Consider the following 72,089-nt stretch of genomic DNA (forward strand, 5'->3'; position numbering starts at 1 on the left):
TAAATTTATGGATTGTTTTCTAAACTCTGCCCTTCAGAACCCAAAATTTTGATGGAGGGTCTTTGGGAAAGAAAATATAGCAAAAATGAAGACAGCCTCAGTAAGTAGAGCTTTCTGATACCCATTTCATTCAGAACATTTAATTTTTTTAATTTATATGCTGCGGTCCCATATGAAATTTTATTTGAAAAGTAATTTCATTCCAACAATAAAATGTTTTTGACTACTGGTTTAATTCACTTTAATAGATAACCACTGACAAATCAAAACTCTTTAAGATTCAAAAAGTAACCTTTAATGGTAGGACTTCAGGTAACAGCAGAATTAGAACTGGTAACAGTGTACAGATTTAGAATCAGGTTATTCCAGTCTGATGTACTTCAAATTATGCCCCATAAAGGGCTGCTTATTATGAATAGCCACTCAAAACTCTGACGATCTGTTTCTTTGTCAACATGGATGCTTCCTTTGTTATTTACAAATCCCAATCACCAGCTGAGTCAATCTTTATCTAATTATTTTTATCTTCCTCTAGGAACCCTTCCCAGGCTAAGTAGTAATCAGCCTTCAACAGTTACCATCTGGTATTATTTAGTGGCTTCCAATTTGTGAGTCATGGAATCACAGAAACTTGGAGTTGAAAGGGGTTGTCAAAGGTCACTTGGTCCAATATTCCTTCCCTGCTAGAAGCCCTGCTCTAATTTCCCTGACAAGTCATCACACAGCCACCTGAATGCTTTCAGGTAACAAGTAAGGCCCTATTTTATCAGGCACTCCACCTGTTAAGAGAGTTTTTCCATATATTAAGTCAAAATGTGTGTCCCTATGCATGGCACCAGCTAGTGCCAAGCATTTCCTGTAGAAAAAAGAACAGTTCCCCTCCCTATTTACAGGAAACTTTTTCAAATATTAGCCAACAGTAATCATGCCTTTACTTAGTTTCTCCACAAAAATCATCCATCACCACCAGATATAAAACTATTCCTCTGAGACATTTGATGGTTTCCAGACTCCTCACCATGCTTGTAGCCCTTTCTGGCTGTGCTTCAGTTTTCACTTCATTCTTAAAATTTATGCTTGGTATAGAACACAATTCAGGAGACATGTTCTGACCAGTTGAGCCCCACTGACTACTTTGCTAAAGACATTAGACTGATTAACGACACCAAGACTATACCTGCCTTCTTTTTTGGCAGTTACTACACACCATCATCCTGACTGATAACGAATCAACTACAACACTCCCATCTTTTTCACATGAATCCTTACAAAGCCAGGTATCTCCTGTCCTATGTTTGTATCTAAATTCGAATATCACAAGGTGGGTACACTCTTCCTAGCCTAATAGGCAAGAAAAACTCTACTCAGAGAGGTTAAGTATTTTGTAAGGGTCACACAAGTAAGTGGTTTAGCAGAGATTTGATTCCATATCAAAACCTGTATGTTTTCTGCCAGATCATACTGCCTCTTCATTCATTTACTCCCTCATCAAATATAACTGAGCACTTTCTATGTGTCAGACATTATTCTAGGCCCTCAGGATAAAGTGATGATTAAGACATGTCCCTCACGGGGCCTCCCTGGTGGCGCAGTGGTTGAGAGTCCGCCTGCCGATGCAGGGGATACGGGTTCGTGCCCCGGTCTGGGAGGATCCCATATGCCGCGGAGCGGCTGGGCCCGTGAGCCATGGCCGCTGGGCCTGCGCGTCCGGAGCCTGTGCTCCGCAACGGGGGAGGCCACAACAGTGAGAGGCCCGCATACCGCAAAAAAAAAAAAAAAAAAAAAAAGACATGTCCCTCATGGAAATTATATTCTAGTGAGGAATGTGATTTGCAAGCTTAAAAACATGTAAATGAATGTAGGAAGGATTTGCAAAGACACAGAAGAGAAAAAGAATAATCAATGCCTTTATTTCTTTTTCTTGCCTATTTGGTCTGGCTAGGACTTCCAGTACTATGTTGAGTATGCGTAGGAAGAGTGGGCACCCTTATCTTGTTCCTGATCTTAGAGGAACAACCTTTCACCACTGAGTATGATGTAAGTGTGGGCTTGTCATTATGGCCTTTATTATATTAAGGTACATTCTTGCTATACCTAATTAGTTGAGAATATCATGAAACGATGTTGAACTTTGTCAGATGCTTTTTCTTCATCTATTGAGATGATTTTTATTTCATTCTAATATTGTGATGTATTCTATTATTGATTTCTGTATGTTGAAACTTTCTTGCATCCCAGGAGTAGCTCCCTCTTAATCATGATATATAATCATGTAAAGTTAACTTGTTTATTTGAGATCTTTTTTATTAATGTAGATATTTATTGCTATAAACTTCCCACTTAGAACTGATTTTGCTGCATTTCATGAGTTTTGGTATGTTGTTTCCATTTTCATTTGTTTCCAGACATTTTTTGATCTCCCTTTTGATTTATTCTTTGACTTCTTGGTTGTTTGGGGGTGTTTTGTTTAATTTCTGCATATTTGTGAATTTTCCAGTTTCCTCCTGTTATTGATTTCTAGTTTCATACCATCATGGTTAGAAAAAGATACTTGATATGATTTCAGTGATCTTAAATTTGTTAAGACTTGTTTTGTGATCTAACATATGATCTATCCTCAAGAATGTTCCATGTGCACTTTATATATTTTTTAAATTTATTATTTATTTATTTACTTTTGCTGTGCCAGTTCTTAGTTGTGGCATGTGGAATCTTTAGTTGTGGCATGCAGACTCCTTAGTTGTGGCATGCAGACTTCTTAGTTGTGGCATGCGGACTTCTTAGTTGCAGTATGCATGCAGGATCTAGTTCCCCCACCAGGGATCGAACCCAGGCCCCCCTGCATTGGGAGCGTGGAGTCTTACCCACTGGACCACCAGGGAAGTCCCTCCATGTGCACTTTAGAAGAATGTGTATTCTGCTGCTATTGAGCAGAATGTTCTGTAAATGTCTGTTAGGTCCACTTAGTTTAAAGTATAGTCCAAGTCCAATGTTTCCTTATTGATTTTCTGTCTGGATGATCTACTTTTGAAAGTAATGTATTGAAATCCCCTACTATCACTGTACTGTTGCCTATTTCTCCCTTCAGATCTGTAAGAAATTGGCTCAGTATATTTAGATCCTCTGATGTTGAGTGCATATATTAAAAAAATGAATTGCAAAATGATAAAAAGATTGGAACCAAATCTAAAGTACAATCTAAGTGGAAGCCATAAAAGTAAATATATACATACATTTGCCTGCATAAAAGAAGATTTTTTATTCATTCACTCCACTAGGATTATTGAGTTCCTACTCTGCATTAGTTCTAGATGCTAAGGATATTTACAGTGAAAAAAATGCAAAATTTCCTGCCCTCCTGGAGCTTAAATTTTAATAGAGGGAGTCATAGAATAAAGAAATAAGTTAATTATGTAGTATATCCCTAGCTTAAACTCATGGAGAAAAATAAAGCAGAAAAAGGGCATAGGGAATGTCAGGCCAGGGAGTGTATGGGGAGGAGGGCAATTAAAAGAGGGTGCTCAGGAAAGGCCTCACTATAATGGTGATTAAGGTGTTATGAATCTATGCCTTGAAGGAGGCAAGAGAACAGGTCACATACAATATAACCAGAAAAGGAGACAGCAACTGCAAACCCTAATGTGGGTTTGCAGGCTTGGCATATTTGAAGAATAGAAAGGAGTCCAGTGTAGCTGGAGCAGCATAAGCAAGTGGGAAAGAACAGGGCATCAGTCAGAGGGTAGCCAGGGGCCTATGGGCTATTGTGATTAAACAGGCCAGAGATGATGGTGGCTTCCAAAAGAATGATCACAACAGAGATGGCAAAGAGTACCCAGATTTGGGTACACATTGAAAGTATAGTCGACAGAATTTGCTGGCAGATTCGATATGGATTGGGAGAGAATAAGAACAATGAATGATAATTCCAAGTTTCAACCTAGCTGGGAGGATGAATCTGCCAGTAACTGAAATGGGAAAGACTGCAGATGGAGGTGGTATGGAAGGAAGATAGGGAATTCCATTTTGGCTACTGTAAGTCTGAGATGCATATTAGACATCCAAATGAAGATGCTGAGTAAACAGAAGGATAAATGAGCCCAGAGTTCAGGGGAGACGTCTAGGCTGGAGATATAAATTTGGGAGATATTAACATATTGATTCTAAATAAGGAAAAATATACCTTAAACAAAGACAATATACAAACAAGGGATTAGAGACAAATACTTGCAACAGAGATAACAGATAAAAGTGCATAAATATATATAAAACTATTTTACACAATGACAAGAAAAAGACCAAAACAACAGTAGAAAAAAGGACAAAAGAAACAATAAATGCAATTTACAGAAGAGAAAAACTGAATGGCCAATAAATGTATGAACAGATGCTCAAACTCAGTAGCAAAGAAGGAAACGTGCATTTTAATATATAATAAAGAGATAAGTCACACCCATCAGATTGGCAAAAATTTTAAAGACCGTCAATAGTAGGTGTTGGCAAGGATGTAGGACAAAGGGAATACTCATTCACTGCCAATGGACATGAGAATTGGAACAAACACTCGTGCAATCATTTCTCAATATATTACAAAGTTAAAGGCGTGCGTGTTCTAACCCAGCAATTCCACTTCCTATAGTCCCTTGAACTGTGGATCTTCAAACCAGAGACCTTGTGTCCTTTAAGGGTGTGTGAAAGCTTTCCAATGCATACCAGGGCATGGAGAAAGAAATCCGTTTTAAACTTTCAGTTTTTATGTCTATTCTTCCTAAAAGTGATCTACCTAAAAGCATACCTACTCCATTCACTCTCAGGTTCATCCTCCCCCCCCCTTTTTTTTTTTTGCAGTACACGGGCCTCTCACTGTTGTGGCCTCTCCCATTGCGGAGCACAGGCTCCGGACGCGCAGGCTCAGCGGCCATGGCTCACGGGCCCAGCCGCTCCGCGGCATGTGGGATCTTCCCGGACTGGGGCACGAACCCATGTCCCCTGCATCGGCAGGCGGACTCTCAACCACTGAGCCACCAGGGAAGCCCCATCCTCCCCTTTTACAAACACCCTGCCCAATTTACAATGTTCAGAACATTGAATTACCAAAGCAAACCACTCCAGAGCTCTTTTCCCTTTGCTACAATAACTAGCAACAGGGGCTTCCCTGGTGGCGCAGTGGTTGAGAGTCCGCCTGCCGATGCAGGGGACACTGGTTCGTGCCCCGATCCCGGAAGATCCCACATGCCGCGGAGCGGCTGGGCCTGCGAGCCATGGCCGCGGAGCCTGTGTGTCCGGAGCCTGTGCTCCGCAACGGGAGAGGCCACAACAGTGAGAGGCCCGCGTACAGCAAAAAAAAAAAAAAAAAAAAACTAGCAACACCCCAACGGAAACAGCTATGTCAACCTGGGTACCAGAGTGGGTATAATGTTCAGCAGAGCCCCAGCTAATCTAAGATGGCATGTAGGATGAGAGATCATTAAACCTTGTTTTAAGCCACTGAAATGTAGGGGTTGTTTGTCACTATAGCATAAATTGCCTATCCTGAGTGATACAGAGACATGACCCTGCTCACTCTAAACTTTATTTTGGTGACTTGCTCCTGGTGTAGAAACCTCCAGGGCACCAAACAAAACAGCAGTTTGAAATATTGGTTTCTTCTTTAATGATTGACCAATGCACCATAAACCAAAGTCTTTTTTCTGGCTCATACATGTTTCTTTTAAGATAGAGAAGCCAAGTGTTAGGAACGGGATATTTTGGCACATGTTGGGATGTTGTGAATTTAAATTGTGGTGTAAGAAGATGGGAGAGATAACATTCATTTAATGACTTCATCTCTTCAGTCTCTCTCCTATAGCCAAAGAATTCTTGAGGAAAAGTCCCTTAAGAGTGGTGCAAGGAAAACATTAGTAGGAAATAATGCCAAAAAGGCTCTTTTCACATATTTAAATGTCATTAACTTATATAGGCTAGTCTCAAAATCCTAGGAAGTACCCTCATCTGAAAAGAAATGAGTCTTTGAACAGCTGAAGCAAGACAAGTTAATGTTGCTGCTTCATTTAAAAGAAAGTGGAAAGATATTCAGGACCACCTAATGTTTCAAAATATATTACATGAAATTTAGGGATGACAATTTTATGGCAATCCTTCAGATTGAGTGTAGGTTGTTTGTTATAAACTTACTGTGCTTGTCACTACCTGTGTGAGTGTTCAAGGTACTTTTCCAGGCCTTGGTTTCCTCGGCTATAAAATGAGGATAATTAGGGTAGCTGCCTGACAGGGTTGTTATGAGAGACAGAGCAGTGAACATTTGTAGAGCACTTGGACCAGAGTAAAAGCTATTTTCTATTAAACAATAAATAAATTAGTGAATAAATATTCCACGAGGTAGTTAAAGCATATTTAGCAAATTATATTATGAATTCTTTATACCACTTACATAATTATATAATATAAATTATGTAACATTATATAAGATGATCTGATATCACCTTATAAAATATTTATTTCTAATTCCCATTAAAATGTGGTTCAATGTATTTACAGCAGATATACCCTTATTTTTATTAAATCAAGAGGAAAAAGTTTAGATATGTCTATTGAGATCATTAAAGTTATTTCTAATTTTTTTACATAATTCTTAATTATTTCCAGAACGTAAAACCAGAGTTCAATACACACACACACACACATACACGCACACACACACACTCACTTTCTTACCAAAAGAAATCCCACATCATTGTTTATCTTTGCTTCACACGTAATTTTGGCTGCATATTATGTTGTGTTAGTTCAGATTAAGGAATGAAAGGCTTCATTATTGTCCTACTTTATATTATGACATGAAAAGAATAATTTATGTTAGAACCACATCACATTAACCCTGTCTTCTTCTATTAGTCTGTTTTACAAGGTGCATTTTTATTTTTTCACTGGCTTTTATAATATACCTTGAAATGTGTATTAACATATATTTGATTTTAAAATTTAAACTCACACTTTCTGACAGAAAGTTTAATTTGGCTGATAGATTTGCAAATTAAATTTCACGTTGTCATTTTCAATGAATTGAATTAGATAAAACTATAGTTCTAAGATTCTGATGAAAATCTTTAAAACATGAGATTATAGCATTTTATTAAAAATTACAATTAGCAAAGCTGTACTGAAATTAACAATATATTTATTTTCCCAAAACTTTCTGGTTATATTGAGTTAAACAAGATGCTTCTAAGTAAAAGATCAACAAATACAATTAATAGTTTTTCCATTGGACTGCTAACCTTTTTGGTATATTTCCCAGAAGCAGAGAAAGTGAATGATTATAATATCCATATAACAAAATATTTTGTAAGTCAAGTTGTTTCCAAATCTTTGCATTCAATAAAATTGAATGCAGACATAATTGAGTTGCCGGATCATTAACTTTTATGATAGATTACATTATTTTTATAGTATAACTTATCATAAGTTCAAATAATTGACATAGTTTTAGAGAAACACTCCATTCACTTTTCCATGTGAACAAGATTTTCAGCAGCTTCAGCTATAACAATAAAAAGCAGTAACAGAACTGATGCTAAATTCATATCTTTCTATCAATAAATGTTATTTTTGATGGTTATATAAACTGAAAAAACACTCAAGTATATCTTATCAAATATGTTTCTAATAAAATTTTAACATTTATTCTTGATAAGTATTCACCAAAATAATTATGTGCCTTGACCAATTTTGTGCTACTAATGACAGTGCTAATAACTCAATTCAGAATAAAATGTTTTAACTTTCCAAGCATTTTGTTCTCAGAGAAAAAATGTTTTAAAATTTTGATTCATATTTTATTATATCATATTTCTTGTTATAGAGAAATATGATAGGGCGATTGAGAAAATATTTTTCAAACATCAAAAAATACATTAGGATAAATCTCTGTGAAGTAGAATGGAAATGTGAGTTCAAGGTGAAGAAAAAACAATGTACAATTTCAGACTACTATTGATATACGATAGTGCTTTTTATATTTCTTTCTATTGATGGCAGAGTCTATCAACCTGCTTTGACATTTGAACAGCTGCATTTTATTGTATTTTCCTTTTTTAGTACTTTGCTCTTTACACTTACAACCCAATATATCTTATTTGAGCCTTAAAATAGCATCCACATTTTTCTGAAGAAAACACTAGGGCTCTGAGAGAGAGTTGCCTCCATGACAAGGAAGAGGCAAAAACGAATGCCCACTCAAGTCCACTGGACCCTAAATGCCACTAAGCCACAGCTCTTCTGCCTCCCATGCCAAAATGTTTGTTTGATGAAATTTGTTGTAAGCAGACTCTTTGGTATGGAAAGCAAAATAAAAAATTCTTCTTCTGTCTGACATCTGCCAATTCGTTAACTTTCTCTGTCTCTTTTAAAAATGATGTTCAAAAATGCTCATAAGGAGACTATTAGAACTTTAAAACTGTCTATTGCCATTGTAATAGTCATACTTATGGGGCTCTGCTATGCACATAAACCAGGCACGTTTTTATAGCCAGAAATAATTTACTGCCTAGTGTTTGCTAGTAAATCTGAGCGAATGACAATCCTAAATGTGTCTTGTCAGGAAGTAAACCATTCAGCTGCAAGAAGGGCACTTTATCTATAAATAAAGGCACCCACCTTAGCATCAAGATGAATCTCCATGATAAGTTCCTTTCTTTTGGCTTCTATTCCATTGTGAGTGGGAGCATTCTGGGGAGAAGCGTAGAAGCCCTTTGATTTTGCTATAGTTCTCCAAGATTCCAAGCTCATCGCTATTTGGAATGAAGGTCTCACAATGAGCTTTCTACCTGTCCAGAGATACTTTTTCTTTATTTATTTTTAGATTCTGCAAGCTCTGGAGTCTGGGATCTCTGTATTTACTGTTTTGGTCTTTTGCCTGAGGCAATTTTGTTTTCATTCTTCAGTAGTTTCAACCTACAGAAATCGACTTGAATGTTAGGCTTAATTCAAAAAGAAACATCAACATGTGGCAGCAGCTTCTTTCTGGAATTCCCCTCTTTCCTTAGACTGAACAACTAGCTGTACTCTAAAATATCAATATTTACAATAAACCAAAAATCACGCCATTTGCCACTATTCAAATTTGAAATGAAAAATCTTAAATATTATCTTTAAAATGTGCAAGGAATGACATAGTTTGTCAAGATTATTTTAGGGGATACAAAAATCAAAAAAGTTGCTTTAAAGAAATTCTTACACATGTGCACGTGGAGAAATGTAAAAGAACATCATTCTAACATTGCTTGAAATAAGGAAAACTTAGGAAAAAACTTAATATTCATCAACAGGAAAATGATGAACCAGATGTATATGACAACATGAATGAATGTCAAAAGCATAATGCTGATAACAAAGAAATATCATTTATATAAATGTTTTAACCAGCAAAACATTTAAAACTATTGAAATATATTGTTTAGCCAGAAAATATAGAATAAAATTTTAAACCATTCATGGAATTAATAAACATCAAATTCATGATAGAGGTTAACTGTTGAGAGGGAGAGAGAGAAAAATGAGATTGAGGGGTACACAGGGGCTTCAACCAAATCTGTAATTTTCTTTCTTATTTAATAAATCTAAAGCAGTTCCAGCTGAATGTTAGAGCTGTTAAAACTTCTTAAATCTGGGAGGTGGGCATAAAGGTCATCATATATTTATCTGTATATTTGAATGATCTCATAATAAAAATAGCTAAAAGTAAAAGACAATATGTAAAAGAAAAACAGGAATACAATGTATCCTAAAATGGCAGAGAAAAGAATTTTTAAAAATATCAATCCAATAGATCATAGGGAAAAAGAAAAATAAAATTCAAAAAATGATACAGTAAATAAAAAACACAAAATAAGATGGTGGACGTAAGTTTAAATAATCACAATATATGGAAAGAGAATAAACTCACTATTAAAATACAAAGATCCTCAGATTTTTTTTTTTTAAGCCAGGGATGTATGGTTTACAAGAGACACACCTCAAACAAAAGAACACAGAAAGGTTAAATATTTTTAAAGAGACAAAATATACAAGCAAATTTTTTCCTAAAGAAAGTGATTGTAGCAATATTAATGTTAGATAAAATGGAATTTAAGGCAAAAGGCAACAATGGGGATAAAGAGAGAAATACACAATTGAAAAGAATATTTCCCTAAGAAGATTCAACAGCCATGAATTTGTGTGCATTTAAGGTATATACAGAAAGCAAAAACCTAACAAAAGTATAACATGATGTTGACAAACCACAATCATGGAGAAAGATTTTATCTCATCTGTATGAGAATATGATAAATCGAGTGACTTCCCTACTCCCAAAACCTTAGGATACAGAAAATTTAAACAACCAAGTCAGTATTTATATTTCACAAATATATATATAATTCTACAAAAAACAAAAACAAAACAACAAAGAAACGAAGAGTATATGTTCTTTCAAGTGCGTGTAGAACAATGCCAAAAAGTTAGCACAGGTTAGCTTTCAAAAGAAGTCTCAATAAATTCCAAATCATCACACAAATCACATTCCATTACTACAATAAGATTAAATTAGAAAACAATAAAATGATAATTTTAAGTAGTAACATATGTTTGAAAACTTTTTAAAAAATATACTCTTAAAATAAGGAGAAAGGACTCTCAGGTCCGTCCACTCCAATTCGTAAAATATTAAAGCTAGCTCTGAGCTTTAAGCTCCACCTCAAATAGTGGCAGTAACACAAAGAATCCACTAGATGTCAGTGTTACCTTATACTATTTATTCTCATTTGCCCACATGTTAAAAGTCAAATTGCGCCAAAGACCACCCAGTCCAACGAATTAGATTTCAGACCCAGTTCTAGCCCTTTTAGGTTTGATTCAAATATCTAATAATGAGGAAATAATAATACCTATAGTGAAAAATTTTAACGTGCTATATGCAAATGTAAATTTTTATCACAGAATAGTTTACTAAATCTCTTTCTGTATATTTTCCATGAATTATTATTTAGCTTGCTAAAGCAGTTTTGCATAATTTTATAAGCCTTTTAAGAGACAAAGACAAAAAGCATTTCCTATTGCTTGGGAAGAAAATCCCTCTAAATTGTCTTCAATTCGTATTTGTATGTTCATCTTAGAAATACAGCCCTGTGACAAAATTAATACTAATATTGAAAGAGATCTTGAGAAACCATCTATTCTAACTGCCTGCATCTTAGAAACTGACAAATGGGGAACTATTCTATTTTTAAAGACTGCTGGAAAGGAAATCATCAGTCAGGAAGTTCTTCTTCCCGTCTAATCTAAGTCCTTCCTGGTGAAACTTAATTCCATTTCCTCTAGCATGAGCCTTTCCAGTGAGGATGAAGGAATAAGCTGCCCGCCATCCTCATGTGGAGAACAAACCTTCACATCCTGGAGTATGTGTGTATTAGGCTCTCCTGAACTACAAAGTAGATCTCAACAAGCAAGGCAGCAGCAGCATTGTAACGTCAGGTAAAGTCATCCGAGACCCAAAGTTATTGTGTTAAAAGAGACTCTCTAACAAAAGCCTTTTGTGATGTAAAGAGACCTGACCTTGAAGTAAAGAGATATGTGTTATCTCCCCTGTACTCCACTAGCTTTCTGGGTTACCTTAGGAGACTGGGTTAACGAAAACCATGATTGAGCACTTACTATGAGCAAGGTTTTCAATCAATTCTTAAGGTTTAATCTATTCTTAAAATTCTTACAACAGGCCTGCAAGGTAGGATGGATTAATATCATCATTACTATTATGATTATAACCGTTTCCAAAGAAAGAAACTGAGGCTCAGGACTGTTAATTACTGTGCCCAAGAGCTCACAGCTGGTAGGAGACAGAGCTGGGCTTTTTCAGTTCTGTCCGATTCTGAGGCTGTGGCTGTACAGCATACCTCTGTTCTTCAAGTTCTTCAAGCTTAACAGTGATGGGCTCTACCGACAGAAACATAGAAGGAAGAGCGTGGAAAGGGGTTCCTCATCCAAGTCACTGCTCCGCTCTTAACCTTAACACGGATCATTGAAAGTTAACATTGTGTGAGTTAGTATGGGATGATCAGATATTCTGTTGCTACACTATGGACAGAGATTCTAAATCAAGTGAAGTTGAGGAACCTTCTGCTCTGTCTTTAAAAGTAAGAAATATTCACAATCATTTGGGGTGTCAAATCTGTCCCTAGCTGAAGTCAGGGAATGCACTAGGAGGGGTCATTCTTCCAAGTAAGTCCTGACCAATTGTGAACGTTGATGATTAGGTGGTTCTCTGCCTCTGCAGTGCAGACCCCTCTTTTCTCCCACCTTCCTTCCCTCCTTCCCTTCCTTCTTCCTTTCCTTCTTTCCTATTTCCTTCCCTTCCTTCTTTTCCTTTTTCTTCTTTTCTTTTTGCCTTTCTTTTCTCGCCTCTTCCTTTCTTTTTGAAACAATCAGAAGTGGGGTAGGGGCAGGGTGGGGAGGTAGAAATGGGTGAGGGGGGTCAAAAGGTACAAACTTTCAGTTATACAATAAGTAAGTTGCTGGGGATGTGATGTACAGCATGGTGACTGTAGTTAATGATACTCTATTGTATACCTGAAAGTTGTTAAGAGAGTAATAGTAAAATTCTCATCACAAGGAAAAAAATTTCCAACTGTGTGAGGTGATGGATGTTAACTAAACTTACTGTGGTGATCATTTTGCAATACAGACATATCAAATCATTATGTTGTACACCTTAAACTAATACAATGGTATATGTCCATTTCATCTCACTAAAACTAGAAAACATTTTCAATTACAGCACAACAATACATTCATTAGAAGAAAAATTAAACAGCATAGGTATATAGAAGGTTTAAAAAAGATGAAAGTTCTCACTTGCTATCTCTCCACCCCTTCTCTCCAGGTGGTAACCACTGATAATAGTTTGATGTGTATCCATCAGGGCGTTCTCTATTTACAAAGAAAAAGGAAGGAGAGAAACAGAGAGAAGGAAGAGAGAAGGGAGGGAGTTATTTTTACAGAATTGGGATGATATTGTTCATTTTGTTCTGTAGCCTGCTTCTTTAACACGCAACTATCTCATAGACATCTAATTTTATACTTTGTTTCAACAGGTGCGCAATATTTGTTAACATAGATGTGCCTTAATTGGTTAACCATTTCCCTATCCATAAACGTGTAAAGGGTCTCAAATTTTTTCCCTATTCCAAACCATACTACACTGAAATCGTGGCCCATGTATCTTTATTCACTTAATGTAAATATTTCTAGGGGCAGGTTTCTACAAGAGGGATTGCTGGGTCAAAGGTTCGGCTATTCAAGTTTTCATAGGCCCTGTCAAGTTGTCCTTCAAAACCTCTGGGAAGTTACATGTGTACCAATTATTAGTTTAGCTTTTTTTCCTTTTTCTTTGTAACTCTTTACATGAATTAGGAACCATTCTTACTTTCACAGACCAAGCAAATAGGAATGATGAACAGAGAATATGCAATATGCAAAGGCTTCAGGATCACTATTTAAGGATACTTCCCACATTTTTCTAACAATATTTGTGAAATTGTTGCTTTATTTTAGGAGGGGGAGTGGTAAGCATGAGGTTGGTTTGTTTCTTGGCTTTTTTTTTTTTTTCCGAAAGACTTTTGTTTTGTTTTGTTTTTTGCGGTACGCGGGCCTCTCACTGTTGTAGCCTCTCCCGTTGCGGAGCACAGGCTCCGGACGCGCAGGCTCAGCGGCCATGGCTCACGGGCCCAGCCGCTCCGTGGCATGTGGGATCTTCCCGGACCGGGGCACGAACCCGTGTCCTCTGCATCGGCAGGCGGACTCTCAACCACTGTGCCACCAGGGAAGCCCAAGACTGTTTTTTAAAGAGCAGTTTTAGGTTCAAAGCAAAACTGAGGGAAAGGTACAGAGATTTCTCATATACCTCCTCCCCACACTGCTCCCCCATTATCAACCTCCCGCACAAGAGCAGTACCGTTTGTTACAATGGATGAACCTACACTGCCGCATTATAATCACCCAGTCCATAGTTTACATTAGGGTTCTCTGCTGGTGTTATCCATTCTATGAATTTGGATACATGTAAAATGACATGTGTCCATCATTATAGTATCATACAGAGTATTTTCACCGCCCTGAAAATCCTCTGTGCTCCACTGATTCATCCCCCTTCTCCAACCCCTGGCAACCATTGTTTTACTGTCTCCAAAGCTTTCCCTTTTCCTGAATATCATTTAGTTGGAATTATACAGTATGTAGCCATTTCAGACTGACTTCTTTCACTTAGTTATGTGCATTTAAGGTTCCTCTGTGTCTTTTCTTGGGTTGATAGCCCTCCCCTCCTTTTTTTTTTTTTTTTTAGTGCTGAATAATATTTCATTGAATGGCTATATAATAGTTTATCCATTCACCTACTGAAAAACACCTTGGTTGCTTCCAAGTTTTGGCAGTTATTAACAAAGCTGCTATAAACATCTGTGTACAGGTTTTTGTGTGGACATAAGTTTTCAACTCTTTTGGGTAAATACCAAGGAGACTGATTGTTGCCTTGTATGGTAAGAGCAGACTTAATTTTGTAAGAAACGACCAGACTGTCTTCCAAAATGGCTGTCACTTTGCATTCCCACAAGCAATAAATTAGAGTTCCTGTTGTTCCACATCCTCATCAGCATTTGGTGTTGTCAGTGTTTCAGATTTTGGCCATTTTGATAGGTGTGTACTGGTATCTCATGGTTATTTTAATTTGAAATACCATGATGATATATGATGTGGAGCATCTTTTCATGTGCTTATTTGCCATCTATATATCTTATTTGGTGACGTGTCTGTTAAGGTCTTTGGCCTATTTTATTATCAGGTTGTTTTCTTATCAGAGTTTTAAGAGTTCTTTATATATTTAGGATATCAGTCCTTTATCAGATGTGTCTTTTCCAAGTATTTTCTCCCACTCTGTGGCTGGTTTTCTTATTCCCTTGACATTATTTTTCACATAACACAAGTTTTTAACTTTAACGAAGTCCAGCTTATCACTTATTTTTGTGTGTGTGTGTCATGCTTTTAAGGTCGTATGTAAAAAGTCATTGCCTTACCCAAGGTCATCTAAGTTTTCTCCTATGTTATTTTCTAGGAGTTTTGTAGTTTTGCATTTTACAGTTAGGTCTATGATCCATTTTGAGTTAATTTTTGTGACGGGTATGAGGTCTCTGTCTAGATTCATTTTTTTGCTTATTGATGCCCAGTTGTTCTAGTACCATTAGTTGAAGGGGCTGTCTTTTCTCTATTGTATTGCCTTTACTCCTTTGTCAAAGATCAGTGGACTCTGTATATGTCTGGTCTAATTCTGTGCTGTATATTCAGTTACACTGATCTATTTTGTCGCCAGTACTACACTGTCTTGATAACTGTGCTTTATGGTAAATCTTGAAGTCAGGATGCGTCCATCCTCCAATTTTCCTTCTTCAGTATTGTGTTGGCTCTTCTGGGTCTTTTGCCTCTCCATATAAACTTTAGAATCAGTCTGTCAATATCCACAAAATAACTTTCTGGAACTTTGATTGGGGTTGTGTTGATAAGCTGGGTAGAACTGACATCTTAACAATGTTGTTGGCTTCTTTTTTTTTAATTTTGAGGTAATATTCGTATAGAATGAAGCTCACATATCTAAAGTGTACAATTCAATAAGTTCTGGTAAATGTAACTGACACTATTTATGTCACCTCAGAAAGTTCCTCTATATCCACTTCCAGTAAATCCCAAATCCCATGAATATCCTCATACACATTTTTTTCTGGACATAATTTTCGTTCCTTTGAGTAAGTATCTAGGAGTAGAATTACTGAGTGATGGTATAGTTGTATATTAACTTTATAAGAAATTACCATACAGGGGGTACTATTTTATATTCCCACTAACACTGTATGAAATTTTTACATTGCCAGTCTCCCAGGTTGGTAAGTCTCGCCATTTGGTATGAAGCGATATATTATCATGATTTTAATTTGCAATTTTCTGACAATTAGTGATGTTTGAGATTTTACTCTTGTAGGTATCTTTTCTTTTTTGAAGTATATGGTCAAATGTTTTATCCATTTTAAAATTCTTGTTTGGTTTTTAATTGTTGATTTGTAGGAGTTCTTTATGTATTCTCTATGTAAGTTTTTTCTCAGATATGTGTGTTATATTTTCTCACAGTCTGTGGCTTATCATTTTACCTTATTAATGGGTCCTTTAGATAATCAGAAGTTTTTAAATTTTGGTAAAGTCCAATTTATAAATTTTCCTCTTATATTTAGTGTTTTTGTCTCCTCATAAGAAATTTTTGCTGACCCATGGCCTCAAAGATAGGCTCCTATGCTTTCTTCTAGAAACTTTCTAGTTTTAGCTTTTAGGTTCAAACATAAAATTCATCTCAGTTTCTGTATCTGGTGTGAGGTAGGAGCTGTGAGCTCATTCGTTGAGTCTATATTTGCTGAATATTACTTGTTGGCCCAAAAGCATAATACTCCCTTATTTTCTTTTATTATCATTTTAATGTCTATAGGACCTGTAGTATCATTCTCTATTTTGTTCCTCATATTTATCATTTGTGCTTCTCTTTTTTTCATAATCATCCTTGGAGTTTATAAATTTTATTAATTGTTTTAAAGAAACAACTTTTGGCTTTTGGTAATTTTCCCCATTGTTTCCTATTTTATTGATTTCTGCTCTTATCATTTTTATTTCCTTCCTTCCTTTAATTTTTTCTACATTTTGTAGCAATTTAAAGTAAAAACTTACATCGTTGATTTTATATCTTTATTAAAATATAAGCATTTAGGGCTTCCCTGGTGGCACAGTGGTTGAGAGTCCGCCTGCCGATGCAGGGGACATGGGTTCGTGCCCCGGTCTGGGAAGATCCCACATGCCGCGGAGTGGCTGGGCCCGTGAGCCATGGCCGCTGAGCCTGTGCGTCCAGAGCCTGTGCTCCGCAACGGGAGAAGCCACAACACTAAAAGGCCTGCGTATCGCAAAAAAATAAAAATAAAAAAATATATATATAAGCATTTAAGGTTTTTTTCCCTCTCAGCACTGATTTTAGCTACATTCCACAAATTTTAATATGTTGTATGTTCCTTGTCATTCATTTTGAAGTCATTTCTAACTTCCCTTGTGTTTTCTTCTTTGACCCACAGTTCATTTAGCAGTCTTCAAGATATATTATTGTTCATTTCTAATTTAACTCTACTATATAAGAAAATAACTTTGTAAAATTTCACTCCTTTGAAATTTGAGACTTATTTTATGGCCCAGCATATGGTCTATCTTAATGAATACTCTATGTGAACTTGAAAAGAATATATATTCTGAAGTTGTTAGGTATAACATTCTATAAATGTCAAATAGGTTGAGGTGATTGATAATATTCAAGTCTTCTATGCTCTTGATTTGTCATCTAGTTGGTCTATCATTTACTGAGAGAGTAATATTAAAGTCTTTAACTATGATTGTGAATTTGTTTATTTCTCTTTTTAGTTCTATCAGTTTTTCTTCATGTATTTTGAAGGTCTGTTATTGACTCCATATGCATTTGGGATTATTGTGTCTTTCTGTTGAACTGATCTTTTTATCAATATGAAATGCCTTTAAATTCTAATAATGTTCCCTTGTGTGAAGTCCACGTTTGTCTTGGGTTAATATAGCCACACCATATTTCTCATGTCACAGTTTGCATGATATAACTTTTTATATTCAACCTGTCTCTTTATATTTAACGTGCATCTCTTAAAGATTAGACATGGTTGAATCTTGCCTTTTTATGCTATTTGGCAATATCTGCCTTTTAATTAGTATTTAGCTTATTTTATCTTGATATAGTTGAATTTAGGTTTATCATTCTGCTATCTATTTGTCCCATCTTTTTCCTTTGTATCTCCTTCCCTACATTATTTTGGATTAATCATATTTTTAAAACATTCACCTTAATTTCCCTGTGGATTTAACTCTACCTTTTTGTATTATTTAAATGATTTCTCTAGATATTATAAAATGCATTCTTAACTTACCACAGCCTACTTAGATTGGATATTTTACCCCTTTATGTAAAATTTAAAAATCCAGCAAAGGTAAAATTCCATTAATGCCCAGTCATATTATATATCGCTATATTATAAATACCAAAATACATTATAAATTTTGCTTTAAACAGTGAGTTCTTTTTTTCTTGCAGTTTTATTGAGATAAAACTGGCATAGAACACTGTATAAGTTTAAGGTATACAACATAATGATTTGTCTTACATACATCATGAAATGATGACTACAATAGGTTTAATGAACATCCATCATCTCATACAGATAAAACATTAAAGAAATAGAAAAAAATATTTTCTTTGTGATGAGAACTCTTAGGATTTACTCTCTTAACAGCTTTCATATAAAATACACAGCAGTGTTAATTATATTTATCATGTTGTACATCACATTCCTCGTACTTATTTATCTCATAACTGGAAGTTTGTACCTTTTGACCACCTTCATCCAACTCCTTGTTCCCCCATCCCCCATCCCCCACCTCTGGTAACCATAAATCTGATCTCTTTTTCTGAGTCTGTTTGTTTGTCTTTGTTTATTTTTGAAGTATAATTGACCTAAAACACTATGTTAGTTCCTGGTACATAACAGGGTGATTTGATATTTCTATACATTTCAAAATGATCATCACGATAAGTCTAGTTACCATCTGTCATCATACAAAGATATTACATAATTATTGACTATATTTCCCACACTATACATTTCATACCTGTGACTCATTTATTTGGTAACTAAAAGTTTGTACTTCTTAACCTCCCTCACCTATTTTTCTCCTCCTCCCACCCTCTTCCCCTCTGGCAACCACCTGTTTGTTCTCTGTATCTATGACTCTGTTTCAGTTTAGTTATGTGTGTTCATTTGTTTTTTAGATTCCACATATAAGTGGAATCACACAGTATTTGTCTTTCTCTGTCTGACTTACTTTACTTAGCATAATACCCTCTAGGTCTATCCATGTTGTCCCAAATGGCGAGTTTTCATTCTTTTCTTTGGTTAAGTAATATTCCTGTGAGTGTGTTTGTGTGAGACATCTTCTTTATCCATATATCTATCAATGAATGGATTCTTTTTTAATTAGAATAAAATTTTTTAATGTTTACCCACTTTTAAAATCCTATTTTTGGTACGTCTATTCTTTTGTTGATCTGAGTTTGTATCTGCTATTATGTCCTTTCAGCCTGAAAAGTTTCCTTTAACACATCTTTAGCAAGTCAGACTTTACCTTCATTTTTGAAGGATATTTTTTGCTGGATGTAGAATTCTGGATGGACTGAATTTATCATTTAGCACTTTAATGATATTGTTCCATTGTCTCTGTTTCCATTGTTTCTGTTGAAAAGTCAGTTATTATCTGTATCATTTTCCCCTTATGTGATATCTTTTCCTTCTGAGAACTTTTCAGGATTTTCCCTTTATCATTGGTTTTCAGAAATATGGCTAACCAGTGCCTAGATGTGGTTTTCTTTGTACTTACTTTGTATGCAGTTTGCTAATCTACTTGGAGCTGTAATTTGATGTTTTTCATCAAATTTAGGAATTTTTCATCTATTATTTTTTCAGTTGTTTTTTCTCTTTCATTTTTTTTCTCTCCTCTTCTTCTGGAAAGCCAATTCCATGTATGTTACATTGTTTGATATTTTCCCACAGGACCCTGAAGTTCTTTTCACATACTTGTAAAACTTTTTTTCTCCCTATTCTTCAGATTGGATAGTTTCTATTGATGTCTTCAAATTTCCTGACCCTTTATACTGCTCTTAAGCCTATCTTGTGAGTTTTATACTAAATATTGTAATTTTCAGTTCTAGAATTTCCATTTGGCTCATTTTTGTGGTTTCCATTTCTTTGCTGTAATTTTCTATCTGTCTGCTTATTATAATTATCTTATCCTTTAGCCCTTAAACAAATATATTATAGCTGCATTAAAGTCTTTGTAACATCTGGGTCATCTCAGGTCATTTACTGTTTTGTCACATTTTCCTATTTCTTCATAGGTCTAGTAATTTTTTATTGTATACTGGACATTGTAGAGAATACATTATAGGCTCTGGTTTCTGTTATTTTCCTGTGAACAGTATTGAATTTTGTTCCATCTGCCAGTTAAATTGCTGACTGATCACCTTGAAATTGTAGAGGCTTGGTTTGATGCTTTGATGGGGTATGTTTCAGTTTTGTCATTAGTCCTAGGTCAAATTCCTTAATATGTAGTCTTTGTACCTAAGGCATAACTTTTCTAGAGTTTAAGTCAAAACCTTGAAAAATTACCAAAGTTGGCAGGACTCAAAATCTAAACTCTATCCTTTACAGTGACCAGGACCTGAAATCTCTATTCTGTTCTTTCAGTCTCCCAGCTGTGGTTTTCCACTGGGCTCCTCTAAGTCTCCCCTTCACATGTGCAGTTCAGGGGTCAGCCAAGGATTTGAGAGGATAATATAAGCAGATTTTGGTGTCTACTTCCTCTGTAGTCTCTCTTCTGGGGATTTTTACCCCTTAATTTCCAGTCACTGTGATAACCCCAAACTCCATTCTCTGAATTCTCATGCCAATAAGATGGTGTGCGGCTTTCTGCTTGAGTTATAGTTGTCCTGTAACAGGTGGACTATAGAGTACGCTCAGGAAAATCGATAAACATATTGATCTTATCCAGTGTGGTTTCTTATTTCAAGGATAAAATTCCCTCCAGTTTCTGCCTGCTTTGGTATCTGACCATTTAAAGAGTTGTCTTTTAATATTTTATCCAGAGTTTACAATTGCTATCTATAGGAAGGATAGTCTGACAGAAGCTATTCCACCATGATTAGAACCAGAACATACACAGACAACTTTTTCATTTGATTTCACCTAAGTGATAGCTGCCTTCTACACTTGCAGCAAAGATTATTTGAAATTTGGGGATGAGCCTTTCATGTTTGAATCACTGGCTTCCACTTCTATATCATCATTGCTTTACTAAAATGTAAGTGCACCAAAGAAACAGATGCTTGCCTTTCTTGAGACAATTTCAGATGAAGTATTATGTCTGCTTTTGTATAATTTAGTAGGCGTAATAGAGACTTAGGACCTCAGCCTTCTAAAACTCTTCAGCCTGAAAGGTGTGATTTTACTGTCTATGTGGCCTCCTAGTTTCACAAATAATCCTTTGAAAACATCCTCATGAGTGACCATTTATGTAAATAAAGGAAACCTCTGTTTTAATTAGTTTTACTGGGTATACTGGACAAATTAAGGGAAAGAGAGCCAGGTAAAAGAATTTAGTGTGCTGGGAAATGTGGAGTGTTTATTTTGTAGGATATGGTTTATAGATTCCTGGTTGGAATGGCCCATACCATGAGAGTTCCGGGTGGGTGCCATGCCACACAGGAAACAATTGTAGCCTGCTCCTGGGAGTGAGCCAGAGAGCTAACAAATTCAGTGTGCATTGAAATGCTTCATCAACACGCCTTCTGCAGGGCCTGCCCTCTCTGCTGGGTCACTGACCTTTATAAGTGCACAGTCATGGCCACCGCCTGACAGGCATGAAAAGAAGACAGACAATGGATGAGAAGGAGACATGCACAGAGGGGGAAAATGCACTCACTCAAGGGATTTACTGGTCAGGGATGTCATGTCCTATGTCTAACTCCAGGATGCAAGCGACAGTGTTTAAACCATGCATATCAGACTGAATAAGTATAAGGAATGATTATCATCAACATAAAAATATCCCTGAGAATCACGATCAGTTTTATGTCAGCACAGAACAATGTAGAAAGTTGCTCTTTGCTATAAAGATTTTCACCAAGTTCTAAAAGCTTTAGATCATTTAAATTGATTAGAGCATCATACAGCCTGATTTCAAAGACACTCCAGACTTCAGAGACAGCATCATATAGTGGCTTGCAAGTGGGGAAAAAAAATTGAATTTGGGTCCTGAGTTCATCACAAAGTAGCTGTGTAGCCTTGAGCTACTTGCAGCAAACCACCATTCTTCATCTGTATATCAAGTAGTTGTACTTCTAGTATGATGATCCCATTTCCCTGATATCTATGTTTACTGTCCCTTTGCATTCTCGATGATTCCTACAGCTTCTTATTCGGGAAGTTTAAAAACCATGCTAACACAGTGATTTTCAAAACAAGTCCCTGGAACCCTAAATGTTCCCTCAGTTCAATAAGTTGTCCTAGTATTATTTTACATATTAGAATTGCATGTTGGCTTGTATTTATTTTTATTTTATTTTAAAAGGGGTCCATTACTAGGAGGAAAGAGCATTTGAAAATCCATTCTCAAGGATGTTCTTTCTACCTCCAAAGACCTATAATTCTTTGTAATGAAAAAGGAATGCATAAATGTGTACCCCTTATTCCTTTTTTTTTTTTTTGTGGTACGCGGGCCTCTTACTGTTGTGGCCTCTCCCGTTGCGGAGCACAGGCTCCGGAGGCGCAGGCTCAGCGGCCATGGTTCACGGGCCCAGCCGCTACGCGGCATGTGGGATCTTCCCGGACCGGGACACGAACCCCCGTCCCCTGCATCGGCAGGCGGACTCTCAACCACTGCACCACCAGGGAAGCCCCTGTACCCCTTATTGATAAACATTTTTCAGAGGCTTCTGTCAGTGACATTAAATGACCTAACATTCCTATTGATTCTTGACCAAAACACTATTCTGACAGAGAAATAATGTACTACAGATGCATATGGAAACACACACGTGTTCTGAGAAGCCTAATCTGGAATGGGAACACTGTCCTGGCTTGCATGCACCCCCTCCGCACTGAAAAGATAGTCCCACAGAGTGGTGGTGTCAGCTGTTCTGTCCATATTTCATGGTCTCTAAGTCCTACTGCCCTCATCTGGTTACATCTGCCTAAGAGCATCTTTAAAATGGCATCTTGTCTGGCATTCCACCCCTAAGCATCTAAGAACCCATATTGCTTCTTGAGGAACCTCTCCTGATTATCAGTGTTTCGGGGAAAGTAATCTAACTTTAACACTAACTGAACCTGAACATATTTACATGCATAAATTTGCAGAAAGAATAAGCGTATGATGTAGTTCAAAGCCAATACAAGTGATTTCTCTTATTGATCATCAAGAAGTAATCTTTCTCTCTACTCCCTTCTATAAATACAAGGTAACTAAAGAGGTAATGTGTGTGAACAATCTGCAAGTGTGTTCCTAAATCCAAAGTGCATATCTGATATTTGTAGTAGTTTTCCCTCCAGAACCTACTCCCTTATGTGGTAGCAATTAATTTTATTCCCACTTTGTAAAAGTAAAGAAATTTAATCCTGGAGAGAATGACATCAAAGTTCATTTTAAGTTGTAGATAATTGTCCTTCACTGCTGAAGAGACTGAACTCTCTATGAGAGAACAGAAGTATCTGATTAGGTGTTCAGGGGAAAGCCTTGTCCATCTTCTGGAAGAAGTGGGTGATACTTCCTTGTGAGTCTCTAAGCCTGTGTGGTTGGAATAACTGTTCCCGAGGCTTCATGAGAAACACTGGAAGAGCAATTATTGTGTTTATTATGTTTATTCCCCAAATACAAAGGTGCTGGACTACCCTCTAGGAGTTTTAATTTTGTTGCTTAAAAACTCACGTATCATTCACATAGCCTAAAATATCACAGAGTCATATGCTGAATGCTGCACAGTTAGGTTTTTTAGATGTGTTTTTATTTCTTGATTTCTCTATTCCTTTTTAAAGGTTTGCTCACTGAGGAGAGGGGAGCACATTTAAATGTAATAGAGGCGACTGTTAGAATTTTGAGGGAAGTAAGTGAACTCACCCCACCCATTTCATCAGAAGAAGCTTCCTGTGTGAGGTGGGATTTGAGTCATATTAATTTGTCCCAGACCACACCAAAATTAAGCTGTTCACGTCCGAAACATTCCATGAATTCAGTTGCGAGGAGGAATTTGTTCAGCCATGTTATGGATTCATATTCCTCTCCTCTCCCAAGAAGGTCTGGGTGTCCTTATAAGGGAGAACGCCTCTGTTTCCCACAGTGTGGAGAGCTAAATAAATACTCTCTCACAGTCAATACAGAGGTAACTTTTTTTTTTTTAATGGATTAAAAAAAAAAAAAAGCAGTTCTGAGAGTCCATCACTGTTTCAGCATCCCCATTCAGAGAGGGGGCTTTTGTCTCTCTCTCAGTGGGAGCTGCCATTTTAATGGGGCCTCCAGCAGGGCCTAGTTTGATGATGTGAAGTAGGCCTGGAAGAATTGAGGAATTTTTTTTAAATTTAGGTTTTGGTTAATTTAACCATACTGGCTTTCAGAAGAACTGAAATTTAAAAAGTGAATCTGTGGTAAATGTCCCTCCAAAGCTACTACAAGATAATTTCAGCAATTTCTCATTTATGATGTTCTTTCATGTGAAAACCAATCCCTTGAAGTTCTAATAGACATTACCCCCTCACACCTCACAGCCCCCATCTGTGTGCAAAGATGACAATTAGGAGAAGAATTCATTCTTTAAAACATGCCTACATATACACACATAAACTGGACACCAACATGCACTTCTAAGTGCTAAATGAAAACATCTTCCAAAAATTGCCTTTAGCCGATTGGTGATGCCAAGCCAGGATTGGGATGAGTTTGTGGTAATTCTGGGGTTTCCCTTTGGCCTGAGTTGGGAGCACAAAGGTACAGAGAGTACTCCCCCCCCACCCCCACAGGGATTCCAACCTCCCAAAGCACACTTTCTAGATAAAACTTGCTCTCAGTAACCAGGCCTGAGGCTGCCGAGCCAAACTGGCCTGCGGGCCGCTTTCCGCGGTCCCTACCTCCGGACCTGCTCTGTCCCTGCTAGGCCCCCGCCCCGCGGCCCCAAGGCCACACACTGGCTGCTCCTGGCAGCTGCGCCCAGATGCCAACCGCTGGAATGTGTTTTATGTTCCCGAGTCTCTGCCTGGCTGGCCTGGGGGAAGGCGATTCCCTGGCCTTGCCTGCTTCAGCGCCGGGCGGCGGCAGCAGGGTAGCTGATGAGCCTTCACCCTTCTGTGAACAGTTTGTCTGCACCAATTCCGTGCAGGATGCACACACTGAGCTCCTTTGTAGGGCTACAGGACCATGGTTGTCTTCGGCCTAGATTTGTTTAGTAGTAGATGGCTGACTACACGGGCTTGCTGTGCCATCTGAGTACCTGGGTATTTCTGCGTGTGTGCAGGTATGTGAGCTCAGGTTCTTACATAAATGGGCTCACTCTTTGCAGAAACGAATGAATGGGTGAATGGGTGAATGAACGAAAGAGTTTTTTAACTGTTTTTTGGAATTGATGCATTTCCGAAAAAAAAAGCAAGTATCTGAGAAAGTACAGCAGACCTATGTGTTGTCATAACATATCTATGATTCCATTATTGGGGAATTTATGTGAAGATATCTTACAGTCAAGCAACCAGCAAACAAGAAAGCACTCCTTGATTGAGCTGAAGGGGGCGGGGAATTGTCCCCACAAAATAATTTGAAATTCAGCTCTGCATTTTTCCCAATAACTGTTGTCTGGGGGATGAGAGTGGGAATGGAAAAACCCAAATCAGTCTTAGGGCCGGGGTTTTTGGAAGTGACGGCAAAGTTTTGCAAGCGGTCCCTGGTTTGTGTTTGTCTCAGAAATGCAGTTTTAATTTGTCATATAGAATAAAATTCAATGTTACATCATCGTAGCTATTTGAAATATTGATTCTGATTTATTTGTTGAGGGGTTGGGTTGTCTGGGGGGAGTTATTCTTATTTTTTTATTTTGTTTCAATGGCAAGTTGATCCAAAGGCTCTCCTGCCGGCCAATGTAGTCCTTAGGATGTAACAAAAAGTATGAGACCTTACAACACCAGGAGCTTGGGTGATGATAAAAAAATCATTTTGTCTCCCTTTACCTTTTCTATGCTTCAAATAGACAATGATAATAGCAGATTCAAGAACCTAGGAAACATGTGAGCCAAGGATGAAAAGTCAGGTGCTGAAGAACCAGTTTTAAATACAATTCGTTTTTGGAGAAGACCTGAAAAATGCACATCCACTTACGGTACTTTTACAATCTTGATAGCAGGTATGCTCTAACTTAAAAAAAAAATTAATTACAAATGTATTACTTTCTTATTCAAAAAAAAAAGAAAGAATATAATACAGAAATGTTTAAGATAAAAAGTACACATTACCCCATTCCCACTCCCCAGGAATAATCACTTACAAATCTATGAGTATCCTTCCAGTCCTTTTATACACACATGTATATAATACATATGTGTATATATAATAGGTATGCATGTATTACATATGCATGTATGTAATATATCTATATAGAGAAGATTTATCCCTTTTATTGGGATCTTGTTAAATATATTGTTCCATAACTTCCTTATTTTTACTCAAAAATATATATCATAGACAACCCTGCATGCCAGTATATACATTCTTTTTAGTGGTCTATAATATTCCAGAATACCAATATATGGTGGTTTATTTAGTCCTTCCTAGATTTATGGTCATTTAAGTTATCCCCAATTTTTTTTTTTTTTTTTTTTCTGTACGCGGGCCTCTCACTGCTGTGGCCTCTCCCGTTGCGGAGCACAGGCTCCGGACACACAGGCTCCGCGGCCATGGCTCGCGGGCCCAACCGCTGCGCGGCATGTGGGATCTTCCGGGATAGGGGCACGAACCCGTGTCCCCTGCATCGGCAGGCGGACTCCCAACCACTGCGCCACCAGGGAAGCCCTATCCCCAATTTTTTAGTAATGAAAATAATGCTGCCATAAACATCCTTGCATATACATCATAAAGTTTAAGCATATTGTATTTAGATGCAGTTGCCTGAAACTATCAGTTGAGCAGACAGAGGCAGCAAGAAGTGAAGTATAGGTGTTGCATAAAGTATAAGGCTGCAAATTGCAAAGCAGTTAGTTACAACTGGCTTATAGAAACAGAAAGTAGACTCATGAAAAGTTGCATTAGGGTGTGAAAGGTATCATTTTTCACAGTCATGAGACTCTTTGTTCTCACAGAATCTTCTTTCAGTATCATACCTGAAGATATGTAAAGTTCTGTCTCCAACTTTGTAACTAAACTGGGTTTCGTGGAATCTGATCTGCCATAATAATCAGACAGGAATAGTCATAAAGTACCCTGCAGATAAAAAGTCTTCAGAGGTTGCTGCAACCTGTAGCCATTTTCCCCTTATTTCTCAAGGTCTAAAATTAAAAATTAAAATTTATTTTTCCTTCAGTTTGATCTCCTCTCTATTTTACGTTATTTTATTGTATATATTTTAAAGATCCTCTTATATCTATATTAACTGGGTCTAGATTCATTCCTTTATCCATTCAATTATTGATATACATTGGAATATAAGAGAGCTCAGTAATCTTCAGTATTCTAGGAAAAAGTCATCACCACTTACCATCTGGGTCAATGAGTCCTTTTTATTCGTTAATGTTTATATTTTTAAGCCGGTTTACAAATAATTTCTAGAAATAAAAGGATAAGTTAAATGATTTTGTTAGAAATGTTAATAAGAATTTAAATACAGCAAATTCAAATTTATATTCCATATTTTCTTGCTTTTGAAGGTGTCTATGCCCAAAATGGGCACTGTCTTTAAAGTTCAACTAACTGTCCATCACTTGTTATGCAGGAGCCTGAATCGTATCTATACTGTAAATACTGATTCCAGACTTCAAATACCTCTTTAATAAGTGTTTACTTATCATTATTCCTGGTTCTTATTGTGTTTGGCATTATCAAAATGCAATACAGGTCTTGAACATATATAGCTAAGATAAAACTGGTCCATCCCATTGGTTTCTGCACTGGATAGAAACGGAAATTAACAGATTATTGTCTGCTATACTTGAAACCAAATGTCATATATTTCCAGGAATCATCCAAAATTTACAATGTTTAGCTGTCGTGGTTTGTGTATGAGTAGGAATACAAAGTATTAAGTTAGTTTCAGTGAGCCTCCAGTATAAAAAAGTATGGGGTCTTCAGGAGCCTACAGTAAGCAGGTAACCAGGTCCTGAAGGACTGAACATGGGTCTCTCCCTCATTCATCTGGAAATTTCTCTTGGGAATCAGAGTCTCTTACTCCTTGCTCCTGTACCAAAAGCTTATCCCTGTTGCTCTTTGCCTACCCTTCCCCTCTTAATTCCTCCCTGGCAACCCTGGGGTGAGATCATTAAGAGATTTTGTGGTTTTGTCATATAAAGGTGCTTCAAAGTCCCTTCAAGTCCAGACTAATTGCTTCCATGGAATAACTCAATCCACATCCTTTGCAGATTGTAAATCAGAGAATAAATTATAAGCAATTTTCTGATAAAAAGCAAAATCTAAACTTCCACCATTGTCATCCATAGAGACTTGTGTGCTACCACTTGGTCTAACAGTAAAAGCTCTAGGCTGGAGGTGCACCTACCACTCTCTTTTTTGTGTGTGCGGTACGCGGGCCTCTTACTGTTGTGGCCTCTCCCGTTGCGGAGCACAGGCTCCGGATGCGCAGGCTCAGGGGCCATGGCTCATGGGCCCAGCTGCTCCGTGGCATGTGGGATCTTCCCAGACTGGGGCATGAACCCATGTCCCCTGCATCGGCAGGCGGACTCTCAACCACTGCGCCACCAGGGAAGCCCAACCTACTACTCTCTTAACCTCTCTAAGCCTCAGTTTCCTACCAGTCAAATGAGTACAAAACCCACCTCACAGGATGACGTCAATGATTAAATGAGATTGAAAGGGAAAATCTCTATAAATGTGCCTACCACAGTGCCCAGTCCACTGTAGGAGGGGTCATTAGGGTTTATGAGTTCTAAATCCTTTTGAAAAAATTGCATTTAGGGGACTTCCCTGCTGCCGCAGTGGCTAAGAATCCGCCTGCCAATGCAGGGGACACTGGTTCGAACCCTGGTCTGGGAAGATCCCACATGCTGTGGAGCAACTAAGCCCGTGCGCCACAACCACTGAGCCTAAGTGCCTGGAGACCGTGCTCCACAACAAGAGAAGTCACCACAATGAGAAGCCTGAGGACAGCAATGAGTAGCTCCCACTCACCGCAAACAGAGAAAGCCCATGTGCAGCAACAAAGATCCAACACAGCCAAAAATAAATAGATAAATAAATAAATTCATTTTAAAAAATTGCATTTAGAAAATAATGAAACTTTATATTGCACAAAGTTTATTAGCTCTTCCAAAGTTCCAAGATTTTGTTTAATTTATAAGAAAAGATTTCATTCTTACATAATCCCATTTTAGGTGAAATGTGGTGGTTTTATGCAAATTGACCAATAAAGATTTAAATAATTTTGTGAGTGTTTATGTAATTTTATTAGACTTTTGCATATCCTAATTTTATTAATAGAAGAAAAAGCAAGTACATTCATTTGGTTGCTGAAGAAGAGAATTCTTTTCAGTAAAATTCCTAAGAAAAGTGCCAATTTCTATTTTTCCAGAATATCCATTTTTATGGAATGACTCCAGTCCCAAGTCAGACCATAAAGGCATGTTTTACTGAACTTGAGTCCCAGCTATTTTGGGGAGCGAGTCTACAATCTTGAATCTCAGTCAAGAGACCATTTGAAATTAGGACTGCTTGTGTGTGATTATTTTCATCCTGTTAGAATGATCTTTTACTTAGAATTTAAACTGTCCATTTAATTTTTTCCTCTTTTAATTCATTATTCCCCATCATTCTTCTTAATCTCCTAATTCCCCTAAAACTCTCTCCTCCATCATGCTCACCAAACTATAAAATAAAATATAGTGGTTTGTGAATAGGAGGATGCCTGAAATTTACTTCCCACCTTACTCAGTCACCAGTGTTTGAAATCCCACTATTATTATTTTTTGGTTTGTTAGATTCAAAGTTCTACAAACATAGTACATTATCAGCTTGGAATACTACCATACATATAGCAAGTACCTAGCACAGTGCCTGAAACTCAATAACAGTACTCAATAACTGAGTTTATTGAATGAATGAAATGCTTTTTTCTTATCATGATTTAATAATGCAAATACCTTCAGTAATATTCATTACTAGAAATTTAATTGACTCAGTCAAAGTATTTAGATGTCCACTCTGTGCCACAACCATGCTAGTCCCCGCTGCAAAATGTGCTTAGCAGCTATAATTTTTAAAAAATCATTTTTCTGATGTTTTTCTGAGAGCAGGTTTTAATTGGGGGGAGGGGAGGAAGGAAGGATGTCTCTGGGGACACAGGGCATTTTGGGAGGAAGAATCATACAAGCAAAATCCAATAATAATAATGGCTTTCATTTACTGAGTCCTAACTATGAGGCAGACATTTAACCTTCACACCAACACTATGAGTTTATTTCCATTTGACAGATAAAGAAACTGAGGCTTATAGTCATTAAGGAACTGCTTCAAGGTCATGCAGCTAACAGGTGGCAAGGCTAAGCTTTGAAACCGTTTTCTGACCCCACAGCCTTGCCTCTTGTCCCCACACTTCTGGACTTTACTTCCCCATGGTCCAGAGGGCTCCTAGGAAAGGGTGAGATTGGGGCAGAAGCAGACAGAAGTGTGAGCTGGTGGTACCCCCAGAACAACTTCATCTACATCATAAGGTTGTTTAGAGTAGGCTCTGTTCAGGCAGGAAGGTAATTAATACTCATAGAGCTTAATTATCCAACTTTATTCTTTCCAGCTGAAAGTCCTTTGGGACAACCCAGGATATTAGACAACATGTTCATCCTTGGAGGCTCATAACTAAACCCCAGAATACATGCAGGAAATGCCACAGGTCCTGAGAGGTAGAACTATTTTAGTAAATACATATTAGCCATAATATGAGACTCTTATGTTCCCTACCTCTGAAGTTAACCCAGCTGTTTACCTCAGATGCTTCCCAGTCTTCTGAGAAAGCAATGGCAAATGCTAGCAAGCTACCTGTGTTTAGGGCAGTGAGTACAAGGTGTTCCATGCTGTCTGCACAGATTCTGAGGATTCAAACCAAGCCAACCAATGCCTACATGGGGAAGTGGGTCCCAGAAGCAGAGAGGGTTGTAGACATACCAGGCACAACCAATCAACCAGGGGAGCTGGTCCCAGGAGTTGATTTGCGTGAGGGTTTGTGTCTGAAGAACCAGAGGAGGGAGTGGGCTTTCAGACAAAGGAGATCACAGAGAATAATGTCCTATGTGTTATGGCTTCTAGTTCCTTCTCTCAGCCCCATGGTCTCATGTCTGAGCCCTGTGGAGACAGAAATTGAAGGAAGAGTTTTCCTGAAGAACTCTGTGAGGCAGGAAGTATGAACCCCACTGCTTGGGGCCTGGAGACCAGGTATGACAGCCAGGTAGGAAGAACTATGCTCCCCATATGGGGGTTGGACACAGCAGCATTCTCACCTTGAGGGCTCTGGGGGATGCTGCCCTGCCCTAGCATGTTAAGGACTGGCAGCTTGAAAGGCATTGAGGGACCTTTATCCCAGACAAGGGCATTGGTGGGATGGTGGTACCATTTAATGGCACCTTTAATGCCATTTGAAGGTGGCTGAAACCAACAGAGAAGCTGTAGCAAAATCACGCGATGATATTGGGTATGAGTTACCTTTAGAAACCCAAGGTCTTCTGTGAATAAATAGGTAAGATTCCAAAGCTGCTATAAATCCTGTGTTTGGAGGTAGTCGAAAGAGCAAGATGCCTTGAATAATTACTTAAATATAACCCACAAAGGCTTTCATTGTCCAGAAAATGGAATTTCATGCTACTAAGAATGAGTTTTGAGAATCCCAGACACCTCTCATGGAACAATGGCCTTGACCCTCTCACTTCTTTCTTACCTTTCTTATCAGTTCCTGCCCCCTCCTATCGTCTTGGCCTTTCTTCTTCTCATTCCTGGCTATCCACACTCCACTTTCCCTGATGGTGGATGCATCGGGCTTCTCCTGGCTTGACCTTTCTCTTTTTGAACACTGCTTACTGTGGGTTACCCCATCCCTCCTCAGTGTAGGACCCTCTCAGGAGGAGCCCCATTCCTCTGCCCAGCTTTACCCTGCCTGTCACAAGTGGAGTCAAACACATAGAGAAAAACTCTTTGCACACTAAGGTTTAGTGAAAGCAGACAGCAAGTAATTGAGACCCTCCACACAATGCAAAAAAATAGACATCTGTAGTTTACATGATGCATGCTTCTAGGTCAAAGGACAATATATTACAAACATAAATGACACTTTCAGAGAAGCATATTGTATATATTATAATTCCTAACATTGTAAAACAAGAATGTTAGAAGTCCCCTAAAGAAAGAAGAGAACATCTGTGGGTTTATGACATGAAGCAGATGGAATAGCATCTGAGGAGTGCTTAAACGTTTCTCTTCCTGATATTGTCATCAATTCGATCATGACTTGAATAGTCTGAGAAGAGTGTTTTCAAATCCTAAACTGACACAGTTTTTAGGAGGCACCACAGAAGTGATGGGGTGCCTCAGAACTCACCCCAACGATTAAGCATCAACTATGTTCCTGGCATATACATCATGTTGTCAAATGTAACTCTGTATCCTACCCAGAGCAAAACAGCTATGAGAACCAAACTTTTTCTTTGCTTTCCTAGTTTCTCCCTGATGTCACTATCCCCATTATTGTCTAGCACAAGATTGTTTTAAAGTTTTTGCATAGCATTCTAAAGTCTTCAAATGGAAAGAATCAAATAAAGGAAACAATTCCACCCTTTTATTAAAAGAGACTTTGGGTCTATAATGCAAACTGTGGCTGTCTTAAAGCACTACAGCTGCCAACTGTACCATGGGCCCCTGAGTGAGAGCCCTGAGGTGCCTTGGAACCTGCATTTTAATATACTCCACAGGTATTTTTTGCACACAGAAATTGGAGAACAACTGCCCCAGAATATTCTAGTATGCTATAAAAATATGAGAAAATGCTTCACAAACACTATGTTATGTCCTTCATGTAATCTCAGAGGCTGAAATGAATAAAATCAGGATATTTGTTGTTTTGCTTTGGGAGGTTTTGTTTAAAAGGAGTGAAAAATATGCAAATAGTTCAAGAGGAAAGCAGGCATGTTAAAGATCTAAGGAAACGAATTATACATATCTTCCAAAGGGGAATTAAGATGGTACAACCTACACATTTTTACAACCTGGGTTAAGCCTGTTCTATGGCGTCATACAGTTAGAATTTGTGAGAGAAGGATTACTTTGCTGGGAAATCAAAGCAAAACAGCTTCCCAAATATCATATGTCTTTTCTCACAGACATAAAGCACAAAAAACTATTTAGGCAAATTCACCCAATGGACACTTTATTACAACATACTTTCAGTAAAGCCTCTTTGGACTAGATCAGCTCACAGCAGCTTGAAGTGGAATGCCCAAACACTGGAACAGCTGCTCTACAAGTAAAATATCTTGTTACATTTTCATTAACCAACGAGCTCTTCAGAATGTCTTGTTAGTGTTATCACACAAACATGCACAATCCTGTAAAACTATTCAAAATCTACTAAAATCCAATGAACAAGAATGGAACAAAAACTGTCTCCAAAGACAGTTCACATTCAGTCACAAAGCCCTTCCCAATATCCTTTGCTCAGGTTTGCAGAGTGAATTAACCTATTTATTTATTTTATCATGGGCTACAGCTAGCCTCAGAAGCCCTTGAATCTCCTGTGATGGCCTGTCCTGTCCTTGGTTCTGCCAGACCTCAGAGTGGCATCTGATTTCTCCCTCACCAAATGGTCTCACCAACCAACTCCAAATCGAGAAGGTTTAGGTTGCTCTCCTAGAAGGCTCCTGGAAAGATGTGTGACTAGCTAGGTAACCCAGTCTTGTCCTAAGCTTCCTTGAGAAAAAGACTGAATGCACAGACCACTAGCCAAGCCAGATCTAGTCCCTTCTTTTCTACCTTTTGAAGTAATTGTAACCAAACAGAGAAATCCTTAACAAGGGTTCCATGGACTGGCTTCACTGATTCCATAAAATGCTTGAGATGGTGTGTGAGGATTTTCTGTGTAAATGTGTATCTGCATTTCTAAAGAGGTTGTCTACAGCTTCCTATGGTTTCTCAAAAGGGTCTGTGACATAAAAGGTTATGACATTCATATCTAAAGGTTGAACGTAATAGAGGTGGGTTAGAATCTACCCCTTATGTTTATTAACTTAATTTACAGTTTGAGCATTCACTTCTTTGTGTCATGGGACTACCCATGTATTGGGAAAAAAGTAAGCATCAGTTAGGAATTGGCTTTGCCTGTTAGTAACACAGACCCTGTCACAGTGGCTTAAACGAATTAAGGAATTATTCTTTCTTGTAAAAGAGATCTGGGAAAGGAAATCCAGTGTTTATGCAGCCAACAAGACGCCATTAGAGACACAGACTACTTCCGTCTTTCTGTTCTGACATCCTCAGCACCTAGCTTTGCACTTGACTATGACAAGAGAGCTGCCATCTGTTCTTCTTTTAAGGAACTTTCCTAGATGTTCCCCCAAATAAATTTACTTCACATGCTTACTGGCCAGAACTTAGCAACAAGGGAGGCTGAGAAATAAAAGCCTTAGATAGGCAACTTACGTCCCCCTCAGCCCAAATTAGGTTTCTGTTACGAAGGAAGAAAGGCGAAAACATACTCAGTAGGCACCTAGCAGTCCTTTCTATCTTTTAATGAAAACAAATGTTAATGAAGTTATTTCCTGCTTATGGTTCCTTGGGGAGAGGTTCTTTGTAACACCTACTCATTCAACGAAGCAGAAGCACGTCTGTGAGGCACCCTGTTCTGCAGGTGTGTGAATATCCCTCACGCACACGCACGCACGTGCACGCCCCCTCCCGCCAACGCACATGAAGCTGACGGACTCCGGCTTGGCGGCCGCGTTCACCCGTCCCAAGCGTCTCTCCCCTCACGCGGCCGTCTACCTGCTGGCACACACACCTCTGAGAGAACAAGGGCGACCCTTCTCCTCCCGCCGCTGTGTTTCTCTCAGTCTTTGAGAAAAATGAGCGAAGAACCTGCCGCCCAGAATTCCTTTGCTTTTCTCCTCAAGCCGTGGCTGCGCTCTGCCCGTCCTTGGATCTACCTGAGCCTTCCTGGTGAGTTAAGTTCACTTAATTAGAGCCCAGTTCACCTGTTTGTAGGATGGGGGGTTGGAATCCCGAGCTCTGGATCTTTTTCCGTATTCTGCCTCACTTTCTATGATTTACATGGTGAGCCAGGTGGGCTGCTTTCCTGTCTTGTGTGAGAAAACACCCAGAATGTCATTTGTCTTTCTTCCCCGTGAAGGATTCTGATTTATTATCCAGAATGAGTTCTCAAGATGACCGCAGCCAGTCCACTGGAGCCAGGTGCCTGTGTCCTCCGGTGGTCAGAGGGATAGGAGTGTTCTGAGGCCAGGTCTTTCTGCGTCCTTGTGCAAATAACTTCTGCTCACTGAGCCCGCCTTTCCCCATAAGTCAAATGGCAGTGATAGTACGTGCCTCAGATACAATGTGGAGAGATGAAGCTCTTTCACCCGAAGGGTAGTGTTTTCTGCCAGTGATTTCATCGTCCTAACTCCTTCAGCACGAAGAGAGCATCCCTATTTGAGTGCAGGCCGCCCTCAATGCTGGTATCTGCACTGCAGAGTTACACTTCCAGTCCCTGGAAGTAAGAGGGGCTTCGGGTGCTGCAGGGGGAACTGGGGAGAGGCCCAGGCCCCACTCTGCTGGGTAAAGGACAGACAGCGTTCTGAACTCTGTGGATGGTTTGGTGCATCTTTTCAGTCAAGAAGCTGATGGCTGCAGGATGAGATGGAACTCCAGGAGAGGTGCAGTTAGGGAAGGAAATAGGACCCCCAGGGAGCTGATGTGGTCATCCTTAGGACAAACTAGGGAATGGCTGTCGTCCAGAATGGTTTCTCTATTTGGTTTCCTGCCTTGAGAACTATATGTATAAGGGTCACAAATGCTGTGTGGAAGGGGGCTCTTTAAAAACACTTACACTAAAAGGCCCTAGATGCTGCTGGCTGAGCAGTCTCTCTCCTCTGCCTGCCAGAGAATACAAGCCCTGCCTGACTTCCTGTGAAGCTAGTCAGGGCAGAACATCTTTTCTCTGGATCCTCTTCTCAGCAGCAGCCACAGCAGTAAATCTTCAGAGAGGCCTCATTAGGCAAGTTCCTTTTTGAACTCCCTCCACCCACCAGACCTCTCAAAACCACTACCACCATTCTGGCATGTTATTATTTTTTCCTCCTAAGCTTGCATTTCCCTCACTCCTGGCACCTAGGCCTCCCTCCACTGCTCTCACTTTCCTTAACGGACTCTTCTCTAGCTGGCATCTCTCCAAAGGGTGTGTTCGTGCAATCAAAAACTTCCCTTTTTGTTTTATCGCATCACTGAACATACCAGATAAGGCCCAGCTAAGCGAGGGAGGGAGAGAGGGAGGGAGGGCTCTGGGCTGGGTTGGGCTGGTAGGGGGTGGGGCTGGGGGGCAGGTAAAGGGGGCAGAGGAAGGAGGCAGAAGAAATCTTCACATCAGCTCTCAGGACCATATAGGGACAGCAAACACGGACACATGGGTACGGGTCACCTCTCCCCATTGGAGCCCAGCCGCTTCTCGGGAAGCTGCATACCCACATTCAGACCTGTAGCAAATGACCGTCCACGACTTGAAAAGAGCATATAGAACAAACCAGACACAAGCTACAGTGAGACATGGACACAAGGGCATTAAATAGTTAATTTTTAGCAAACCCAAATTGCATTTCCATCATGTGCAAGCAGTCAGCTGCTATTGTAGGTCACCAAGATACAACGCATTATTTCTACAGTTTGTGGAAAACATTAGGCAGCTGTAATAAAGTCGATGGTATTTCCTTCCTTACTGAAACATGACTTCAGTAAATCCCTGTTTAAATTTTTTTCCCTTTCTAAACATTTCTCTCCATCTGCACGATAAGTCAATAAAAGAAATTAAAAGTTAAAATGCCTAATGAAATTTTATCAGGCATGAAATGACATTTAAACCAGAGTTGCCACCCGGGCTTAGATGCATGAAAACTGACCCGAACTTCAGGGGTTATAAAAAGCAGAGGGAGGGTTACAGCAAGTTTCAGTGGCCTTTATGTATTGCAGCCCCTGAAAAAAAATCATTCCAAAGAGGCATTCCATGAAACCGAGACTCTCTGAGCAGTTAAGATTTTTACAGGAGGTACATCATTTCTCTAAACCTCCACATTCTTTTAGGCCACCATTCTTTTTTCTTTATTCACTTCTTTGCACTGACGTGCTTATTTTGAAATCAGTCTTCAGCTGTGTACCTCTGCCATGATCTCAGGAAAAGTGATAGGAAGAAAGCCTGAGAACATTTTTAAGAAGAAGAAACAGATGGAAAAAGTAGAGGACTTAATTCTTAATCTTTCTTAGAGAAGAGCATTAGGATGTTCCATGGAGACTCAGAGTTTTAAATACATGGACATGGAGAGAAGAAATCATTCTTCCCTGTATAAAATTGTTTATTTTAATAATTACTGACTGCCCCATCCTTAGGTCATAATAGGCATCTCATTGTCCTAGAAGCCTGAAAAGAAAAGAAGCCATTCAGTGGATATGTAGATACTTCCCAGCCTTACCAATGTAAAACATTAAACTTCTTTCAAAGCAAATCCCTGAGTCCTCCCACATGCGGGACATGCACTGAAGTCAAGGGACATTATGTCTAAGAAGGGACAGCAGGGTCAGGCCCTCTAACTAGAAAGCATATTTAGAACTTCCAAGAAACTTCCTATAGTTTGTAACCAGAGGGCTGTATTTCAAAGCGATTGGCCTTACTGATTGCCTTGGTGAAAAGGAAGTTGCTGTACAGCCTACAGATCAGGGAGAGGGGCTCCATCCATTTCTAATGGCTCTGAAATTCAGCATGGGATGGTGGTTTTCCCACAGTGTGTTCCATTCAGCTGCACATTGAAAAGCCAGCTGTAGAAGTGCTGAGCCCAAGCGATATGGAAGCGAGTCCTTGCCTCCATCCAGGAACTGGCCATCAGGTAGATAGGAAAGTGTGTTTGTAAGCTGTGGGCAGCATCACAGCACCTCAATTATGAACTGATCTTACCGGTACCCATACAACCAGACAGGATTAAAATCCCTTAATTCAAACAAGGTGATACAATTTTCAAATATTTGCATAGCTCCCAGTGCCTCCCAAGCTTTTAAAAATTATCCAAGAAAGCTGGTTGGCAAGTCCCAGGAAGAATGCGTTCACTTTAATTTTTTTTTAAATCCTGACTTTCTGTAATAATGAAACAAAGTGTCCTGAATTTTCAAGCTTTTGCCTTCCCAGTCTAACCCCAGAAATCTTGCAGTATTAGAGATTCTATGACACTCAAACACATAGAATTCTTCCAACCATGTACTCGATAATATTTGGAGAGACAGTTAACTGGAGAGAAAAACAGCTGCAAATCCTATGCAACAGGTACACACAACTCCAAGGATGAAAAGCACTTGAGATTTGCAGATACACACTAGTCTCCCATGTTTAACAGCCCACCCACCAAACCCCAAGATAGGCTGACTATTGCCTATCTGCACCAGAGTAGATGTGTGCAGAATGCTTGAGCAGTTGCTGGCTGAGGCATGATTGGAGGAGGGATTCATGGCTTACCCTGAAATACAAGAGGCGATATACCAGCCTAACATAGGGGAATTCAGATTTAGAAAAATGATTTTTCAACAGACTCATCATGCAAGCTGTGAGGCAACATAGCAGAATTAGAAACAAAACCAAGATGGATAAGCAGTGGAAACAAAAGGATGATGTTTAGATGTGTGTGCTGTGGAAAAGCCCGCTGCTGACAAATCAACATTTTCTGTCACATCATCCATAAATAGAAACCCGATCAGTAACAGCTGGGCAAAGCCAGGTCTTGTGAATTAGATACTTATATAATATTGGGGTCTTCTTTAAAACAATTTTTAAAAAATAACAAATACAAAATTATGTATGGATATGAAGACTTATTTAGAAGGGTCCATGCAACTGAAGAGCCCTGAGATTTAAGCTTCCTCATCTCCCCGATACATCCACCACTGGTAACAGTACCTTTTCCTACAAATAAATGCTGTATGAATACACTTCGGGTCAGTTGTGCAATGCCCAGACCAGGGAAGTGTTATATCTCTGCAGTAAAAAGGTCTGTTACAGTTTTACAAAGATTCATGTTGTGTTTACATTTCCATATCATAAGCTTAACTCTTCACATGTCTTTCCAACTGACGGGGTGGGTACATAATCTTGAATCTGAGCCCCAGCAGATATCATAATCTCAGGATTATCTCAATTAGAAGGGCCTACACATTTGGGCTTTTGAGTACTGTATCAGATCCCCTGAGTACACAAGAGATTGTCAGAGGTTTCTGCAGTGGAGTCTTTCATGAGATTCTGGATTCTTTCATGTTCTCCCTGCCTATCATCTTTACATTAGGGATTACAGTATGATCTAAGTGTTCATTTGCTACTGATAAGACTTGCTGTCAATAGGTAAAGTAAGTAGATCCAAAGTCCTAGTTAACTTCAAGCAATTTGAAGATCTAAACTAGTCATGTTAAACATCAATATACATTAGCCTTATTTGGAAGAGGATATGAATGCAAAACCAATCTAATAAACATTAAAAGGAAAAATATTACAGATACCATTAGCAATAACTGGAGCTTCATGCATATAGACCCCAAACATCACTAAAAACAGATTTAAAATTTAAAACAATTTTTTTTTTTTTTTTTTTTTTTTGGCAGTACACGGGCCTCTCACTGCTGTGGCCCCTCCCGCCGCGGAGCACAGGCCCCGGACGCACAGGCCCAGCGGCCATGGCTCACGGGCCCAACCGCTCCAAGGCATGTGGAATCTTCCCGGACCGGGGCACGAACCCGCGTCCCCCGCATCGGCAGGCGGACTCCCAACCACTGCGCCACCAGGGAAGTCCTAAAACAATTTTTAAAGCAACAGTCAAATCAAATATATTTCTTCATGGTAGAGACAGCCCAATCTTATTAGTCCTAAATTTTTTATTTATATAAGATGAAACCTGTGAGATGTTGAGTCCAATATCCCTTTCTCCACTCTCAGATCAACTGTTTTACTGGTTGATTCCAAGAGGGAAATACAGTTAATGCTTCTAAACTATTAAATTCTGCTTTCTTTACTTGAGTCGCAAAAGCATTAGCAGTTAAAGAAAGCACTTCCCTTCAACCCAAAAGCAGTGTGAATATCTTGTGATATCAATATTCCAGATAACATTTTACTAACTAGAAGGTAGCAAATGTGCTCTTTCATTTTTGAGGAAAATTAGACTGAAGGCACCCCTGGTCCCTAGAAAGGGGTTTTGTGTTGGGCAGGCACAGCAGTTAACACCCTTCTACACAAAGCTGGTTGCCTGGAAGTATAGTCCCCAAAACTGGTGTGGCCAGCAGTCCTAATGATGCTATCAGAATAACCATCTCTTCCAGGAGGAATTGGGGCATCATTCCAGTGCACCTAACACATTTCCCACATTGCAGCATGAATTATAAAATTGTCAGAGTAGCTATGGCTATCCAGTATCAATAAACCCAAAGTCTATATATTTTTTCATTAATTCAACAAACGTTTATTGAGGGCTTAATTTATACCAGACACAGGTATATAGAGAAGCTCTTTTGGAACTTAAAATACATATTATATGTATATATCCATGTATATACTTCTTACATAGACACCACACCAGACCCCCCCCCACCAACACACACACAGGAGAAGACTTTGGGCCCCATGTGCTCTTACTTTTCCCACATTTCCAGGAAGCTCAATTATCATTTCTAGTATAATGGTTCAGTAATCTCATTGCAAAATAAAAGGCATACCAGCAGGAGGTGAGGGAACCTATTAAATGAGCACAGAAAGTACAATAATTTAGAACCATGTCATACAGGGGCAAACAACACTGTATCCTCAATAGTCCCTGAGTTACCAGGTGACATTAAATTTGTTCAGCATATTCCATTATGAAGACAAGGAATGTACAATTCATTTTAGAAAAAAGTTTGTATTTATTTGTTTGTTTATTTATATTATTTTTGGCTTCATCGGGTCTTCGTTGCTGTGCGTGGGCTTTCTCTAGTTGTGGCGAACAGGGGCTACTCTTCGTTGTGGTGTGCGGGCTTCTCATTGCGGTGGCTTCTCTTGTTGCGGAGCATGGGCTCTAGGCCCGCAGGCTTCAGTAGTTGTGGCTCGCGGGCTCAGTAGTTGTGGCTTGCGGGCTCTAGAGTGCAGGCTCAGTAGTTGTGGTGCACCGGCTTAGTTGCTCTGTGGCATGAGGGATCTTCCCGGACCAGGGCTCGAACCTGTGTCCCCTGCATTGGCAGGCGGATTCTTAACCACTGTGCCACCAGGGAGGTCCCAAGTTTTAGTTTTAAGATGATACTTTGTTACATTTCTTCAATAATATTGCTAAACAAATGAGCTGCTATTATGCAAAAATGGTTTTCTCTCACCAGTAAACTCATATTTACCAAGTTTTGTAGTAACAGTAAATTACACTAGTTTGGGAAAAGAAAATTACAGGTAGGAAAATAATTACAGAATGGTGTGTGAGATATAATACACATTTCTTCAACTGTGAAAATAGAAAATGGATGTTTCTATCCCAAAACTCCCTTTGGTGACAGAGGGGAGCCTTTCTGCATTCAAAACACATGATAGGGCTCTGTCTTCAGCATAAATCCCCTTTATTTGTGACATAATAGTTTGCATGACTAATGCTTTTAATTCCTCATTTCCATGGACTGAATTGGTGAAAGATTCTACTTTCCCTGGAATTCCCAAGACTTAAAAGCTAGCTCTTTGCCATTTCAAGGGCAACCTGCACAACCTGTTTTCAAAGCCTCTGAAATGAAGAACCAGGCTCCCAAGCATCAGGGAACCATCGGAGAGCAAGATAACTTGACAGTCTGAAAAGTAGAGCTGTTTAGTATCACCGCTCCCTTGCCTCCCATGGTGCTGGAGACCTGGTATTAGTGACCTCCACGACAGACTACACACATCGTGGTCGTAAAGTGATCCATTCAAGAGGTTCATTTACAAGAGAATGTGAAAGCTAGAGTTTATAATGAACTCTCAGAATACTTAAGGCTTAGTAGCAACTGATGTAAATTATTACAGGAAGCAAAGGATGCTTCCAAAATATGTACAAGTGTTCAGAGTACTTATGCGAGAAAAAGAAATATCCTCTCCCAGTATTTCCAAATTTGAGCACTCTATAAAGCATGTAGTGAATGTTGGAGGTCTTCTACCATCTGATTTCAAGATTTAGTATAAAGCTACAGTAATTAAGGCAATGTGGTGTTTGCATAAGGATAAACATAGAAGAGAGGCAGAAAAAAAATCCATACATATATAGGTGATGAATTTTTGACAAAGATGCCAAGATTATTCAATGGGGGAAAATAGTCTTTTCAATAAATGGTACTGGAAAAAATGGATATCCCTCTGTAAAAAGTATGAACCTTGGTCTTGGCCACCATATGCAAAAATTTACTCAAAATTGCTTACAGAATTAAGCATAAGTGCTAGAACTATAAAACTTCTAGAAAAATTAAAGAATAGGAGAAAATCTTTGTTACCTTGGGTTAGGCAGAGATTTCTTAGGACATAGAAATCATGAACCGTGAAAGAAAGAAGTGGTAAATTGGACTTCATTAAGTTAAAAATGCCTGCTCTTTGAAAGACAATGTTAAGAAAATTAAAAGCAAGACATAGACTGGGAAAAAAAAGTTTTCAAATCACATGTCTGATAAAGGTCTTGTATCCAAGATATATAAAAGAAATCTCAAAACTCATAAGAAAGCAAACCACCCAATTTTTAAAAAATAGGCAAAAGATTTAGGTAGTTCACTAAAGAATGTATACATATGGCAAATAAGCACATGAAAACATGCTCAATATCATCAGTCATTGTGGAAATACAAATTGGAACCCTGATATGATATAATTACACACCCATCAGAGTGGCTAAAATTTTGAAATAGCAAGTGTTGATGAGAATATGGAGTACCTTGAAACTCTTATACGTTGCTAGTGGGAATGTAAAATGGCACAACTACATTTAAGAGAGTTTAGTAGTCAAACATCAAACATAAATTTACCATACAGTGTAGCAATTCTATTTCTAGGAATTTACCCAAGAGGAATAAAAAAACATACCTCTACACAAAAACCTATATACAAATGTTGGTAACATCTTTATTCATAGTCACCAAAAGCTGGAAACAACCTGAAGGTTCAACAGCTGGTGAATGGATAAACAAATTGTAGCACATCCATACAATAGAATACAACCCAGTAATAAAAAGTAGCATCTGCTGATACACACAGTGGTGTGGTGTAGTGAACCTCAAGAACATTGTGCTGACTGAAAGAAGCCAGATTCAAAGGGCTTCCTACTACCGTATGATTTCACGCTCCTAAATTTATCCTCTTTAACACAACTAGGATTGCAGCCCAACAACTAGGACTGCAGCCCAACAGAGAGGCATATTACAGAATACAGAGTTTTCATGTGCATTTTCTATTTGGTTAAATTCGTAGTTTTTTTCCCCTTTAACTGAACTACTTATCAATGGAAGTTAAAGAGCTTCTCTTGAAAGTCAGCCAGAAACTTTTTAGCGTCAGATGTTCAATGCTTGAAAGATAGTTCTTGGTGACGCTTGGACAGTTTAAACAGCCTTGCCATACTTTGAAAATGCCCTAAATTCTACCTTATTTCTGAGTTTAATCATACTGAAAAAGAAGACTGGGGACAATATGACTGGTAAGGGTCTGGAGGAAGGGAACTTGGAAATTGAGCAGAAAGATGGTAGCTGCTGCCCGATTGGAACTTCACAATTTAGAACTGAAAGGTCTGGTATGGTACTGGTACCTGTCACCCCACCAAACCTTCAGCAAACTATCCATTTCTATTTAATGTGCTGTGCAATTTAACTCATTTCTACATGGCATCTAAGTACTTAGTCTTCCTTCAAAGTAGGAGTAGAGGAAAAAGAGGGTTACCACTAGAAAGCAGCCAGGTTCTAAATATGAGGCTAATATAATTTGGTTCTCTAAATTATTTTTAGAATTAAATAAGATATTAAAGTGTCTTGTACAGTACTAGGCACTCAATATATATTCACCAAATTTTGAATTCCCTTCACTTCCTTTATGAAAGGAGAATATTTTTAGAACTGGAAAGACCTCAGAAGTTACCTTGTCCAATGTTTTAATTTTACAAATAAGAAAACTAGGCTCAATGAGATTAAGTGTATTGCTGAAGCTCACACAGAGTTAGAAGTTCAACTTCCAGTTCATGCAGATCTAAAACACCTGCCTTCAACTATGATGCCCCAAGAGCAGAGCCTGAGGAAGATCTGAGGGAGAGTTTTGCTCTATATATTTAGCGATCCATGGACCCTTTTGCTTCTGATTCTGTGTTTGTTTTAGCTATTATCATTTATTTTTTTACTCCAAGAATGATATTCACTGAAAAGCCTTTCTCTTCAGGGACTATGATTGCCAGATTTAGCAAATAAAATACAAAGCACACAATTAGATTTGAATTTCAGATAAACAACACATAATTTTTTAGTCTGATGAAATATTTGGAAAATACTTATATTGGCACCTTATCTGTCAGCCCTATCGGGGACCAAACAGTAAGTAGTTCCCAACTATGAAGATTTCTTTTTACCCTAAAACAAATAAACAGTGGAAGACGGTCACTACCCCTATGCATAAATCTTGGCTTCCTGACCATTTTCTTCCCCATGACCATTTTTCCTCACCTGAGATTAGGACAACTGTTGTGAATAGCCTCTGTGACCAAGGCTGAGGCTGATAAGGATGGTGATGGAGCAGGAAAAAGTTAATGATGTGTCCAAGCAGCTTTGCGAGGACATGCTTTGCCAAACAGGAAGTACGCAATTCTAGTCAGAGAGACTGAAATTCAAATCCCTCTCTCTCACTAGCTTGTGACTGTATGACTTTGAGTAAGTTACTTAAACTCCCCATACCCATCTACCTTTGGATTCTGCTTTTTTTTTTTTCCATAAAATAAAGATACCTTATGTTTTTGTGAAGATCAAATATGATAACAGGAAGAAAGCACTGATCACTGTACCTAGAATATACTCTTATAAACTATCATTTCTTAAACTGTACACACATGTTTTACATACTTTTCTGTGTATTTGATATAGTTCACACTAAAAATGGTTTAAGCAAAATTGCTAGTTGGAAGCAGACTGGTGAGGGTCTTGAATGCCGGGATGTAGAGTTTGGATGCTAAATTTTATTCTGTAGTTGTAGGGGAACAACTGCTACCCAATGTTTGGAGCCTACAAGTCAGCCTCTTTCTAAGTTCCCCTAAAAACTACCTGGGAAATTTTGTAGCGTATCATTTCCTATAGGGTCAAGCACACATTAAGCAACACAGAATGAACTGACCTGCTTTCTCTAGGCATCTTCTTTAGTTCCCTCAGGTCCAGCCTTGACAGAGAAGAAAATGAGAAGTTGTAACTCTTCCCACAGATCTACTTTGTGGGGCATGAGAAATGGACAGGCATCAGACACAAAAATAATTCCTGCTTCATCACTTATTTATTAGTGGAATGGCCTTCTCCAAATTAATCAACACTTTTTGTGATCTCTACAATAGGGATAACATCACCTAAGCTAGTAGGGTCTTAGAATTAAGACTCTGGCAGAGTGCTGGTTACAGGAAGTGCTCGATATCTGGATTTTTATTTTCTGCTTAGTTAAAACACTATACTTAAGTTTTATGAATCATAGGTCCTTGGAGAGCTCTTTCTCACACCTATCCTGAAAGTCTGGTGACTCAGTTTCAGAAGACTGTCCAAAATTGAGGACCAGTCATTCAGACCAACTTTGTTTAGAAAACTGTTTTACTAAAATATCTTAGACAGTTGACACCTGAGTGAGTCAGGTTCTTACTCAGCCTTCCACTTCACGCCATGTAGGCTGCAGTTCTGAGGTTCACCGGTTCCCTTGCTCACACCTTTAGAACCTGCAGATGTGTGTTATCTTCGCCTTCTGTTTGGCCAGCTTCAAGTGCTTCTAATCTTTTTATAACCAGTTCTGTTGGCTGTTATCTGGATTCCTTTTAGTGCCTTGTCTATTGTATACTTCTAACAGATCTCCACCCTCTTCCCTGGCAATTAGAAGGGCAATATAATTATTTAACAATGTGTCTTCTATTGAATAAGTTCCTTAATTGGACCTTTTCATCCTTTGCCATTTGTGTGTGTCTGTGTGAAAAATATCACTTGAAGGTTTTTCTTAACTTGAATTCTTACACAATTTCCTGAGCTAAACACCAAAGAAGGGCCCAGAGCACCTTTTCGCCAATGACAGCCCCCTCTTCCTCCTCTCTCCATGGTTGCAGAGACAGCTTATATTTCTTCAACCTGGAAAGACTAATCAGACTTATTATTTTAGCTTTAGCTCTGTTTTTTATTATTTTCTCATATAATCTTACCACTCTTCCTATTCTGGTGTCATTATCTGTGGGGCTCCATAGTCACTGAAATCTCCAATTCCATAGTTAATCACAGAATAACATGGGATACTGGAAAAAATAATGGACTTTGAGTCAAGAGAGGTAAGGCTCCAGGCTCTGCACTAACTAGCTATGTGACTTTGCCAAGACAGTTAATTGCTTTGGGTTTCAGATTCTTTATCTGTAAAATATCTACAGAACACATACCCCCTTCAGGTTTGTGCTTTGTACACCTTCACCTCTGAAGCAACATCTATGGGTTTTCCCATCCATTCCCGACCACCCAGCAAAGAACTGCTTTTACTTTATTTCAATATTTGACTCAGTTTTTGCCAAATGACTACTCAAATGCTCTTTTACTAGCTCCAAGTGGCTCAGCTTAAACCCAACATAAAGCACTTCAATGATTTATTTACACCATTTCTGAATATTCGACATAGGCCCACCAACCTAATAGTTAGAACTACTAACTATTCTCTATAATTTAAAATGTTAGTCATATAAATTTTCCCTAAACCATAAAAATATGTTTATAATTTAAAAGTGAAATTGTACATATCCTAGTCAGCTTGTGAAATTCTCTGCTCTTTTTCTTAAAAGCAACTATACTCCAAAAAAAAATTTTTTTTTTTAAACCCACAAGATTCAACAACAAGGACCTACTGTATAGCACAGGGAACTATATTCAATAACTTGTAATAACATATAATGGGAAAGAATCTGAAAAAGAATAGATATATAAATGTATATGTATAACTGAATCACTTTGCTGTACATCTGAAACATTGTAAACCAACTACACTTCAATAAAAAAATTTTTTTAATTAAAAAAAAGTGGGTTGATGGAAGAGTGTTAGCTATAAACTACATTTGTTGCCCTCATTCCATGCAGAATAAATTAGAAGAGCAATAACCAGATGTGTTACGTTCCTGGAAAGGCAAAAAATAAATTCCAAATGAGAATTTGAAGACCCTCTCCATCTTTCTTTTTTTTTTTTTTTTACAATTTTTTAAAATTAATTAATTAATTAATTTTATTTTTGGCTACATTGGGTCTTCGTTGCTGCACGTGGGCTTTCTCTAGTTGTGGTGAGTGGGGGCTACTCTCCGTTGCGGTGCGCAGGCTTCTCATTGTGGTGGCTTCTCTTGTTGTGGAGCACGGGCTCTAGGCACACGGGCTTCAGGAGTTGTGGCTCCCAGGCTCTAGAGTGCAGCCTCAGTAGTTGTGGCACACGGGCTTAGTTGCTCTGCGGCATGTGGGATCTTCCCGGACCAGGGCTCGAACCCGTGTCCCCTGCATTGGCAAGCGGATTCTTAACCACTGCACCACCAGGGAAGCCCCCCTCTCCATCTTTCTTGAGACTTGTAGGGTTCTTATTTCCCCAGAGCTTGTCTCTCCCTGGTTGCCTTTTTGAGTAGAGCTGATTAGAGTATAGCAGTAGAGCTCAGGGTTCCAGGAATCTCCCCTAGAGTCTGGGCAGGAGCCTTAAGATAGGAGTTACCTACAGCTTGGGCCCAAATCCTTGCATTATCAGATACCTCCAGCCAGGGTGAGGACCAGTTAACCACAGTGACACGCAGAAAGCAGACCACAAATTTACTGACCACAAGCTATGCCCAGCTCTGGGCTAACAGCCTGTCCACCCCCTGACCCCCAGAGTTACACCAGTGGAAACAAAAAGGAGGGGGCATCTTGACTTTGAAAGTGAAGCTATGCTAAAATTACAAAGAAGCTAAGTGTGTCCTTGGTGGTGTTTTCCTTTGAATATAAGTGTATATCATAAGTTAAACCCTGTAAACTCAGGGAGGGGTGCTGCAGAAGCTGCTTGCTGCTCTCCTCTCCAGACTTTCTTTCTTGACTAGGTTCAGGCTTCCCCATCTCACTGGGCCACCTATAGTACTTGAGTGGTCATCTTGTCTTCAGTCTCACCCTACCTGCAGGGTCAAAGTACTTTTCCTAAAACTCTAATTCAGCTGGGATTTCCCCTGTAGAAAGTCCTTCCCTTGATCCTGATCATCCTCAGCATACAGTCAAAGGTCTTCACCGTTTCCTACCTGATGTCCTCCATAATCTTGACCCTTCCTACTTACCTTGTCTCACTCTACACTCTCCTCCCTCTTGCATAATAATCTCTAACAGTGCTGAACTTTTCACATGTCTCTGAACACAGAATACTACTTCAAACCTCTAGAGTGCCCTCCTCTCAGACCGTTACCCTCTTGTCCACTTGTTTAATTTACATTCAACCCATCTGATCGATGGATAGATAAAACTCTTATGCAGTCTTCAAAACCCAATTCATGAAAAGTTAATGGGAAACATAGTATTTTGTTGTCATTTGTAGTTGCAAACATTTTTATTACTAATAACATTCAAGATTTTTCATATTTATCAGCAACTTATATTTCTTGTTTGAATAATTTGATTCTTTTATCTATTTCTCTGTTTTTATAGTATTTTTTAGAAGCAATGCATAAGATATTTTGCTGTAAGGAAAGCCCATTTGTTTGTCATATTTGGGGGCAAAACTTTTCTTCCAATATATTGATTGTCTTTTAGTATCCTATTTCAGTGGACAGTTTTAAATCACTGTGAAAATTTTGCCTGTAGTTAAATTCTACCAAAGTTCTATTGTTGATGTTGGCTGCTTTGAATTCTTGATTGCAACAGTAATTAAGAAGTATTTTCTAATTTTAAATTTCTAAATTTAAAAATACACCGTACTTAACAAGAACAGTAACAAAACCAAATTCATTAGTCACAGCCCCCAACATAGAGTAGATGTTCCATAAACCCATTGCTAAGTGGAATTATGGTACACAGAAAGCCAGAATCTAAGTGGTAAAGTTAGAACCTTTCTATTTTCCTTTAAGTTCCATCTTCCTTCTGACTTGCGTGGCTTCAGAGGTATCACATACAAGATGCCAAAAAAGCATCTTGTAAGCAAGTACCATTTTACCTCCAGTACCCAGTCTCTCTCAGAAGGTGCCAGTTCCATCTTGAAATGACCTGAGAAAACCAACCAAACCCTAAGTCTTATTCATTCCAGAAGAAAAAGGAAGATCTATTTCAAACCTTACCTGGGAAGGTCAGTCAAATGATATGGTCACTTTACTTGTTATTTTGACTGTACTTGGTCCAGACCTTCTAAAGCCATCACTTACTAGCACCTGTACCCAGACCTGCTGTGATAGTTTCAGCCTCTTGAGCATCCACATGGTTAATCTTGGGCTAACTTGGCCAGAATTTTTAGGGTCATTTCCATCCCAAACACTACAAGGACCTCGGTCCTGCATTAGGTCATGACTGGTGTCCAGACCAGGTTGGAAGGAAGATTCAGTACTGGCCTCTGGCATCAGTTTTCCTCACATGGTGGACTGCTTGAGTTCCTGTATCATATTTTCCCAATACTTTTCATATAATGTGAGTGATTATATGACTTTAAGACTTAAGATATTCATAGATCATGCTAAACAATATAGAGAACCTTTTAGACTCCATTTTAAAGATAACATAAAGACATAATATTTATGCAGTCACCAAGTATGTATTAAGTGCTTCTCTGAGCTGGACACTGAGGATACAGTTGATCTGGAGATACCTAAAGCATAGATACTTGTAACAAGTAATAGTCAGTAGGTATTAAAGATAAAATTAAAACAGCTAAAACTTTTAAAGTATAATAGCTTAAAGTCTAAAGTTAAAAAGTCAACTTAAAAAGACATAATACAGTAGTTTTGTAAGTCACTCTTTTATAAGGAATGCCTTTGCCGATACTATACAGCAACATAACATGCCACACTGTTTGGTTCTGACCCAGTTCTTATCTCTAGTTCTGCCTTCTCCCCTGAACTCCAGATTCCCTGAAGAGTCGATTCTGTCCCCCACAAAAGCTGTCTTCTCCACTTAGAAGTTTAATAGTTCTAGATAGTTTAATAGAAGTTTAATAGTAATAGTTTTAAAGAAGTTTAAAAGTTTAATAGTTAAGTCCAAACTTAACACATCCAGAAAGAAACCCCAATCTGCTTCCTAAAACCTGCTCTTCCAGGGATCTCCCTCATCTCAGTTAATGACTACTATTGTTTTGGTTGTTCCAAAGCTAAAACCTTATACTCTTGACTCCTTCCTCTCTTTCAAATGTCCATTCCATCACCAAATCCTGTCACATCTAAATTTAAAATATATTCATGATTCTGCTACCTCTCTCCACCTCCACTGTTATCAACCTGGTCCAAGGTACCTCATCCCTTTGCTGGACTATTGAATATTCTACCTGATCTTCCTGCTCTGCCCTTGTCTCCTGCAGTCTATTCTTAACCCACTCATCAAGGCGATTGCTTTAAAGTATAAACCAGGTTATATCACTCCTCTACTCCAAAGCCTCCAATGGCTTCCCATATTACTCAAGGTGAGAGCCAATGCCTTTGCCACAGCCTACCATGACCTCCCCCCAACTGTCTTTCTAGCCTGTTTTACTCCCATTGTCTGCTTTTGGAAGAACCAATAAGATCTTGATATGTCACTAATTACTAGAGTATAAATTTATTCCTTCAACTAAGACTAACCATATAACATAGAATTACATATCACAAGAAGCACATGTCAACCGAAACTAACACCCCTGGTACAGGAGGATAAATGAAGTTGTAGCTTGTGTTATCCAATAGTGTTGAGGAGTACTCTCATGTACATCCTGCCCAATCAAACCTTATGGTGACCTTCGGAGCTAGATAGGAAGACCTCATCAAAATATGCTACAGCTTTTTAATTTTATTATTTTAGCAATATCATCTCAAAAAAAAAATATATATATATATATATTTGAAAACCAGAAACAAAAGTGAAGATTGTTGTGATGATATAAAGACCTTAAAAAATTAAAGAGAAGCCCACTATTGAAAACATTTACATTTACAACTAATTGTAAATTCTATAACATTTCCATCTATAAGACAACTTTATTTATTTATTTATTTATTTTTTGGCAAGAGAAGGGAAGGAAAGAAAGAAACTTAAAAAACAAAAACCACAAAAAGGTTTCCTTTTATCCCTTAACTTACAAGAAAATTAAAGGCAAATCCATTTCCCAGATGAAGTAAGCAACTCATCCCAAATTCCTGGTAACATCCTTTCCCTCAATTTCCATCAGATAGTCCAGGTTCTGTTTTTAATGCTATTTGTACTGTTTTACACCATAGTACACTTTATAAACTACCATAGATCTTTTTGAAAGTGGGCAGGAAAATACAACTCCCAAACATTTTAAAATTTCACCATGCATCATATTTTTTTAAAGTCCTTTACCAAAAAGGTATTTCTGAATTTCAGAATCAATCCAAGGTTTCCTCTTTTCTGTTCATGTTATTGGGATCTAAACTTTACCTTCAGGTTTGGGTTATTAAGTTGCTGGGATTTTTTTTCTATTTACTTTACTTTTCATTTATTTTTTTGAGATATAATTTACATATAACTTTGTGCAAATTTAAGGTGTACATACAGCCTGTTGATCTGATACATTTATATATTGCAGTATGGTTACCACCATAGCTTTAGCTCACACTTTTATCATGCCACATAATTATAATTTCATTTGGGGTGAGGGCATTTAAAATCTAGTCTCTTAGCATTTTTGAAGTGTATGATACATTATTGTTGACTATAATCACTCTGCTGTGCATCAGATCTCCAGAATTTATTCATCTTCTAGTTGCAAATTTGTACACTTTAACAACATCTCCTCAATTTCTCCACCCCCTAGCCCCTGGCAACCACCATTTTACTCTGTTTGTACGAGTTCAGCTTTTTTAGATTCCATATGTAAGTGATACCATGCAATATTTGTCTTTCTCTGACTGGATTATCTCACTAAACTTAATGCCCTCAAGGTCCATCCATGTTGTCGCTAATGACAGAACTTCTTTCAGCCTTCTTTCTCATGGCTGAATAATATTTCATTGTATATATACCACATTTTCTTTATTCATTCATCCCTTGACAGAAATTTAGGTTGTTTTCATATCTTGGCTGTTGTGAATAATGCTGCAATAAACATGGGAGTGTAGATATCTATCAATATCCTGTTTTCATTTCCTTTGGAGGTATACCCGGAAGTGGGATTGCTGGATCATACGGTAGTTGTATTTTAATATTTTTGTGGAAACTCCACATTGTTTTCCATAGTAGTTAAACCAATTTTCGCTCCCACCAACAAGGCTTCCATTTTCTCCACATCCTTGCTATCACTAGCTATCTCTTGTCTTTTGATGATAGCCATTCTAACAGGTGTGAGGTGATATTTCATTGTAGTTTCCTTGATGATTAGTGAGGTTGATCATCTTTTTTGTATATCTGTTGGCTATTTGGATGTCTTCTTTTAAAAAATGTCTATTCAAGTCCTCTCCCCATTTTTAATTGCATTTTTTGGTTTTTTTGATATTGAGTTGTATGAGTTCTTTGTATATTTTGGATATTCATCCCTTATCAGATGTATAGTTTGCAGATATTTTCTCCCATTCCATAAGTTTCCTTTTCATTTTGTTGATTGTTTCTTTTGCTTGCAGAAGCATTTTGGTTTGAGGTGGTGCCACTTGTTGATTTTTGCTTTTGTTTTTTGTGCTTTTGATGTCATATCCAAAAAAATCATTGCCAAAACTAATGTCAGGGAGCTTCTTCCCTATGTTTTCTTTTAGGAGTTTTATGATATCAGGTCTTCTGTTTAAGTTTTAATTCATTTTGAGTTAATTTTTGTGAGTGGTGTAAGATAGGAGTTCATTCTTCTTTTCTTCTTTTCTTTTCTGTCATACATCTTTCTTTTCTTCCTTCTTTCTTCCCTTCCTCTCTCCCCCTCTTCTTCTTCATTTTCCTCTTTCATTTATAGATTTTTTCTTTTTGTTTTTAAATCAAAACCGTGTGTGTGTGTGTGTGTGTGTGTGTGTGTGTGTGTGTGATGGGGGGAGGGGAAAAGAGAGAAGGAGAGGGAGAGGGAGGAAGGGATGGAATGGCTCTTTAAAGGGGTTTTCCAGTATTTACATTATGAAAAAAAATTAAAGTTTTTCTCTAACTTTTAAGGAAAGCCAAATGTTAGAAATAGTAATTAAAATGTTTACTTTGAAGTAGATTGCTAGATCTGCAGTGCAGCCAAGCCTGGCAGCTTTTGATAAATTAGAATGAGCCAGGGCTTCCCTGATGGTGCAGTGGTTAGGAATCTGCCTGTCAATGCAGGGGATACGGGTTCGAGCCCTGGTCCAGGAAGATCCCACATGCCACAGAGCAACTAAGCCTGTGCGCTACAGCTGCTGAGCCTGGAGGCCATGAACCACAACTACTGAATCCCGGATGCCTGGAGCCCATGCTCCACAACAAGAGAAGCCACTGCAGTGAGAACGCTGCGCACTGCAACGAAGAATAGCCCCCCACTCACCGCAACTAGAGAAAGCCCGCGTGCAGCAACAAAGACCCAACTCAGCCAAAAATAAATTAAAAAAAAAAAAATTAGAATGAGCCACACAGGCTGGTCTTTTTTCACTAAAACGCCACAGTGTCCAGAAAGCAAATCCTCTCCACACACCACCCTTGTTTCAGATCAGATAAACTGGGCAAACAACAATGCCTACCAACATAACAAAATGCCCACTGTACAAAAGAAACTGGAAATTGTTATCAGTGAGTGAAGATGGCTCTGGAGAACATGAAGATCAGGATTTTGATGTAAAGTTTGATCTTTGGGCTTCTATCAAACAGCCCTTCATTTGAAGAAGCATCATTCTGGGTCATTCAGGTGACCATCATTATCTTGATCAGTCCAGATACCACTGACACATTTGAGAAAATAAAAATGAAGGGGAGGAGAGAAAGCTTTACTGCCTCACTTTCCCTAAATGCTCTTACTTAAAAAGCTCTCCCAGACCCTAGAAAAGCACTTGTTTCACACTGTCCCGAGTGAATAAATCTACAGCCTGCAAAGTTCCCACACCCTTTGGTGCCACAAATATCTGGTAAAGTAGCTTTGGAACTTTCACACAATGCCCCCATGCAGCAATGCCTTGTAAATGAAATAAAGGAATGGCCAGTGAGCAAACTTTGCTGATTGCCTCCCATATTTAAATCAGACCTTCTGATCAAGGAATAAATAATTTTGCCATGTATTTAGAAATTATCATGTAGAGCATGGTTCTCAACACTGGGGGCACACAGAAATTATCTGGGGAGCTTTTAAAAACACTGATGCCTGTGATCCACACCTAGAGACCTGGGAAAGGACTAGGCATCAGTATGTATTGAAAACATTCACACACACTCCCTTCTGGTAATACTAATGCACAGCCGAGTCAAGAACCGCTGGCTGTTGAAAACTGACTGATTTTTAGAAATTCGTGTTTTAATTATTATAGGATTTTGTTTATTGTAGCCCACTAATATAAGCATCTCACTTGGCCAAATAGTTTTCACTTTGTGTGGCAGGGCCAGAAACCTGGAACTCTTACTTTTTAAGTGATCTTTAGGTATACATATAATTACCATGTCTGTGGAGTGTTCTGAGTTTCTCAGTTGGTAGCCAGGTTCTTTAAAAGAAAGATATGTAACTTGATTGCTTTCAAAATAATTCAGTAAGTCCTGGTGTTAACATACAAATAGTTCTCAGGGCCATGTTTAGCACTTTAAAAATTTATCATTAGTTGCATGAAAAACAAAAAAAGCCAAAGACTCATTCCCACATATTAGAGGGCTTTTTCTCTTGAAGAAACTCAAAAAGTAAAGCACAGATTTTAGTTTGGGGTGTGTGTGTGTGTGTGTGTGTGTGTGTGTGTGTGTGTGTGTGTGAGAGAGAGAGAGAGAGAGAGAGAGAGAGAGAGAGATTTGGATTCTTTCTTTTTTTCCTTACTCATCTTGGATTTTTCTTTTCTTTTTTTTTAAATAGCAGTAGTTCATATTTTTTTTCAGTTATACATATACATGTATCTATTCTTTTTCAAATTCTTTTCCCATTTAGGTTGTTATATAATATTGAGCAGAGTCGCCTGTGCTATACAGTAGGTCCTTGTTGGTTATCCGTTTTAAGTATAGCAGTGTGTACATGTCAATCCCAAACTCCCTAACTATCCCTTCCCCCACCCTTCTCCCCTTGGATTCTTTAAAAAAGAAGAAAACAGTCTCAGTAATATTCACACTTTTATAAACATGAAAAAACATATAACCTTATCAATATAAGATTCACACAAATATAATTAATGCTGCTTCTGCTGCACTGTGACAGAGTAGTTAAATAAACCCTGCCAATACATTAATGCTTAAGCAAACCAGAAAACAAGTCTCTCCCCACTCAAAAAATCATAATGTGTTTCAAATTCCATTTGAAAAGCTATGAGAGAAATTTTAAAGGCAAAATTTTTTTAAGGAAATAAAAGTTTTTCTTATAAGGTTGCTACTAATCAAGAAACTCAGTCAAGTTCTTACCCCCTTGTCTATGCATATTTATTCCCATGCAGTAAATAAACTGGATTGTGCAAATTCTCAAAATAGAAAAACTCCCAACATCAGGTGGCTTTTTTCTAGGTGAGGACTAGGTCACATGAAGAGCAATTTTACAGTAAAATGAGTATGTTCTCTTTTAGTCTAATCTTGTTTACTGTTTCCTATGTATCCAAATGTAAATGAGCTCTGAGATTGAATACTATATGAAGTCAGTTCTCCTTACAAGTATTCCAGTTCTTTATCAATATCTAATACTTCAGAAGAAAAGTCATTTTACCTTGATTTAGCAAGAAATTGGCAGTGTGTTATCAACACATGAGCCTCTATTACACTGTACTAAGAGAAAAGCAAATCGTGAATGAAGTGAGAAAAATTGAAGTGAAGCAGAGCCAGGGGGAGAAAAGGAAGGACAACAGTTGGCGGGGCAATCAGGACCCCTTCTCTAGGATTAGCTTTCCTTTGTAATACTCAAATATGATTTTATATGTTTGCCGTGACCGTTGTGCTTTGCACTCAGGACAGAGCAGCATCATCCATAGTAAATCTTATAACTCAGACTGAAACTCAAGTCCAGTGCTGTACCTCATCATGAGGTTAATTAAAATAAAAAAATAAAAATAACACTTTAACTATAATGAAAACTTCCATGTTATAAGTCGATATGCAGTCATCACACATGGTGGAAAGGGCAAACTCTAGAGCCAGAAGAACATGGATTCAATTTTATTTTCTCAAGAAACTTTGAGAAACTCATCTTACCCTCCAGGACCTCAAATTCCTTTGATACCTACTTTGTAGAGATAATCTGTCGTTTGCAGGATTAGGGATAAAATATGTAAACTGCCTAGTACATAGCTGATGCATAATAAATGGTAGCTACTATTTTTTTTTCTTACAACTGCTGTAAAGAAAATTAACCTGGCACGTGGCCTTTAGAAGGTATTCAACAAAATTAATTAGTTGTTTCTTAAACACATTAGTCTAAAATATTTACTCATCCTTTTTGAGTCTACCATGTAAGTCTGTTAAATTTATAAATAACTGAGAAGATAAACCAGTTTAAAAGAAATAGGAAATCATGTAAATGTATAAAAATATACAGTGGGAAACCCTTAATAGGACGTGATCTCTGATGAAATTCAGTCTAGCAGCAGAGCTTGAAAGCCAACAAAAAAGAAGCATATTTCTGGACTCTCTTTTCTCTTCCCAGCTGTCCCACTTGGCTGTGACATGAGACTAGGCACAGGCAGTTACCAAAACCAACAAGCAGACAAGAGTTTCAACTTGGATCTAAAAGAACCACATGAGGGAGATGCCAAAAGCTACAGCCCAAAGAGTGGCTGAGGGCTAGGAGCTGGGAAGGGTAATTATGATGACGAGAGAGACAGAGAAAGAGAAGAGAGGGAGAGAAACATAGGAAATAGGGAGGAGGGGAACTCACCAAGGCAGCTGAAAGGCACCTTTCTCATTCTGAATGCCTATTTTACAAGCTTGCTGTGGCAAGATGAAACATAGAAACCAAAACACACACAAATTCATAGCTTAATGAATTATTATAAGGGGAGCACCCTGTAACCACCACCTAGGTCAAGAAATAGAACTTTGCTAACATCCCTGAAACACCTCCTTATGTCCCATCCAAATTCAACACCTTCCCTCTTCCCAGAAGTACACACCAACCTGACAAGCACTGTAATCATTCCTTCTGTTTCTTCATAGCTTTTCCACCCCACAATGCACCTCAGACACTCCAAGACTTCCCCAATTTTAAAAAATTGATATCTTTTAAGTTGTTTTTATTCTAGAGATCTCCTCTCTGTTTCTTTTCTTTGCAAGTGATCTGTTGAAGAACCCAGGGCATTTGACCTGTAGAGATTCCCACAGTCTGGATTTTGCTGATTGCACAGAGTTTAACATTTCTTCTGTCCTCTGTATTTCCAGCAAATTGGCAGCTGGGGCCAGAGGCTTGCTCAGACTCAGGTTTGGCAAGTTTATAGGCGGTGATGTGTTCTTTCATCAGGAGGCACATGATGTAGCTCTTTATGTGACGTTAGTAGCGTTTGATGCTTGATGCTTAGATATATTCATTGATTAGGGTTTGTAAAATGGTGATATTCTAATTCTGTCATTTCTTTTACATTCATTAGCTGGAATACTTATATAAAGATATATTTCTTTCATCTACTTTAGATTACGCAGTAGTATAATTCATCTGAAAAGGCAGGATAATTGCTTGATTCTTTCCTTTTATTTACTGGTGTTCAAAGTAATAAACTGACTCTTTATCATCATTCAAAGGTGACTGATTGAGGTTTTTTTCATATTATTATGAACCCATGAATTTAAACATATTCAACGGTTCTGGCTGCTTTTATCAGCCACGTGCCCTGAGCTAGCCCTTCAGTGTTTTAAAGACAATAGTTGATACCTGATGCCGAGGATTTATTTCTTATGCCTTTATTTGTATGTACCATCGGAAAATTGAGTTGGATAGATTTGGTAATCCTTGATAATGCCACCTTGATAAAACCTAGTTTTATGAACCTGGCCTTTACATTTATGCTAAATAAAATGGCAACTCTTCCAAATACTGGAAAACATACAATATCACACAAATTCATTCTAAATTGATCACTCTCCAAAAAATATATATAATTTCTAACTTTACTGAAAATAAAAAAATAAGTTAATTATTAATTAATTAATTAATCTGAGATGCTGGGAGTCATGGAAAAAGAAATACCAGCCATCCAACCAGCAGAGGGAGTGCAAGTTAACTGGCAAATCCAGTCTCCCATACTCTGCTTTCCTATTGGTGAAATCACTGATAATGTTTTGGAGTGAAGAAGATACCAGGGACAAGACAGGACATATCTGTGCGACTCTGTTGTCTGTTGGATGCAACAGAACTACATTGATTCTTAACAAAGGGAAAATACAGCAGTAAGGGTAAAAAGTATTCTCCTGCATTTCATCAGAGCCGCCTTTACTCAGAATTAAACACATCATTGTCCACAGCCTGACTGATAACTGTCTTGGAGGATTAGGAAGGAAGAAGATATGATTACCTTATTTTTTGTAAATTTTAAAAATAGAGGCATCCAGTGGTGATGTGAATCCCTTAAAGTCACATCAATTCAGAAGTAGAGGCAAAATTTAATACAAATCATCCAAGCCCCACCTCAGCTTCTCCCATAGAACCTTAGTCAATGACAACTTTTAAAGGAAGAAGAGCTTACAAAAGTATCTTGCAGTTTTTCTACTTGTCTTTGCTAATAATGATCCAGTCAAGGCAAGAATAAGAGCTTGAGAATACAGAGCACCCGAGCATTCCCTGATTTCTTTGCAAATTTTCCTCTGGGGTTGGTGCTTTAATTTCCAATCAGTCTGAGTCAATAACGTATGGTTGTCAGTGCCATTGTTGACTCTCACAATTTCTTGTCTCAATCCCATAGTTCCTAGAGCTTGGGGCTTGGGGTCACTGGCAGGGGTTTTGATTTGGGGCTTTCTGTGTTTACACAAAAGGGCAAGTCAGTATCTCTCCTGTATCAGTGAATTCTGGACTAAACTGATCTATCAAGCTTTGTAAACAAATGAAGACCTTAAAGGATGGCAAGAAGGCTCTCTGGAAGTCTCCACTGCTTTTACATTTCATTGAATCCACAGACTCTTGCTTGCTTCCCACAGAGATCTGACTACAGCTGAATAAGAAAGAAAGAAAAGTCACATGAGAAGAATGGAATGCTCTTACAATATTTTTAGGCTGCAATGTATACTGAATTCCGTTCACACAGTCCTGGAGGAGGTTTGGCCCATCTTCACAGAGCATGCCACAACTCCTGCTTATTGCAACAGATATGTACATTTCTCAAGGACTGACAATAATTAAAGAAAAAACAAACTGGGAGGCTCTTTGCATAGGATTGTTGAGGCAGACTTTCCTTTTTCTTTAGTTGATACCTGTTTCATAAAAAAGATGGTAAACTGGCGTTGGAAAGTTCAAATCTTTCTCCAACCTGATGGACTCATAACTGTGCACCTAATTCAAACCAATTTTGGAGATCACAGGGCAACTTCTAACTTTCCAAGAGGCTAATAAAAAAAACCAAGAAAAGTTTTTGAACACTCTACCTCATTTTTAAAGAGATAATAGAGATCAATTTTTTATGAAAAATTTTCCTTGGAGACATGGGTTGAATAAATGAGTACCTCTTAGTGGTGACCATAAATGAATGAGTTCAGTTCTTGCTTTCATTGAACTTAAAGAGCGTGGGTTTCTACTTGCATGTTCATTTGTCTTTACTTTGTGAATCTAATCTGACTATTCCATACCAACAGACATTGGGGTCTCCTGAATTCTGTTCTTTCTCAGCCTAGGAGCCTTCAACCCAGATGCAATGCTTTAATTGCTTCCAAGTGCTCTGAAACACCCAAGGCTGTGCTAAGTTCCTTTAGCTGAGTGGAATACCAAGTTAATGAAGTCAAGGTCATTGATTCAGTCATACTTAAGATGAACCTGCTAATCTTGTCCTCCTCTGTGTCAACTGAACACAATACCACCGCACACATCCCCGCTGGCATTGTAAGTGCATTAGTCAACAAGAGGAAATGATAGGCGTATATGGACGGAGACAGACTGTACTAAACTTGTCTCAGCCATTTCATAGCTTTGTGAACTTAGGTAGATTACTTGGTGCTTCCATTTCCTCATCATAAAATAGTGATAATAATAGCAACTGCCTCATAGGATTGTTGTAAAGATTTAATGAGATTATCCATGTAACGTGCTTAACACAACAGTAGGTATGTAGAAAATACCCAATAAATAGTATTTTTAATTTCATTTTTTTGCTATTGGTATTGTTGTTATTGAAAAACATTTCAAGGCGCATGAGTTCCATGGTGCTACTTGTATGTAAGTATGAGTTATAGCTTAAATTCCTTTGGCATTGGTACATATTGGCTTTAAAACTCAGATACACAAGGTACATAGAAGAAGCCAACACACCTTCATGACAGTGCAAAAGAGGTAGTAAACCTTCATTCTCAGAGCCACTTCACATGTCACACACTTAAATCAGCCAACAACACAGCTGACATATAACCAGCAAGTAACTCATTGGTGCCCACTGTGACTTTTCAATCTGCTGAGGATGTTTTCCAGTGATGAAGCCTAAATGGATGTTTAGTAATGAGGAGAGCAGATATAATTCAAGACGTGAAAAAGATGGTCTCCTCTTTTAACAAATCCAGGGTGCAGCCATTTATCTATTTTTGCCTTTTAGGAGAAAAAAAGAGTTGAATTAGCAGAGTTTTCTGTTTTGTTTTCATTTTTCTTTTCTTTTTAATATAAAACATGTCATTGGTTTTACACTGCACAACTCAAACAAAGGGAGAAATAATTCCCTGATGGTTTATAGAAGTATCAGTATCTATTTCAAATCATCCCCGTACCAATTTCAAGTGCATATCTACACAACTTAAATGTGGTCAATGATTGTTCACTCCTCTTTAGCTTGGATATATAACCTAAGAAGTATATCTTAAGATGGATGGAAAAAGAGAATACTCCAAGTACTTCTTTACATTTTAGCAGAAGCATTGACTAAAGTGGAGCAGTCATTAATTCTATTAAGCACACTAATTCCTGGGCAACTACTCTAAGTGATTCTAATTCAGTAAGAATGGGGAAGGGTTCAGGAATCTCTGCTTTTCAACACTATTCCGGTGATTCCTATGATCTGACACATCAGGAACATTGGTCATCTGTTGTTTTTGCTTGCGCAACATCTCCTCCTTCTTCTGATAAGAGCACCTCAGTTTTCCTTTGATAAAGTACTCCTCCCCAACTCTCAGACCCTGTGGGTGGTTGGTGCTGATTCCACCACCAGCTTCGAAATAGGGTCTAGGTCCCAGGCCTGTTCGTTCACTATAATCAAACATTCAGTATCTCTGGTCACACTGAGATAAGTGTCAAACTCAATCCTGGAGTGTTGAAACCATTGGAAAGAGGAGCTCTTTCTCCTCTGGGTTTAGGAAGCTGTATCCATCTGAAAAAAAGAAGCTAACACAGAGATGGAATAAATGGAGAAAGCAGAGAGAGAATGAATTTAGATGACATTGTTTAGATTTTTAGATCCAGGTGATTTTTTTATTGTAAAAACATAACCCATAATGACAGTAATAAAAGAAATAAAATGGAAACATAACTAAAAGTTTACAAATTCAGATGGAAATGTAAGACTTAAGCTATATGACTCAGTAATAACTATTTTCTAAAAGTTTATTAAATGAGGCATAGGAAACTGTGGTGATCAGATATATATCATAAGAGTATATTGTGATTTTTATAGAATTTTTCAAACTTTATAATTGCATTTAACATGAAATGACTAATTATCTTCACCTTAAGTAGCATGTTTCAGGTATAACTATGTTTAAAATACATGTGTGGGAATTCCTTGGTGGTCCATTGGTTAGGACTTGGTGCTTTCACTGCTGTGGGCCTGGGTTCAATCCCTGGTCGGGGAACTAAATCCCACAAGCCATGCAGTGTGGCCAAAAAAAAATCTTATCTATTTATCTCTCTCTCTCTCTCTCTCTCTCGCTATATATATATATATATATATATATATATATATACACACACACACACACACACACACATATGAAGTAACAAAGCCCCCAAACGTATGAAGCAAAACAGATAGAAATGCACAATTCAACAATAATAATTGAAGACTTTAATACCCCACTTTAAATAACAAATAGAACAACTAGATAGAAGATCAACAAGGAAATAGAAGACTTAACACTGTAAACCAAATAGACCTAAAAGACATCTATAGAACATTCTTCACAGCAAAAGAATGCACATTCTTCTCAAGTACACATGGGACATTCTCCAGAATAGACAATATGTTAGGCTGTAAAACAAGCCTAAATGAATTTAGAAGAATTGAAATAATACAAAGTATGATCTCCAACCACAATGGATTGCAATTAGAAATCCATAACAGAAGGAAATTTGGGAAGTTCACAAGTATGTGGAAATTAAAAAACACACTCCTAAATAATCAACAAGTTAAAGACTAAACCAAAAGCAAAACTTAAAAATACTTTGAGGGACTTCCTTGGTGGTGCAGTGGTTAAGTATCTGCCTGCCAATGCAGGGGACATGGGTTTGATCCCTGGTCCAGGAAGATCCCACATACTGTGGAGCAACTAAGCCCGTGAGCCACAACTACTGAAGCCCTCGTGCCCTAGAGCCCTAGTGCCGCAACTACTGAAGCCCACGTGCCTAGAGCCCATGCTCTGCAACAAGAGAAGCCACTGCAATGAGAAGCCACAACGAAGAGTAGCCCCTGCTCGCCACAGCTAGAGAAAGCCTGCATGCAACAATGAAGACCCAAAGCACCAAAAAAAAAAAAAAAAAACTTTGAGATGATGAAAATGAAAACAGAACATACCAAAATTTATGAAATGCAGCTAAAGCAGTGCTTGAAGAGAAATTTATGGCAATAAATGCCCATTAAAAAAGAAGAAAAGTCTCAAATCAATAACCTAACTTTCCACTTCAAGAAACTAGAAAAATAAGGTAAAACTAAATTCAAAAGAAGCAGAGGGAAAATTAATGATTAGATAGCAAATAAATGAAATAGAGAATAGAAAAACAGTCAATAATCAATAAAAGTTGGTTCTTTGAAAACATCACCAAGATTGACAAACCTGTAGCTAAAGTACCAAGAAAAGAAAGAGAAGACTCAAATTACTAAAATAAGTAGTATTTTTAAATAAGTTTCTGATCTTATAGAAATAAAAAGGATTATAAGGGAATATCATGAATTGTCATATGCCAACAAATTAGATAACCCAGTTGAAATGGACAAATGCCTTGAAGGATACTAACTCCCAAAACTGACTCAAAAGAAATAGAAAATCTGAATAAGCCTATAACAAGTAAAGAGATTGAATTAGTAATCAAAAAAGCATCCCACAAAGAAAAGCCTATGCCCAGGTGGTTTCAGTGGTAAATTCTACCAAACATAAAGATGATTATCACCAATCTCTCACAAACTATTATAAAAAATAGTGAAGACTGGGCATATACCCTGAGAAAACCATAATTCAAAAAGATACATGTACCACAGTGTTCATTGCGGCACTATTTACAATAGCCAGGACATGGAAGCAACCTACATGTCCATAGACAGATGAATGGATAAAGATGTGGCACATATATACAATGGAATATTACTCAGCCATAAAAAGGAACGAAATTGAGTTATATGTAATGAGATGGATGAACCTAAAGTCTGTCATACAGAGTGAAGTAAGTCAGAAAGAGAGAAACAAATACCATATGGAACGCACATATATGGAATCTAAAAAAATGGTACTGATGAACCTAGTGGCAGGGCAGGAATAAAGATGCAGACATAGAGAACAGAGTTGAGGACACAGTGGGGGAAGGGGAAGCTGGGACGAAGTGAGAGAGTGGCATGGATATATATATACACTACCAAATGTAAAATAGATAGCTAGTGGGAAGCAGCTGCATAGCACAGGGAGATCAGCTCGATGCTTTATGATGACTTAGAGGGGTGGGATAAGGAGGGTGGGAGGGAGGCTCACGAGGGAGGAGATATGGGGATATATGTATATGTATAGCTGATTCACTTTGTTATACAGCAGAAACTAACACACCATTATAAAGTAATTATACTCCAATAAAGATATTAAAAAAATAAAAAATAGTAAAGGAGGAAACATTTCCAAATTCTTTCTGAGGTCAATATTACTCTACTACCAAAGCCAGACAAAGACATATTGAGAAAACAAAAGAATTCCTCAACAAAATACCAGCAAACCTAATCCAGCAACATATAAAAAAGATTATACACCATAACCAAGAGGAATGTAACCCAGTTAATCAAGGTTGGTTCAATGTAATATACCATATTAATAGAATAAAGGACAAAATCGCATGATTATCTCAAATGATACAGAAAAAGTATTTGGCAAAATTCAACACTCTTTCAGGATAAAAACACTCAACAAACTAGGAATAGGAGGGAACTTCCCCAACCTGATAAAGGGCAGCTATGAAAAACCCACAGCTAACATCATCGTTAATGATGAAATTATTCTGCAGAGCTTAATTCCCTCATAGAATACACTGAAAATGCTGTAAGCCCTAGAATTTTCTAGGTCAAGACTTTGGATTTTACTCTGATCTTGATGAGAAGTCTTTAGAGGAATTTCAAGCAAGAGAGATCCTGATTTGATTTTTATTTTTAAAAATCACTCTGGCTATCACATATCCATCCATTGGGATTCCATTTGTACTGGGGATGGGGAACAGGAGGGAACCCTGGTACAGTTAGCAGACTATAGAAATAGTCCAGAGGAGAAACTCTGGTGGCTTGTACTAAAAGGTAGTAGTGGAAACAGAGAAAAGTAGAAGTTTTCAGAATACTTTTAGAGGTAAAGTCAGCAGGACTTACTAAGGGTTTAGATTGAGGATGAATAAGGAAAGGAGAGGAATGAATGTTGACTCCAAGATGATGATGCTGTGTCCTGAGAAAAAGATCCATTAGCGATGGACTTGGGAATGACAAAAGTTCTATCTTGGGCTCATTAAATTGGAGATACCAACCTATTTAAAATCAATGTGGAGATGTCAAATAGGGGCCTGGATATATAGTTTGGAGCTCAGAGGAGAGGTCAGAGCTGAATGTAAAGATCTGGAAATCATCAGCATACAAATAGTGTTTAAAACCATGGGACTGAATGAGGTTGATTGGAAAAAACTGCACAGATAGAGAAAAGAAGGGAGATCAAGTTAGAGCCCTGGAGTGCTTATACGTTTAGCATTCAGGCAGAGCAGAAGGTAGAGCCCATGAAGCAGAGGCCAGTGAAATAGAGGGAAACTAGGAGAGTAGGGTGTCATGGACTATAAGAAAAGTAACTGTTTCAAGAAGGAAAATTAAAAAGTTCTAGGGATCTGCTCTACAAAATTGTGCTGAGAGATAATACTGTATTGTACACTTGAAAATCTGTTGAGAGAGTATATTTCATGCTAAGTGTTCTTACCACAATGAAAAAACTGAATAAATAAATATTTTTTAAGAAAAGAAGGAAGGGGGCCTCCCTGGTGGCGCAGTGGTTGAGAGTCCGCCTGCCGATGCAGGGGATGCGGGTTCGTGCCCCGGTCTGGGAGGATCCCATATGCCGCGGAGCGGCTGGGCCCGTGAGCCATGGCCGCTGAGCCTGCGCGTCCGGAGCCTGTGCTCCGCAACGGGAGAGGCCACAACAGTGAGAGGCCCGCGTACGGAAAAAAAAAAAAAAAAAGAAAAGAAGGAAGGGGTGATCAACTTTCTTGAATACTGCTGAGAGGGCAAGCAAGAGAGGAATGGCAGAGTCAATGGAGTTGCAGGGACAGAGGTCCGATTGAGCTAGGTTAGGAGACAATGTGAATTGAAAAAGTAAGGGCAGCAACTCTGGATAACTCTGAAGAAAATCTTTATGCGGAGCAGCAGAGAAAAGGAACAGCGATTCAAAGGATATACGGATCTGAGAGATTGGAGATAAATATATAAACTAAGTCACTGGAAAAGATCTGGAACACAATGGATGACTTGATCAGGTTGTCCTTTGACCTGGGCCAAGCCACATTGTCTGTAGTAATGAGAAGGAAGCCGAGGAGGAGGAGTAATGATGCAAGTAGGCTGGTAGTTTTCACGGGGAAAGATGAGGGAGCTTCTGTCTAATTGCTTCTACTTTCCTGGTAAATATAAGATAAGCTTATAATAAGCAGTGAGAGTAGGGGAGAAGCTGAATGAGTTTCAGAGCTGAAGCTGAGTGAAATGATCATTTGAGAATTGCTATGGACTGAATTGTGTCTCCCTAAAATTTGTATGTTGAAGCCCTAACTCCCAATGTGTCTGTATCTAGAGGTAGGGTCATTAGGAGGCAGTTGAGGTTAAGGGAAGCCATAAAGGTGGGGTCCTAACCTGATAGGATTGTGATGTTATAAGAAGAGGGAAGGACAAAGGGAGAGAGGAAGGGAGAGGGGGAGAAAGAGAGAATGAATAAATCTCTTCATTGTGAAAATACAGCCAGCTGCAAACCAGGAAAAGGGCCCTCACCAGAAACTGGAATTGGCCAGCATTGATATTGGACTTCCCTACCTTTGGAGCTGTGAGGAGTAAATTTCTGTCGTTTAAGCCATGGTCGATGGCATCTTGGTATGGCAGGTTGAGCAGACTAAGCTAGGAAAGTAGGATGGTGAAGATACTGTTCGATTTTAGTAATATTCTGGACATGTTGTGTGCCCATCTGAAATTTGTTGCTGTGGAACTTAAAGAGAGGCCAAGACACACAGTTATGTGTTTTGTTTTGTTTTTCAACCATTTCAACTCTTTAGATGCTGGCACAGGGTAATCAGACAGGTGGGTTTAAACCCAGGTAATGACTTTGGAGTCAAATCCAGCCAAGAGAAGTAGCTAGAGAATTAAGGGTATTCGTAAGGCAGTGTTTAAATGAGAAGAGACAAAAATATTGAAGGTGGCAACTTTAAAAATAAGTTTCTTGGACTTCCCTAGTGGCGAAGTGGTTAAGAATCCACCTGCCAACGCAGGGCACGCTGGTTTGAGCCCTGGTCTGGGAAGATCCCACATGCCACGGAGCAACTAAGCCTGTGCGCCACAACTACTGAGCCTGCGTTCTAGAGCCCATGTACCACAACTACTGAGCCCGAGTGCCTAGAGCCCGTGCTCCACAGCAAGAGAAGCCACCACAATGAGAAGCCCGCGCACCGCAACGAAGAGTAGCCCCCCGGGCTTCTCTGGTGGCGCAATGGTTAAGAACCCACCTGCCGATGCAGGGGACAAGGGTTCAAGACCTGGTCCAGGAAGATCCCACATGCCGCGGAGCAACTAAGCCCGCAAGCCACAGCTACTGAAGCCCGCGCGCCTAGAGCCCGTGCTCTGCGACAAGAGAACCCACCTCAATGAGAAGCCTGCGCACCACAACGAAGAGTAGTCGCCGCTTGCTGCAAGTAGAGAAAGCCCGCGCGCAGCAACAAAGACCCAACGCAGCCAAAAATAAAAAAAATTAAAAAAAAAAGAGTAGCCCCCGCTCACCACAACTAGAGAAAGCCCGCACATAGCAACGGAGACCCAATGCAGCCATAAATAAGTTAAATAAATAAATAAATAAATAATTTTTAAAAATAAGTTTCTCTGTCTCCTATCTGATATAAAGATGAGCTTTCTTAAGAAAGATTAGGCTAGATATTCTTTACCTATATTTACAGCAAAGTGTATAAAAATTTGAACCTATTATCTATCCTTATCAAATAATGCCACTACAACTGGCAGTGCATTACTTTAAAATAATCGTTGATGCAATCCATCTGTATTTTGTACTGCAAACCTTCAAATAGACTGGAGATCTAGGTAGGCAAGAATCAGGTGAGTACATATTTGTTCAAGAAACTCTTTCACAATAGAACTTTTACTACGGTAGCTCTATCTGCCCTCACCAAGTAAAATTTTCATTTGATTGTTCATTTCTAAGGCTGTTTTCTCTTCAGAGCTTAATGTGCTTTATCTCAGTCTGGTATCAATATGCATCAGAGGAAGTAAGGTTTTACAGATGAAATTTTGCCTTGGAAATTAATCTATGTAGTTTTCCTTCCTGTTCAAGTTTTGAGCTAAAATGCTGAAAATGAAAACCATTTCTAGACTCCATGAATGCCCTAATCCTAAATTCTTCCTGAATTGTGAAGTGGAAAGTTAAATCGTTTTTGTTGGAAAACTCCCTGTTCAGTGGGTCCAGATCAGCACTCAGATGATGTCAGCAAATGTTACATTTTTTTCCAATTATGAAATGAATCATGGGGCGCTAGCCAACCCCAGTCAGTCATTAAATAAAGTTATTTTGGCTGATACATTGTTGTCCTGCCAGAAAACACAGGTGTTTTGTTTTTAAAGAATTTTTAAAACATTTCTTTAAGAAAAGATTACATTAACAGTCCTTCAGCACAAGCAATATAGGAGCATAAATGAGAAGGTGGTATTTATAGAGAATTTGTGTGGCAAGGGTAGGGATTATATTTTCATATATGAAAGAGTTGCTTTATGTCCAAGGAATTGAAACATATGGGCTATGATGTATAAAGACAGTGATATATGACCATGCATATTTAAACATCTATACACAGAGTCTTAAGAGTTCAATGAAAGGCACCTTATAAACATGAATTATTATTATCGAGAACAAACTTTCTTGGACTGGGATTTTCAAAGCCTATTAGTTTATTCGTTCTGTGACGATTCCCAAGGCTTTCAAATTCATAGTCTCAAAATGATGGCATGTACATCTGTCAATATCAAATATCTACTAGTTAATAGTAGAACTAGAGCTGTATTTTCATTTGGAGGTAATTCCTTGCAAGACGAATGAGCATAATATTTTTCAATTGGCCCAGTATTCATAATGACAATTTTTAATCATTTTGTGTGTTTTGTAATATCCTTACACTTAACTCTTTTTTTCTCCCTTTCAATCTACTATCTTCAATTTACATATCTCTAAATCGTTCCTAAACAAAGCAGCTGCTTTCAGTTGATTCATCTAAGGAATTTGATTATCTCATCCAAACTATGACATCTTGAATCATGCATTAGTGGCATGCTTATGGAATGAAGCAGTTTTCTGTTTCAAAATGACTTTTTTTTCTGTGTGTGCAAGAGAGTATAAATATCACATATCTATAATCTTCAGAACTCCAAAGCTAATGTAATAGTCAACTTCTCATCTGGGTTAAAACTATGTTTAAAAAGAACAATGAGTTTTATCAAATGCTTTTTCTGCATCTATTGAGATGATCATGTTGTTTTTGACTTTTCTTTTGTTGATGTGGTATATCACATTGATTCATGTATGTTGAACCATTGTTGTGACCCTGGGATGAATCCAACTTGATCATGGCGTATGATCTTTTTTATGTGTTGTTGGATTCAGTTTGCTAATATTTTGTTGAGAATTTTTACATCTATATTCATCAAAGATATTGGCCTGTAATTTTCTTTTTTGGTAACATCTTTGTCTGGTTTTGGTATCAGGGTGATGGTGGCTTTGTAGAATGACTTTAGGAGTGTTCCCTCCTCTTCAGTCTTTTGGAAGAGTTTGAGAAGAATCAGTATAAGTTCTTCTTTGTATGTTTAGTAGACTTTCCCAGTGAAGCTGTCCAGTTCTGCAGGGAGTTTTGTTTGCAGGGAGTTTTTTTTTTTTTTTTTATTACATATTCGATTTCACTTCTAGTGATTGGTCTGTTCGACTTATCTATTTCTTCTTGGTTCGTTTTGGTGGATTGTATGTTTCTAGAAACTTGTCTATCTCTTCTAGGTAGTCCAACTTGTTGGCATATAATTGTTCATAGTATTCTTTTTTTTTTCTGAGTATAACGTATAGTTTTTATTCTGGAAACATAAAAGTTTTAAATATTCAAAACTAAATATACATCAATAATGTAGATACAACTCTAACATTGAATATAAACAGAAACAAATTAACCTTGTTGTATTTCAAATAAACATGATAGGGCTTCCCTGGTGGCGCAGTGGTTGAGAGTCTGCCTGCCGATGCAGGGGACACGGGTTCGTGCCCCGGTCCAGGAGGATCCCACATGCCGCGGAGCAGCTGGGTCCGTGAGCCATGGCCGCTGAGCCTGCACGTCCGGAGCCTGTGCTCCACAACAGGAGAGGCCACAACAGTGAGAGGCCCACGTACCGCAAAAATAAATAAATAAATAAATAAACATCATAACTTCAGAGAAAAAAACAAATGAATCAGGTAATTTTGAACACAGTCCTTTACCCTCAGTGTAAAAATAAAAAAGAAACGCCAACAGATCTTAAACTCTGTAATTGGTTGGAAATTTCAGGATTTTTTTTTTAGTTTTTCACTTTAATAAACATATATCTTTTAAAAACCCAGCTTAAGATATAATTCACGACCATATGATTTACCCCTTTAATGTATACATTTCAGTGGTGTTTAGTATAGTCACAGAGTTGTGCAACCATCACCAGAATCAATTTAGAACATTTTCATCGCCCCAAGAAGAAATCCATTAGCACACACTACCCATTCTCCCCACCACCCCAATCTCCCTTCTAGCCTTAAACACCTATGTTTGTAGATTTTATTCTGGACATTTCATATAAATAGAACTCTCAACATGTGACCTTCTGTTATTGGCTTCTTTCTTGTAGGATAATGTTTTCAGGGCTCATCCATGCTGTAGCCAGTGTCAGTGTTTCAGTATATACCACAGTATATCTATTCATTCATCATATTCTCTTAAGGTTTTTTGTATTTCTGTGGTGTCAGGTGTTTCGTCTCCTCTTTCATTTCTTATTTTGGTTATTTGGATCCTTTGGTTATTTGGTTATTAAGTTCATTTATTTTGTTTACCCTTTCAAAAAACCAGCTGTTGTTTTTATTGGTTTTTTTTCCTATTGTTTTTTATTCTCTATTTTATTTCCTCTCTGTTCTTTATTATTTCCTTCCTTCTGCTGAGTTTAGGTTTTGTTTGTTCCTCTTTCTCTAATTCTTTCAGGTTGTTTATTTGGGATTTTTCTTGTTTTTTGAGGAAGGCCCATATTGCTATGAACTTCCATCTTAGGACTGCTTTTTCTGCATCCCATAGATTTTGTTGTTTTCATTGTCATTTGTCTCAAGGTATTTTTAAATTTCCTCTTCGATTTTATCATTGAAAAATTCAAAATTCAACATCCATTCATGATAAAAAAACTCTTTTACCACGCTATTTATGACAAACCCACAGCCAATATAATACTCAACAGGGAAAAGCTAAAAGCTAAAAGCCTTCCCACTAAAATCTGGAATAAGACAAGGATGCCCACTCTCACCACTTCTATTCATCATAGTATTGGAAGTCCTAGCCATGGGAATCAGACAAGAAAAAGAAATAAAAGGTATCCAAATTGGAAGGAAAG

Source organism: Mesoplodon mirus (genome assembly GCF_964341445.2).
Source record: "Mesoplodon mirus genome assembly, chromosome: 9".
Lineage (NCBI taxonomy): Eukaryota > Metazoa > Chordata > Mammalia > Artiodactyla > Ziphiidae > Mesoplodon > Mesoplodon mirus.